At 40.9% G+C, this 72,089-nt stretch overlaps 1 protein-coding gene across 1 annotated transcript; it reads left to right on the top strand.

The window, feature by feature from the left end:
• Window positions 1-39,486: 39,486 nt before the first annotated feature.
• LOC149265670 (uncharacterized) lies at window positions 39,487-42,152 on the top strand. Its single transcript, XM_089429655.1, has 2 exons — window positions 39,487-40,273; window positions 40,710-42,152. The coding sequence occupies exons 1-2, from the start codon at window positions 39,713-39,715 to the stop codon at window positions 41,958-41,960; spliced, it is 1,812 nt and encodes a 603-aa protein (XP_089285781.1). The 5' UTR covers window positions 39,487-39,712; the 3' UTR covers window positions 41,961-42,152.
• The last annotated feature ends 29,937 nt before the right edge of the window (window positions 42,153-72,089 follow it).

Below are 72,089 nucleotides of genomic sequence, written 5' to 3'. Positions count from 1 at the left end.
CATGAGATGTGAATAAATGTGTTGATGTTGAACATGTCACGGAATCCTTTGATCGAAAGTCAATGATGTAAACTGTCGTCAAAGGCGAGAAACCTGCCATTGAGGCATGCAGATCTCAAGGTACTGACGATTTCTAGATCATCTTTCTAGATAATGAGTTGATGTCGATAGAAAGTGATCCGTCGTAGGCAAGCCCACAACACGAAATCATAGATCAAGTTGAAGAAATTTAGTTGCAAGGGCTGACTCAGGGATGGTCAAGATGGATGACAGATATTTTGCAGATGAATGGCTTATTGGCAGTGACCTCTTGAACACATAACGACACAACAGATGGTTTGGTAACAATTGACCCAAAGTTAATACCCAGAAACCGACTGAAGACTTTCAATGTGGTTTGATCAACTGTTAGGCAAAGGATTTCCCAACCCAGGTGAATAAAAGTGTCGTGTTCAAGAGTGGTTACAAAGTATGACAAACAGACTCATTTTCTCCCTTTCCCCCACCATTTCTGGCAATTACCTCTTTATTTTTGACAAGCTTGAGGAGGATAACATTTGCTTGATTATAAGCTCATCCTTCGGATGAGTCCAACTTAGTTTAAATTCGAACCCTAAGAAGGAGTGGTTCATTCCTATTTGTAATTGAACAGGTCCTTTACTGTGAAATTTTAACGAGTCCAGTATAGGAGAAACTCGGCGTTTTTCAATTTTAGAGAGTCTGAAAAAACTTAAGAAGACTCCAGGGTTGACCTTTTTCGTAAATTTGTGTCTCCCAAGCACGAAAAAGTATAAAATAATACTTGAGAGAACCGCTTGATCTTTTACGACCAAGGAGTACTTTTCGTCATTAGTGCCTTTGATCCGAAAAAGTAAAAAAGCGATCAACGACACATCATTTTATAACCAATATCGAATTTGAAACGACAAAAATCCGGCAATCTTTTCATGTTTTTACGGTCAGAAAAAGAGCTATAAGTGGACCGTATTTTAATTCCGTTTTAACAAGTTTAAAAGAAGAACTCAGCAATCTTTTCATGTTTCAGGAGTCAGAAAAGAGCTTAAAGGTGACTCTAAATGTTTTTTGTCGAAAATGATAGATTTCGCCTGAATAATCCTTTATCCTGCACAAAAACACAAACATTACTCATACCTGTTTGAAATAGATAAAAATGTCGCAAAAATACCTTTTCAAAGTGAAACATAAACAAATTTGCAATTTATTTACTCAAAAAACTTATAAAAAGGGCCTTTGTCAATTCATTTTTACCGTTTGAGTTTGGGTGAGAAAATAGTGCTTTTGCTCAGAAAACTTCCCGTGAAGATTGCGGAAAATCCAACCGTCGGAATCGAACGTCGTCTTCTCCAGGTAATCCACATCATCCTACTCTTCATTTTCAACCATTTCATTTTTTGTTTTAGTCATTTATTTTCATTTTTAGGAGGGTTTTTAGGCATAAAACCCGCGCGCGGGGGCCCGCAGGTTTACCACTGCTGGCCTGCGGACCTCGACTTTTTCTCCATTGGGAAAAAGCTCGAGGTCCGCAGCTTCCATGTATACAAAGTGCGGTCCCACGCACTGTGTCTAACCCGGAGGGTGTGGTCCCCGTCGCAAGTGTTTTTTACCCAAAAATTCTCAAAAATGGACCAATCAAAATAATTTCTAGCAATTTAATTTATCCTTATGCTTGATGCAGAGAGTACATCATGCTAGATTGGCGTGAACGAGAGTATGAGGACGTGGATGCCGCCGCATGGAATCATCAGCCTTCACTTGATGCTTTGAGGGCATGCGGCTTCTACAAATTCTGGGCCATTCCTAGCATGAGGGCTCAGGTGGATTTCTTACAGTGGTTGGTTGACAGATGGAGCGTACAGGACCAGTGCTTCTTCATTGGCGGCCATCAGCTTGAAATCGAGCTGGCAGACATATATTTCTTGACTGGTTTGCTTAAGAGAGGTGAAAACTTGACTCTGTTTGGGGCTAGGGCAGGTGGCCAGTCTGTCGATAGCCTCAGGCTAGAGTACTGCAACAGCCAGGCTAGATACAAAGGGATAGACATAAAGACCATATCCCGTCCTGAGCTCATGGTGATTGCGTTTACTGTCACCAGACTTTGCGGAGCTGCCGCATTACATATTGCCACCAGATCCCAGATGCGTATGGCAGTTGATTGCTTCCGAGGCACCATCTTCAACTGGTGTGATGCTGTGTTGGCCAATGTGAAAGGCCAATTGACCAGGGTCAAGAACGGACGACTAAAGACCTTTGGTTATGGGGCTTTGGTCGTGAGTTTTGGCCTGGAGAGGGTTCCTATGTTGATCCCACAGCACCTTACTGTTGGAGCTGGGCTTCCTCGAGAGCCTAAACTGATGCGATGGGTCGCAATTATGGCTCGTCACCCAGACGAGAGGACAGAGGTTGCTCGATTCAAACCTGAGTATTTCCAATGGCTGGAAAACCAGGTCTTTTCTATTCAGGACTTCCCTTACGCTGGGATAGATTTTCGTGGTGACCCAGACATGGTTCTTCCACCAAGAGAGCAGTGGGATGAGTCAGGTAAAATCATTTTCAACATTTTTCCTATTTTAATTTTTTTTTTTTTTTCCATCGTCTCAAAACTGATAGTAAAAAAATTTCAAATGTAGATGTGGGTCCACAGCGACCAGCCGCTCTCCGGCCTTAAGAGAGGAAGCAACCAGTTGTACCCGCGCCAGCCCCACAGGACGAATCAACAGAGGTTTTGGCCGAGTTGGAGGGTCATCTCGAGCGTTTGACAGGAGATATTCCAGAGACTACTATAGATGACATTCCTCGTCGACTTCAGCGCTATGTGATTGGGGTCCCGGGACCTTTTAGGAGGTTCCTTTGCAAGGTGGCCCGTGCAGTGGTTTCTTATAGAGATCATCACCAGTGATAGGATGATCGCCTATTGTGGGCACATGTGACATTTTTGTTTTTTGTACTTATCATTTTTGCCGATCATAAGGTGTTTTTCAACCTATGATCGAGGACGATGTATTTTTTGACACACTCCTATATATATATATATATATATATATATATATATATCATTATTACCGGCTTATCTTGTAAATCATGTTATGGAATGGTTTTAAATTTACATGTATGATTATTGCAAATGTCTATTTAACATTCGAGAAGCAATTGCATCTGCTAATGTATTTAAAGATCTTGGAATATGCTGATATTCAATATAATCAAATTCACGTTCCAAGAGACACACTCTCAAAAATAATATTAATAACACTGGATTTCTAATGGCATACACTCTATTAAGCTGTAACACAACGAGTTCAGAATCTAACCTCACTATCAAACTCTGAATCCCAAATGAAATAGATTCAGATAATAACTCAATCACTGCACTATACTCAGCAATGTTGTTCGTTGTTTGACCGAGGCTTACCCCATGCATAGATACTAACTCATCAGAGGGCGAATAGATAACCTAAGCTGTGGAAAAGATGTTCCGTGTATTACGACAAGCACCATCAGCGAAACCAATGTATGTTTGGAGAGGCATCGACACCTGCAATATCAAGAGTAAAACCAAGATAAGCAGGGATAATGATGAAAAAACACTCTCTAAGCTAAGCACACTGTTTAAACTAAAAACACACCAGCTAGAAAGAAAAACTATCCTAACTAAAAATCTCCATGACCATTCTTTAAGCATAATACCTCTTCAAGTAAAGACCATTTCTGGGTTTACCGAAAGAGTCCCCATCAAAGTCTACCAATTCATAAGCCCCTTTGGCTAGCTTTCGCTTGACAACATAGGGACCATGCCACATAGGAACGAATTTTCCAGCGCCTAATTTATCATTAGCTTGATCGTAAACTAAGACTAGATCTCCTTCCGAAAAATTTCGAGGGGTCACATTTCGATCATACTGAGCTTTCATGCGTTTTGCGTGAGTCTCGATCACCAATGCAGCAACGCGTCGATTCTCATCTAATTGAGCCAAGTATAACAAACGCTTTTCCTCTTCGAAAGTGGCTGGAAGTAACTCGATGGCCATTTGCAGTGACGGGATTTCGCATTCAATGGGTAACACGGCTTCCAAACCATAAACTAGTTGGAAAGGAGTGAACCCTGTTGAATCCCAAAGCGCTAAAAATAGCATGTTGTGCCAATTCGACCGATGAATCCCAATGATTCGTCGGATGATGATAACTAAAACTTTGTTGATGGATTCAACCAGACCATTCGCTTGTGGATAACAAGGGGTTGAACTATCGTGACGTAAACCAAGCTGGCCTGTAAGTTTGGTCATCATAACGTTTCGAAAATGGCGCCCATGATCAGTGATTATCGCGTGCGGGACACCAAACCTAGCAATTATATGATTGAATACGAAAATTGCAGCTGTCTTGTCGTCTGCCTCAAATGTAGGCATCGCCTCGGCCCACTTGGTAAAATAATCTACCGCAAGGATGATATACGCATGCCCCCGGCCGAGTGAGGGTTACATGTAATAAAATCGATACCCCATTTGGCAAAAGGACCAACGGCAATTATAGGGTGGAGAGGAACAGGTGGAGCGCGCATCTTTCGATCAAAAATTTGGCAGTTGTGGCATTTTCGGACCGCCGTAATACAGTATTTAAATAAAGACGGCCAGAAGTAGCCAGCGCGCAATATCTTTTCGGCTGTGGCAAACCCAGACATATGACCGCCACACGCTCCAAAGTGACAGTCATTTAGAACCCTTTCAGCTTCCTCGTGAGTTAAGCAATGTCGAAAAACAGAGTCCGCCCCACGGCGATAAAGAGTATCTCCAATAATCCTGAATCGTTGGGACTGGAATCGAATTTTTCGACGTTCTGACCTTGAAATTTCTGGCCGAAAGGATTGGGTTTGGAGATAAACAATGATATCCCCATACCACGGATCTAAAGTGCTGATTAGAAACAAGGATTCGTCCGCAATGGGCTCCTCCGCCACAGTTTCCGTGTCAGCACGCGGGAAGTCACACATTAACTCCGCAAAAATTAAAGATTTCTTAGACTTGGATTTCTCGAATTCCAAGTCGAACTCCTGCAGGATAAAAATCCATTTAGATTACTTGCCGCCTAGCAATTGCTTGGTCAAAATGTAGATCATAGGGTTGCAATCCAAAATTACTGTAGTTTTACGTAGTAAAATGTAGTGACGAAAACGTTGGACAACTTGAACAGCTGCCAATGCCAATTTCTCCACATGTGAGTATTTTAGCTCAGTTGGATTTAAAGTGCGACTAAGGTAATATATCACATGTTCAGTTCCGAATTCATCTTCTTGAACTAAGACCATTCCAATGGTGGAATGAGAGGTGGCGAGATACAAGAAGTAATCCTGGTTGTAGTTGGGAGGATGCAATAACGGTGCATGGGTCAACGCGTGTTTGAGTGCATCAAAAGATTTCTGAGCTGTCTCGTCCCAATAGAATGGAGTATTCTGTTTCAACAACTGGGTAAAACCCTTTGTAACCTCGGCGTAGTTAGGAATGAATCGTCGTAAAAAGTTTGCTTTCCCTTGCAAACTTTGGAGTTGGCGAAGACTTGAAGGAGGAGGCAATTTGATGATAGCTTCGACCTTCGAGGGATCAACGTGAATGTTGCCTTTCGAAACTACAAACCCCAGCAATCGACCCGTTTCTATACAGAAGACACATTTGTGTGGGTTCAACCGAATCCGATAATGCCTACACCTCATAAAGATTGCTCGTAAATGGACGAGGTGATCAGCTCAATGTAATGAATGAGTAGGCAAGTCATCGAGATAAGGTTGCACAATGTGCTTGATGTCATGAAACGCATAAGACATCGCCCTTTGAAAAGTTGCTCCGGCATTCTTAAGCCCAAAAGGTAACTTGCAATAAGCAAATGTCCCCCATGGACAAATGAAAGTCGTTTTTGGTTGATCGGTGGTGGGCTCCAGTATTGTAGCAATAATGCTACAACTCCTGGAGCTTCCTTCTCTAATTTTATCAACCCGGTAGTTCGTAACAAACTTGGAAGCGACGGTGCTGTATGCACAAGTACTACCTCTTGTCGCAGCTGTCACTTGGTCAGCTGGCACAAGTCCGCTAGGGCTCAAGCCAACTTCTATATGTTCTCAGAAGAAGCATTTTAAGTGATGAACGAAAGCTATCTCAAAGGAAATTAACCTACTTTGCAAGAATGAACTGAAAGCCAACAAAACATGGAAACCCTAGTAAACCCTAATTCTACCAGCTTAACCCTTATGATGCAATGGTGGGAATGCAACTTCTAAAAGTGATGCCATTACTTCTATTGAGATGAGATGCATGTGTCTAACCTACTTTCATCTGGAGAGAACATGTTTTTGTATTTTTGCTCAAGTTGTTGGAGTTATTATGACTGTGCTTCTTACTGGGTCTTGACTGTGCAGGGGTAGATCAAGGAGAGGAAGGCTTGGAAAAGGTCAGGAAGACTCTGGGAGGGTCCAAGGGATCCCTAACATCATTCCACAAAAGTTCACAAAGTTCAAATGCCTGGCAACCGTGTTTGTAAGCTTCTACAGGATGTCTGCAGGGGGTTCTACAGGAAGTTCAGGATTTCTACAGGAAGTCCCGTAATTTCTACAGGATGTTCTGCAATCGGAGTTTTGGGTGATGGATGAGTGAATGAGCGGTATGGGTGGATAGGGAGGTAGGAGGGGAGCTTGTGATGGCTTATGGACAGAGAGATGAGATGGAGAGGGGGTGTGTAAAGCTGGTTGGTCGATAGGAGGGTAGAGGCAATGGAAGGCCGAAAAGATAAAACAACGTGGATAATAGAAGATTTGGGAGGAAAATGATCTAACTGGGAGATAAGTAGATGGCCTAGGTACGGCTTAGAAGGATAAGGAAACGATGGAGTGGTGCTGCGCAGTGTAAATGAAACAAATCACCCCTGTCTTGCATATAACCGAAATGTCATCAACCTAGTCTAACTGTTTTATTAGAAACCAAAGAACAACAATGTCGTTTTTAAGGGAAAATCGTGCTTGGTGCTGAAACAAAGATTTATTGCTCAAGATCTAAATGCATGGACACTTCTACAAAGCGGAAATATTACGTTAAAGCTTGCATGAACATGTAAAACTGTGTTTTTGGTAGTTGGCACGGTCTGCACTCCCAATCTCTAAACAGAGGTGGAAGTGAGTGTGCAATCAACCCTTTTTTTGGAGCTCTGATTAACTCTAATCTCCTTACTCTAATCTAAACTACTGAAAGCAACTTTATCCATAAAACTAACCTACTCAATCACATCAAGAAATTCAACTCAGCAGACTGTGTTTCCAAATGCATGCAAAGGGAAAGAAATACAATGCTGAAAGAAAAGTAACAATACAAGGAAAGGAGGTCTATTGCTCTCAGGTTGGGCCCAACCCTGAGAGCTATAGCTCCTCTAAGAACTCAGAATTGAACTCAAATCTGCCTGCCTTTTATTAAAAGATAATAGTCATCAGTCTCATAACATGCCAAAAATGGCTTACAAAAAGCAAAACAGAACTACAGCTCGTAATTCAGAATCTGCAACAAAGGTTCAAAAGTTCCCATCGAAGGCTATAGCCTCAATATTTATACATTATGAGGGCCAAGCTGGCCTCCTAAATTAGTGGGGCTTGGCTGACCAACTAAAAGTAAACTGCTGTTCCCTTAGAATCCGTTGGCTGCCTTCTAGCTCGGTGGTGATAGCTGCTGGAGCTCGGAGTTGTGGGTGGAGATCACGAGGAAGGCCATTCAAGGCTGTGGACAACCTTCCTACAAAACCTCAATGCCACCTTGGCTATCTCCTTGCCTTCATCTGCGTGGTTTTGCTCTATTTAATGTCAAAAAACCTGAAATAAACATGTATTAGCCACCTAGGAATAGTGACTGCCCTCCTTCCTACAAATAACATGAATATACTAAAAAATGATGCATAAGTGATGAAAAATGAAGGGTTGAGCAAGGGTAAGTGGGCCAAATGAGCCCAAAATGTTACCAAATTTGGGGCTCATCATCACCCCCCAACTAAAATATTTGCTCATCCTTGAGCAACTAGTCCAGCTCCTCGTCCTTCATTGCCTTTACTGCCACCCTTACATCCCAAGCCTCTGTAGTAGTGTCCTCCTTGCTGATATGGAACCCAGCCTTTCTGTTCACCTCTTCCCACTGTTCATTATCATCCTTCTCTGTGCTGCCTTCCATCAATCCTAGCAGCAGTGGTGGGCTTAGCTTGAGGCCAATCCAGCTGGCCTGGAGGTTTTGCATGGATTTCTTATAGAGGGCCACCCGTACTAGAGCTTCCCTCATCCGAGTTGGGGTATGATACTCTCTGATTTTCAGACTGTGGGCCAATGTATTCCATCGGCGGGTGCAAGCTTGGACAGCGTTGTCTCCTAACAGTCTCTCCATGTCCTCAAAATGCGCTATGGCTTGGGCCTGCTGATCCATATATCTCAATGAAGCTTGAGGGTCAGTGGACAAGTGTTGGTGTGCCGAGATTAGTGCAACTGGATCCCCTGGTTCTGCTCTAATTAGCAATGGCTCATTCAGCTCTCGGTTCATGACCGCTTTGGCTTCTGCTACTCTTTTGTCCTCATGGTTCAACCATGAGGCAAATGCCATTAATTGCATATCTCCTAAGGCCGTATTGGGATCCCATGAAATTACATTAGGCAGGGCCAAATTATGGAGGTAGAACTCCGCTAATTTGGCCTTATCCTCTGATGAGCTAGTACTGCATAATTTAGTGAATTGCTGCGGGTCTTGGAGCTGAGAGATACCCCTTTGCGCCAAGGTATTGATTTGAAATTGCAGCCATTGGTCTTTCAGGTACAGGCCATAGGATTTGGCCGGCTGTCTGCATTGTATAGCATCCATGGCCCAACTGGCCATGCAGGCCAATTGTGCCTCTTTCTGCTGCAGCTGTTGTCTGAGAGCTTGCACCTCAATTTGTGCTTGCAGCTCTGTTTCCTGTAGATGTGTGGTTGGCTCCCCAAGACCGGTGTGCAGTTCCTTTTTGCCTTGTTGTTCTGCTGTGGTGTCCCCGGAGGATGTACCTGTTCCTGTCCTCAACTCCTGTAGCTGCAATCTAAGCTTTTCATTTTCTTCCTGTAGGAACACTCGTTGGCAATTTGCCACGTGTTTAGCCATGGCTAATTCACTTCTGGCCTCCTTAAGTTGCTCTTCCAAGGGGCCTATGTCCGCCACACCCTTTGACTTGGCTATTTTCATCCACGTGTGTGTACGTACTCTCTCTTCCTCCAATGCAAAGAACAGTGGCACAGTGAATTTCTGAGGTATAATTTTGCCAGCCTCTAAGAAGTTGTAATATGAACTCAGACTTGGCTGAGGGCTAGGCTCTGGAATATGCTCTTTCTCTACTTCTTTTGGTGGCTCTACTTCGCCCTCCCTCGGTGGTGATGAGGGTGCTTCTCCTTCCATTCTCTCTGTTTCCTTAAGCCGGGCTAAGGTTTCCTGTAGAGAAGCTTCAGCATCCTGTAGCCGGGCCTTTGAAGCCAATTGGTCTAACCTTTCTTTCCAAGTGGTTTTCTTCGGGCTCCCCCTCTCATAGGTGACTGATATCTTTGAGGGGGACCTCTCCTTGGGCGAAGTAGGGGCATCCTCTATAGTGATTGGGCTGCTGGATGGAGGCTGTGGCTTGCCCGTCTTTATTCTCACACTTCTTCGAGCTTTAAAATATAGAGGGGCCTCCCTCTTTCTCTTTTCCTTGGGCTTAGGAGGTGTACTGAGGGCGGCCAGCACAGCTGCTGCCTCCCTTGCAAGAATGTCAGCTTTCTTCTCCTTGGGTTTCGCTTTCTCAGGGCTTCCTGTAGAAGACCCTTTTCCAGCTGATTTCGGGCTTCCTGTAGAAGCCGGTTTCGGTTTTCCTGTAGGAACAGGGGGCACCACTTTAGTTTGTTTTGCTGAGGGTGTTTTACTTTTTGACTTGGTCGAGGCTGCTGTCGAGGTGCCTTTGCTGATGTGGACCTGCTCAGCCTTGTCCACTCTGCTTTGTAATCTTTTCTCTCTGGCCGTCAACATGGGTGTGTCATCCTTCTCTTTGGCACCCTTTTTCTCTTGTTTCTTCTTTTGCTCTTTCTTCTGCTCCGTGGTCGTGGTCTTCTGGCCTTTTTCTTGCTTCCCTGCGGGCACTGACTCTTTCTCCTCACTGCTGGATGAACCGAGCTCTTCGGTCAACATCTTTATATCACCATCCCTGGTCAAATTTCTGAAGGCTTCCCATGAGAGAGGAACCTTGTATGTGTGGAGCGCATCCTCCACGAGGAGTTTAATGAGTCCATGGTGGGCTACCTGGTCTGGTGTGCCTTCTTTCAACTTGGTGGCACATTCAATCATAGACTGTAGTAGAAAGTAGGGGATACTTAGTTTGTTTTCTACAGGTAGGTCCATCTGATGCCTTAATTCCGTGAGTAACCAAAAATGGTACCCATATACAATGCTAAACCGACCTTCGCAGGTGATGTACTTCATAGTCTGAAGGCTAACTTCACTCCAAAGTGGCAGTAAGCTGGTTCTACGAACCCCGTTTTTATCTTCTGAGAATTCCTCCTCTAGTGGAAAGAATTATTTCTTAGCCTTCTGGCCCAATTTCCTCTCTTCTTTATCCCATGGTAATCCCATTGGGAGCTCAGTAACTCGGCTGATGAATTGTGGGGTGAGTCTGAGACTCAAACCCCTGAAGTTGACGGTGGCCAATGTTTTGGATTTCGGCTTCAGAGCTTGCAAAAACTCCTCTGCCACCTCATCGTCATAGCCCTGCAATTTGTCGCAGAACGACATCCATTGCGCTTGCGTGAACAGCTCCACCACCTCAGGATTCTCTCTTAGCTTTGTTGAGTCGGTTGGTTCCCTTCTGATGAACCCACCCGGCATGGTGAAAATTGTTGCGTTAGCTGGAGGTGGCGAGTGCGGAAGAAAATTGGCCTACTGGGACAGAGCGTAGAATTACGCCTCTGTCACGCATACAATTCACGAAAACTTATCTCCCGATGACCTTAACACGGCTTAATTATACTCACATCCTGTAGGACGACAATCATGCAAACGGCAGACAATACTTGCATTTTTTTTTTTACGACCAGACTGTAGAACGTCGACTCTGCCACCCTCGAAACCAATTGCATGAAAGGTTCAGGCTTACCTTTTTAATCCGCCACCTTTTGACGTGAGGAACCCAATTTCCTGTAGAAGCGCGCACGAATTCTGGAGGATACTGCAGTGGGTCTACGCTCTCTGTGCTGCTTAACAAGCGTTCGAATGGCCGAAGACTTGGAGTGTCAAGCTTCAGAGGAATCCGGATGCTCACTCGACTTTCAAACGGCGAATGATAAATGCGTGGGGTGGAAATCTAGCCGATTAGATTTGAATCCAGCGGAATCCGTGGCGCGGGGGTGAGCTGTCCCTACCGGACCGTTGGACAACGTCACTCCATCATTCTTTTGCAAGTTCCCTTACTGCCGCATCATTCCCCGCAGATCCGCCGCCGTCATTTCTGTTAAAACGCGCTTCTCCCCGACTGGATGGCTCTCACGTGTGCACTGCCCGTTCCTTTTGCCACGACCACAGTTTACCATCCGACTAGACCATTTGACTGGTCGACGTGGCCAGTCGAATGGCCATACGTCCGCTCAACCCATTCACTTCACACTCGCAAACATTTCAAAGTAAAATTCATGCAATTCGACGGAAGAAAGGGCGAGGCACTTACCTGTGCGGCCGCGACACGATTTTTCAGGCTCTTGGACGACGATGACTAGATTTGTTTGCTGCTGCTTGATTGCACAGGCCCGGAGGTTCCTATTCACAGGCCGCTAACGATGAAGCTTATGACTCGGCTGCATGTGCCTGCGTTTTCATTGCATGTTGCAGGCACTTGAATGGTGTACACTCTAGTTGGCTTAACTGCTACGGGACTCCTGCGGGATGTTCTGTAGCAGTTTTTCCTCCTCGGGTGCATGCTGCACGATGAAGACAGTGGCCTCACGATCACGCTCACAGGGCTCTTGGATAGCTGGGATGGGTATGGCATGGCATCTCAGCGTCTTTTTTCATTTAAAAATTGCTTTCTCTTGATAACTCAATGATCTTCTTTGATTGTGCAGGTATCTTCATTGCATGTCGACAGGGGTGGTAGAAGGAGATGACAACAGTGTGTGAGGGAGAAAATGGTAGCTTGCATGCATCCATACCGGACCTTGGTCTTTATATCTCCTCATACAATTAGTTCTGGGCCGTCCAAAACTTCTACAGGAAGTTTCCTGTAGAAATACAGAACTTCCTGTAGAAAGTCTGTAACTTCCTGTAGAAAGTCTGTAACTTCCTGTAGAAGACTAAGCTGTGATGAAATCGTGCCCATACCTTGGAGAAGATGAGTATTCTTGGAGGAGGTGCTAGTGAGGTCTCCTGGCAGCATGATAAGGATCCTTGACTTTGAGTTGAGAGACCTCCTCCCCTTCATAGAACACCTGCAACCTGCATGCATTTCCACATTATAAACTTGTTGTCCCTGTCTTTTTTGCTTATTGTTTTTTTCTTTTTTCTCTTTTCTTTTTTTTTTTTTTTTTTTGAAAGATAGCAGGGGCGCCTCAATGAGGTTTTCACCCTTGCCATCTGCCTTAAGCGCCTCAGAGAGGTTTTCACTCAAGGATCTTTTTTCAAATCCTTTTTTTTTTTTTTTTTGAAAGACAATAGGGGCGCCTCAATGAGGTTTTCACCCCTACCACCTGCCTTGGGAGCCTCAGAAATGTTTTCACCCAAGGATCTTTTTTTTTTTTTTTTTTTTTTAGATCTTTCAGGGTATGCCCAAAGCAGAGGCAGAACCCTTCTCTATGACCAGCACTGATTTCTCCACAGTTTTGATGAACTCTTGTCTTGAGAGAGGTTTCCGGTAGATCTTCAGTCGATGCCCATTGACAAGCATGGGGATGGCCTCCTCATCAATGGTCTGAATAAGAACAGATCCATTGTCATGACATTTTTCCACTGCATATGGTCCCAGCCATCTGGTTCTCAGCTTCCCCTTGAAATCTTTGTGCCTGGAGTCATACAACAGTGCCCAATATCCTGGCTGGAATTGCTTGTCATTAAGGTGTTGGTCATGCCACACCTTTCTCTGAAGTTGAACCACTTCTGAGTGAAGGAGGGCCTGCATTCAGTGCTTGTCCAGTCCATTCAGCTGCAGTAACCTTTCTTGTTGTGCATGGCTGAGATCTAGGTCCAGCTGAGCTGCCATCCTCAAAGTGTTGTATTCAAATTCAATGGACAGCAAAGCTTTCTTCCCATAGACCAGCTCATAAGGTGTGAAGCCGGTTGTGGTCTTCCAGGTGGTGTTGTAAGCCCATGTGGCCTCAACCAGGCGATCTACCCAATCTTTCCTACTGCTGCTCACCACCTTAGTCAAAATCCCTTCCAATGCTCTGTTGGTGACTTCCACTTGCCCATTTGCCTGTGGATGATAGGGGGTGGAAGTCCTATGCTTGATTTTGTGATGAGCTAGTAGGTCTTCAATTAAGTTGGATGTGAACTGGCTTCCTTGATTGGTGACTAGCTCTCTTGGGTAGCCAAATTTGTAGAAGATGTTTTCTCTTAAGAACTCAGCCACCTTTTCTTCCGTTGCTGCTTTGATTGCCTTAGTTTCTGCCCACTTTGTCAGGTAGTCAGTGCTCACAATGATGTAAGACCTTTGCCTCGAGGGAGGGTTGATTGGACCCACAAAGTCCATACCCCACTTCTCAAATGGCTCAAGAGTCACTTGAGGTTGGAGAGGCATCTCATCCCTTTGAGTCGGTTTCCCCATTCTTTGGCATCGGTCACATTGGCTGATATACCTTCTGACATCTTGATGAAGTGTGGGCCAATAGTAGCCTGCCTGCAGGATTTTGAAGGCAGTCCTCTTTGCTGCAAAATGTCCTCCACAAGGCCCATCATTACAGGTGAGGAGGATATCAAAGACTTCCTCCTCCCTTACACAACGCCTTAAGATCTGATCAGGGCCAAGCTTGAACAGGTTGCCCCCGATCCAAGTAAATGAGGCACTTTTTCTGATGATTCTGCTCTTCTCTCTTGAGGATAGGTGCGGAGGGAACTGTGCTGAAACAAGGTAGTTTGCTATATCAGCAAACCATGGAGAGAGTACTGAGATAGCAAACAGATGTTCATCGAGCATCTGGTCATCCACTATTCCATCCTCATCTGCAGATAAATCCAATCTAGATAAAAAGTCAGCAACAACATTTTCTTTACCTAGTTTGTCAACAATGGTCAAATCAAACTGCTGCAACAAAAGTAACCATCTAATAATACGAGCATTCACATCGGGTTTATTCATTAAATATCTAATTGCAGCATGATCAGTATGTACAAATGTTTGATAGCCAGTGATATAATGTCGGAACTTGTTCAGTGCATGGACCACAGCCAAAAATTCTTTCTCGGTTACAGTGTAATTCAGTTCTGCTTTGGACAAGTTTTTGCTGACAAAGTAAATGGCATACGGAATTTTTTGTTCAACTTGTCCTAAGGCTGCCCCTATGGCTTTGTTCGATGCATCAGTGTGGATGTGGAAAGGTAGGGCCCAGTTTGGACCTCTCAAGATTGGGGCAGACACCAACTTGTCCTTTAATTCATTCAAGGCCCTCTGACAATCGTCAGTCCATTTAAACTCCACATCTTTTGCCAACAAGCTAAACAATGGTGAGGCTAGCTTGTTGAAGTCTTTAATGAATCTTCTGTAATACCCTGCTAATCCTAAGAAACTCTGAACATCCCTTACCTTTTGGGGAGGTGGAACCTTCTTGATGAGAGCAATTTTGTTAGGATCCACTTGTAACCCTTGGCAAGAAATGGTATGGCCTAGCACGGTCCCTTCAGTCATCAAGAATTCACATTTTTCAGGACTAAGGGACAAGTTCATCTCAATGCATTTGGTTAGGACTTTTCCCAGATTGGACAATGCTTCCTTGAAGTTGGACCCATAAGGAGTGAAGTCATCCATATAGATTTCCACCGCATCATGGACCAGTTCAGAGAAGATGCTCAAGACGGCTCTCTGGAAGGTATCAGGAGCATTGCATAGCCCAAAGGGAAGAACTCGGTAGGCAAAGGTACCCCAAGGACAAGTGAAGGTGGTCTTATCTTGGTCTTCCGGGCTGATTTGCATTTGGTTGTACCCGCTAAACCCATCCAGGAAAGAGAAAAACTTCTTTCCTGCCAATCCATCCAACACTTGATCTATGAAAGGTAGAGGGAAATGGTCTTTCTTGGTAGCTTTGTTCAGTTCTCGGTAGTCCACACAGATTCTCCACTTCCCATTTTTCTTGGGAACCAACACCAGAGGGGACACCCATTCGCTATTTGAGATGGGGTAAATGAATCCGGCATCCAACAGTTTTTGCAATTCTTCCTTGACAATGTCCTTAAGGGCTGGATTCATCCTCCTCTGGGGTTGCCTAACCGGTTTACAATCCTCTTTGATGTAAATGTGATGGGTACAGACCGAAGGATGGACTCCTTTCATCTCCTTATAGCTCCAAGCAAAAGCATCTAGATGACTGGCCAACAGACTACACAGCTCCTTTTCCTGGGAAGGAGATAGGGAGGAGCTGATTTTTAACGTTCTCTCAGGAGCTGAACTCCACATTCTTGACTCCAGGTTCAACCTCAACCAGGAGGAGTGTTGTACTGGGGCCTCCACCCCGACTGAGGTGCATTCCACTGAGGCTGTGGCTGGGCATGTGAGTGATATGAATGAGTAGTGGGTTGAGGATGGTACTGAGGTGGATAAGACCATGGAGGAGGCACAGACCAGGAAGGATGAGCAGGGGGACCCCAAGAAGGCATAGGAGTAGATTGGTTGGGGCTGTAATAAGCTTGGGGTGCCCCTTGCATCCTCTGCTGGTAAGGTCTAGGTCCTTGTGGCCTCCTTTGGTTGAGGAAATAGAGAGGTTCGGTGGGGGCTTCTGTCCCTTGATACATGGCTTTAAGCCCAGGTAAGGTTGGACATTGGCTCGTGGGATGGTCATCCTCACAAACGAAACATACTTCAACCAAATGCAATGGGCATTCGTTCTTAGGGTGTCTCCTTGTACACCTAGGGCAGAAGATAGCCAAGGCCCTCTCAGCTTCTTCCTTCTTCTGCTGGATCCTGAATGTATCAAGTTGCATGGAAATGGTCTGTCTCACCTCACTTTTGAGATCCTCTAATTGATTTGCAAACTCATGTTTGGAGAAAGGAATACCAGCTGAGAGGAGGTTTCCTCTACCTCGTTTCTGGGCTGCCCTAGAGTGGTTTCTAAACACAGCCTTTATGTCCTCATAAGGCAGTTGGTAAATATCTCCTCCAGCCAACATGTGAAGGGTATCTAAGAGGTCTTCAGGGACTCCTCGGAGCAGGACCAACTTAAGGGATTCAGGGTCAAGTGTGCACCTGGCCCGTTTATAGCTAAGTTGGAACCTTTCCTCATAATCCTCTAAGGACTCATCATTTCCCATGGTCATCCGAAAGATTTCTCCCTTGGTTTCCTTGGACCTACAGTAATCCCGGTACTTGGTATTGAAAGCTTGCTGCATCTGAGCCCAAGTGGTGATATTATTCCCAGGTAAGCCCATGAACCAACGCAATGCTTCATCCTTAAGAGTTGAAGGGAAGAGTTTCAACTTCTTCTCATCTTCAGTATATTCATAGGTTCGACAAAGGACAGCAAACTCAAACAGGAAGGTATCAGGATCTTCAGTAGTCAGTCCATGGAAGTGAGGTAAAGCGGAGGGGCTAATGTTCTTCATTTTCATGTCTCCATTGGTCTCTCGGATGGGGAAGGCACCTTCTATTCTCTCATCTTCTCCTCTATTGTCAGCCATAGCTTCAGATGGGATGGTCTCTAATTCTTCTTCTGCTATAGGATCTTCGTATATCTCAGGAGGTTCACCTATAGGTTCTTCTGGATCACTGTCACTGAAGAAGAGAGAAGGGTGACTCAGTGATGTGGTGGGGGTGTTGGGTAAGAATTTGTCTGTTTTATCTCGATTCCTACGAGGCATGAAATGGAAAGACTTTTGATTGCTTTTGTTTTTTTCTCTGGTACCTGCAAAAACTAAAACAGATTGATCTACAACTAACTATCTTGCTGAAATGAAAATGCAGAATTGAAATGAAAGCAGGAAAGAACTAATCTACTTTGCTCAAATGAAATTACAGGAATGGAAATGCTAGTCTACGCTTGCAGAATTGAAATGCTAATCTATGTTTGCAAAAATGAAATTGCGGAATTGAAACGTTAATCTATGAAAGCAGGAAATGTCTATGCTACTTTTGCAGAATGGAAATGAAATAAACTACTTGGCAGAAGGCGAGAGTAGGAAAATAGAAAAAAAGCAACAATTACTAATACTCTGACGCTTCCCCGGCAACGGCGCCAAAAAGATGGTGGGCTCCAGTATTGTAGCAATAATGTTACAACTCCTGGAGCTTCCTTCTCTAATTTTATCAACCTGGTAGTTCGTAACAAACTTGGAAGCGACGGTGCTGTATGCACAAGTACTACCTCTTGTCGCAGCTGTCACTTGGTCAGCTGGCACAAGTCCGCTAGGGCTCAAGCCAACTTCTATATGTTCTCAGAAGAAGATTTTTAAGTGATGAATGAAAGCTATCTCAAAGGAAATTAACCTACTTTGCAAGAATGAACTGAAAGCCAACAAAACATGGAAACCCTAGTAAACCCTAATTCTACCAGCTTAACCCTTATGATGCAATGGTGGGAATGCAACTTCTAAAAGTGATGCCATTACTTCTATTGAGATGAGATGCATGTGTCTAACCTACTTTCATCTGGAGAGAACATGTTTTTGTATTTTTGCTCAAGTTGTTGGAGTTATTATGACTGTGCTTCTTACTGGGTCTTGACTGTGCAGGGGTAGATCAAGGAGAGGAAGGCTTGGAAAAGGTCAGGAGGACTCTGGGAGGGTCCAAGGGATCCCTAACATCATTCCACAAAAGTTCACAAAGTTCAGATGCCTGGCAACCGTGTTTGTAAGCTTCTATAGGATGTCTGCAGGGGGTTCTACAGGAAGTTCAGGATTTCTACAGGAAGTCCCGTAATTTCTATAGGATGTTCTGCAATCGGAGTTTTGGGTGATGGATGAGTGAATGAGCGGTATGGGTGGATAGGGAGGTAGGAGGGGAGCTTGTGATGGCTTATGGACAGAGAGATGAGATGGAGAGAGGGTGTGTAAAGCTGGTTGGTCGATAGGAGGGTAGAGGCAATGGAAGGCCGAAAAGATAAAACAACGTGGATAATAGAAGAGTTGGGAGGCAAATGATCTAACTGGGAGATAAGTAGATGGCCTAGGTATGACTTAGAAGGATAAGGAAACGATGGAGTGGTGTTGCGCAGTGTAAATGAAACAAATCACCCCTGTCTTGCGTATAACCGAAATGTCATCAACCTAGTCTAACTGTTTTATTAGAAACCAAAGAACAGCAATGTCGTTTTTAAGGGAAAATCGTGCTTGGTGCTGAAACAAAGAGTTATTGCTCAAGATCTAAATGCATGGACACTTCTACAAAGCGGAAATATTACGTTAAAGCTTGCATGAACATGTAAAACTGTGTTTTTGGTAGTTGGCACGGTCTGCACTCCCAATCTCTAAACATAGGTGGAAGTGAGTGTGCAATCAACCCTTTTTTTGGAGCTCTGATTAAATCTAATCTCCTTACTCTAATCTAAACTACTGAAAGCAACTTTATCCATAAAACTAACCTACTCAATCACATCAAGAAATTCAACTCAGCAGACTGTGTTTCCAAATGCATGCAAAGGGAAAGAAATACAATGCTGAAAGAAAAGTAACAATACAAGGAAAGGAGGTCTATTGCTCTCAGGTTGGGCCCAACCCTGAGAGCTATAGCTCCTCTAAGAACTCAGAATTGAACTCAAATCTGCCTGCCTTTTATTAAAAGATAATAGTCATCAGTCTCATAACATGCCAAAAATGGCTTACAAAAAGCAAAACAGAGCTATAGCTCGTAATTCAGAATCTGCAACAAAGGTTTAAAAGTTCCCATCGAAGCCTACAGCCTCAATATTTATACATTATGAGGGCCAAGCTGGCCTCCTAAATTAGTGGGGCTTGGCTAACCAACTAAAAGTAAATTGTTGTTCCCTTAGAATCCGTTGGCTGCCTTCTAGCTCGGTGGTGATAGCTGTTGGAGCTCGGAGTTGTGGGTGGAGATCACGAGGAAGGCCATTCAAGGCTGTGGACAACCTTCCTACAAAACCTCAATGCCACCTTGGCTGTCTCCTTGCCTTCATCTGCATGGTTTTGCTCCATTTAATGTCAAAAAACCTGAAATAAACATGTATTAGCCACCTAGGAATAGTGACTGCCCTCCTTCCTACAAATAACATGAATATACTAAAAAATGATGCATAAGTGATGAAAAATGAAGGGTTGAGCAAGGGTAAGTGGGCCAAATGAGCTCAAAATGTTACCAAATTTGGAGCTCATCAATCGGCAGGTAGAAAATTGATTTGATTGTATCCAGAAAAACCGTCCATGAAGGAGAATATTTCGTTGCCGGCACAATCATCAATGATTTGATCGATATAGGGAGTTGGGTAATTGTCCTTTGGACAGGCTCGATTAATGTCCCTATAGTCGATGCATATTCTTATTGTTCCCTGTTTTTTGTTAACCGGAACAATATTCGATACCCAATCCGTTAACGGGATCGGATAAATGAAACCTGCTTTCAATAATTTTTCAACTTCTGCTTTAATTGTAGCAGCTTTTCGTGGGTGAATCTGACGCAAACGTTTCCGGACGGGTTTAGCGTCCGAGTAAGTCTTGATCTCATGAAAAATAATCGCGGGATCAATTCCTGGCATTTCCTCATAGGACCAGGCAAACACGTCGTGGAATTCTTGAAATAGGGCCTTATATAGCTGAATTTCGTCATTTGTACACAAGGCTCCTATATGAATGTTCTCAGGAATCCCGGGCTTAACCGAAATGTCAATAGGAATAGTTCGAGAGATGTTTCCCAAATTTAATTCTGAATCGGGATGTTTCATTGGATTCTGAGGTTCCTTGACATATTTAGTTGTAAAAATTGATGAGAAGTCATTTTCAAAACGATCAATCTCGGGTAAAAACGAAGATCTGTGATGGAGATCTTCCCATGGTAAATCATCTACACATAGGATTTCACGAATTTGCTCATCAGAGTGAACAAGTTCAGAAAACGTGATTAAATACGAGCTTGATGTGAAAAGTGATTCCTCATGGACCACATTCATGAAGTCATTTTCGGTTGAAAATGGGTCGGCAAAAGACAGCACGGCTTCATAGGCAATTTCATATGGACTCAAAGGCATGGCGTTACCAAATGAGTCTATCTCAGATTCAGAAGGAATGATCCAAGGATCATCATAAACAATGGTGTCTGATGTGATCATATGAATAGTTGCAAATGAAGACGATGCGTTGAGCGGAGGAAAAGGAAAAGTTCCCAGTAAACCGGCATCTTTAACTAGTCCTACTCCAACATCCTTATATGGGATAGTCGTTTTACCGACATGCCGAATACTCTCAGAAGAGGCTAGGTTGGATGAAAAGTAAGCCAGCTGGTCTATTGTTACGATCTTTCCATTATGTGGAAACTTTATTACTCGAAAGACCGATGAAACAACCGCTGTCATAGCGTAAGACCAACTTCGACCCAAGAGAAGGTTGTAATCTAGAGGGGCATCAACCACCTCCACATCTAGACTAACGGTTTTTCCTTCAACCCCTATAGGCAAATCCTGTAGAATGCCAAAAGGATGAAACCCATGGCCATCAAAGGCCTTTAGAATCGTCGGGGATTGATTTAGCGAAGGAGAACCAAGCGATCTCCAACATTGTATCGACATAATACACGTTGAGGCTCCCTCATCAATTACAGTCCGATGAATAGGCCTGTTTTTGACTATCAATGGAATCTGGAAAGCCATTTGATGAGGCAAACGCAGTGTACTATTTTCTAGATCGAAAATTATTAGGTTCGAGTCCTGAACGTCAACAGCTCCTATAGCCGACAGAAGTAATTTACGTTGTGCTGGACATGATTGCAGCACTTCCAAAGCCGACATTGTTGAGGGTGAAACAGCTAAATCCTCAACAATGTTATAATTCTGAGCCACTCTCGCATGTGGATTGAAAGCGGACTTTCGAAGTATACCCTTGGCGGGCGGTTTGATTACCAAGTCTGGATTAGGTTTCTCAATCTGTAGTGGATCGGAACCGGGAGCTGAGGTTGATGGATTAGAATGAGAAGATTCTGCTTCTTTACCATCAATAGGACTTTTACTACCATAATCTTGTGATCGAGTCGCAATCCTAACATGGGACATCATCAGTATGGGTTCTTCATTGGCACTCAAGGACGAACCTATCATCTTACTGTCTTGAGCTGGAAAAGGATCCTTCAAAACAGCAGGAGTTTGGGAACCTTTGACAATCTTCACAACCTCTGCACGATGAGGGCAGTCTCTTGTAAAATGTTCATCGTCACAAATGAGACAAGGATAATGAGGTTTGCGCTTTTCATCATTGGATTCAGCCTTTTTAGGTTTCTCCTTTGAACTTTTGTCCGTTTTATTCTTCTTCTTTCCTTTCTTCTTCCCACCGGATTTTGATTTGGCTGTAGATGACTCTACAACGTGAATATCGGCGGAAATCTCTGCAGAATAATCTCCTGTTGGGGAATCAGGCAAGGTTATAATAGGAGAAGAATTCTTGGAAGATTTCTTCTTACTTTTAGTGTTAATCATACCAATCATACCATCGGCGGCATGAGATCTCGAAGGAGCTGCAGCGATTTGATTTTGCTTGGGAAGATCGGGGATTTTCTCGTGTAACGTAACTGACTGAGTATAGACCAAGTCAAGGTATTGTGCTTGAGCAATTACTTGCTCCTCAGTAACAACTCCGGCTTTAGCTACATCTTCAGTGATCTTTGGCAACAAATATTTTAAAAACCACTCGGCCAAGATCTGATCCGGAATAAATACCTTCACTAAACGCCGTTGACGTCTCCACTCATGAATATGATCAGAAATGTAAGTGGATGTCGATTGTTTTAACGAAGTTAACAATTCTGTGCCATTGTCATATCGGACTGGCAACTGAAAATGAGTCAAAAACGAGGTAGCTAACTGACTAAAATTATAAAAAGTGCCTCGTGGTAACTCAATGTACCACTTGGCTGCGAGACCAATTAGAGTGCACTCGAAAAGTCTAAGACGGATGGAATCATCTGAAATGGAGTTAGACGCACACCAGAGGTGGTAAGTCATCACATGGTTCGACAGATCCTCTCCTGATTTACCTTCGAACTTGGGAATGTCACTGGGAAACTTATTTGACATTGGCGGCCAAAACGGAAGATAATTAATGGGATCGTTCGTTAGGCGTGACAAGTCAGGTAAGTCCAAAGTTGCGATAAACGGTAACTACCGATTAGGATCTCTAAAACTCTAGATCATGAGACCAGCCCCAGGAGGAGGATATCCAGGATAACTAGGAATAGGAATTGCGTTTAGGATATTGTATCCTCCCGGAAAACCAGGATTAACCGGACCGTACTGGGGTTGTTGAGGTTGTTGATAAGTGTACCCAGGATACGGTTGATACTGATAGACTGGCTGCTGCACAGCAGAACCGAATTGGTATTGTCCCTGGTACGGTTGATAAGTAAATTGTGGTTGACTTGTGACAACCGTACTTGAACCAGGTTGTCCTACAGGCATCTGAACCGAAGTTTGAATCATAGATCCAGACGGTGGTAAAGATGTCTGAGGACTAGAAACAGGAACAGTAGAAACCGGAGCTGTCGATACTCGAGAAGTAGGTGGGGTAGATTGAACAGATGTTGCAGCAGTTGTAGCAGTCGTTTGAGGCGAAGTACGAGGTGTACTAGGCCCAGGCTGAGAAACTACCGAAGATATAGAAGTTTGAATGTTAGACTGGACTGGTTGCTGGGGTGTACCAGAAACTAAGGGTTGTCCAGTTTGAGATGGCAACTGTACATTTGGCTGCAACATCTGTTGAGTTTGCGATGGATCCCGCACTATATTCATTCCGGGGTACTAACCCATAACTGGTTGAGAATACTGAGGACCATAACCGGGTTGAGGGTAGGATTGATAATTGAAAGGTACATTTCCCGTTTCTTGAACATACGTTTGACCGGAGGGTGGTTGGAAACCTTGGTTCGAGTACTGACCTTGGGGTTGATACCCTTGAGGCACGTACTGATACTGGGGTTGACCATGAGGTATAAATTGATACTGGGGTTGACCTTGGGGTACATATTGAGTCTGGGGTTGACCTTGAGGAACGTACTGTCCCGTAGGTATGTACTGTCCTTGAGGTTGCCCCCCAGATGCAAATTGTGTACCTTGAGGTTGCCCCCCAGGTGTTAATTGAGGTTGCCCCCCAGGCGTTAACTGGCCACCTTGAGGTTGAGGATTGGGAATAGAACTTGACATCATAAGAATGTCTTCTACGCTCAATGGCTTGGTACCATTGCTTCCAGTTAATAACCCTTGCTCAATGGGTTGAGGAGATGCTCTCGAAAAAGTACCAGAAAGGGATTGATACCCGGAGGGAACAGAAGGACCGCCGTACAAAAAGGATTCAGGCGATTGAGTAAACATGGATGACTGTCCTGACATATTTACGGGAGTATAATAACCTCTAGGTGTTGGGTGATAAGGAGCGCGAGGTGGTGAAAAACTTAACCCTGAGTTTTCTAGGAAATTAGTCAAAGAAAGATACCAAGAACTGCTCCTAGGTGGACTGTAAAAAATTGATTCACGCTCCCTTAGCTCAATAACAAGTTGATTTTCAGGGACAGGGATGCCTACTTCTTCTTTCGGAGCAAGTTCTTCAATAGCGATAAGTCCAGAAGGAAGATCTTGGGTGATTACTCTTTCTACCCTAGGTGAACCAGGACCACTAGAAGTTGGAGAAACAAACCCCGATGTTGGAGTAGCAGCAAATTCACTTTCAGGCTCGGATATTTTAGGTTCCTCACCTATATCACTAGTAGATGAAAAACTACCAGTAACTTCGGAAACAGACACTGACTGTGGATTATAATCTGCTACTAACGGTTGAAAATCAGGATGTACTATCAAAGAAGATTCTCCTTCTTTAGGTAACCCAACTCTACTGTCTCTAGGAGTTACGAGGACTTTCAAGCCTTCAAGCTGGCTCGGTACTTCCTCAGGAGGTTGGCCCTGAAGTCTACGGGACTTCCTCAGTAACTCAGCCACGTTTACAAACTCAGGAGAATGGCCCCGAAGTCTATGAGACTGCCTTGGTAATTCAGCCACAGTTAAAAACTTTTAACTACTTCACACACAAACAAAGTAAAATCTCAATGAAAAGCACCTAAAGTCTATAAAGAACCAAACAAATTTGAATCACACGCCTAAAGAATCTAAGAGATCAAACACACACAAACAGTAACTTTATGTACTGAAAACACTAGTTGGTGATGGAATCCAACGTCGCAGAGTTCAATACAGAAATGGCGGTTGGAACAGTTACCTCGGCAACCTGCTTAATGAATACACTACCACAAGTTCCTCCACTTAACCGTCTCGAGTGAAGAGAACCCCCCAGAAAATCCAAGTGAGTCTAGCCGACGTCTGCTCCAGGTACAGTGGGATCTTCCCACCACTATCACCTCAGGAAGAGTCCTAAAGAATATGGCCACTAAGGTTACCAACTGAAACAAATATACCTGGGGGAACAGTCTACGATTCGATACGCACGCAAGGGCAGAGTAGCAAGCTCAATCCCCCTGAAGGCTCCTTGACATAATCCAAGGTTTACCAACAAGTGACCCCAGGCTCCTCGACAATGATTAATCTGAGGTTTACCGTTTTTAATACGTGAATATCTGGCGTCGTTCCCAATGAGGAAGGATTGATTCCCACACTGGTTCGGACACGATCTCGTGCTTCTCCTTTAAGAGGAGCTTTCCCAGAGCATAAATGCAACAATTGGATTTCTTCCCTACCACAAGATACAGCTACTTGTTTGTTTTTACTGTCTTGGAGAGTTAATTACTCTCCTACTCCAAGACATTAGCCTAAGCTAAGTTGGTGTATCAGAGCCCTAGAAATAAAAATGTTACTAGTTGAATTTTACTTTAAGCGTTATTTTTATTTGGTTTTTGTTTAAGTCAAAAGGTGCGAAGATGAAACTCGTGGTATGAAGACTCGACTCAAAATCACTAAAAATGCACCTAAGATGATTTAAACAATCTTTTTCTCTTCGATGAACTTCTAAACTAAGAAAGAGTTTGAGAATTCAAATACTTTGTAAACACGAATCTTTCTCAATCAAACAAATTAAAAGAAGAACTTTTGCCTTTTCCAATGCACTCAAAACGAGACAACTAGTTATTTCACAAAAATTTCCCTTTTCGTTTCAAAGCACTCAAACACTACAAAACAAACTTTTTTCAAAAGAGATTTTTATATTTTCTTATAAAACACTCAAAACTAATGAAAATGACTAACTTTGAGATCTATAAATTATAAAAACCTATTTGAAGTCAAAGCCTACTAAAAGTTTTTTTAAGGATGTTTTACTTAGCTAGATGTAAGCTAAGGACCAATTTATGCAGAATCACAAATAAGTCAAGAACAACCAATTTTGTTTTCTTTTTGAAAATGAAAATCCAAACTTTCAAACACAAGCTTTTCGAAGTTTTGTAAAGAGAAAACTCAAAGCAGATTCCTCAACAAGGGGAGATTTCATAAATGGTCAGACTCATAAGAAGGCTGGTAGACACTAAGGTGATCTGAAGTCCCTACAGCTTCTAAGCTCAGAGCCACTACACAACCAAAATGAAAAACAAGCCCAACAAGCAAAACTCCTAGGAATTTCACCTAAAACCCTAACACTAACGAAATCAACCTAAGGAAAGCTTCTGACAAGTTATATGCAGGTCTGGGCAGTGGATAACAATTTCTAAACAAAAAACTAAGCTGACTAATAGAGGAAATCTTAGGTTTTTCAAAATTTTGACAGGGTCCGCAAGCCCACAGTTGACACAAGTGCGGTCCCGCTCTGTGCTAAAAGCCAAGCTGCGGGTAGGTACGAACTGTGTCAAACGGCTAGGGTGCGGTCCTCTCCCAAACCCTGGATCTACAAACTCTACCCAATTTTACACACAAAAAGCCAAAAACAGAAACAAAAACACAGTTTCTCAAGTCAAATTAAAAACAAGGAAAACAATCAAGTCCCTAGTATGGTCGCCATTTTGTCACACGAAATAAGTCGATCTTGTGGACAAGATATACCTTCCTAGAATCTAAAGAAGACCTAATGACAAGCAAACCAACCAGACACTATCTTTCTCTAAATATTCTTTAATAAACAATGGCAAACAAGTGTTTTTAGGGCCTACCTTAGGTCCAACGCAAGTTTGTGGATGCCCTCGCTCCTTTGATCCAAATGAACTCCTTTGTCGCGAATATGCAAACACAAACAAGGCAAACAAATTAAATAGCACCTGAAAAGCCAAAATCATAAAACATATTTAACATAAATTCAAGGAGTCCATGAAACAAATAACATAAGATACTTGTTGAGAAAAATGAGTTTGATTGTATTAATTCAAAAGAAGAAGAACTTTACAACCTTTGCCTTGATGTTGTACAAGCTCCTCCCAGGGTCCAGCAAGAAGTCTCCTCTACTTTGACAAGTTTCACTCACTCCCCAATGAAGCCAAAAAGGTATGTGATCTCTCCTCTTAAGCTCAACTAGGAAGTCTTGATTTCACCAGCATTTACCCTCAAAAATGTTCAGCTTCTAACCTCCCCAGCAACCAGCCCAATCACTGTATTTATAGTGCAATGGAGGGAGGTTACTAGGTCCTCCTTCAAAGGGATAAAGCCCTCCTTCATAGGGATAGCTCCTCTCATCAAGGGATTAGCTCCTTCTCTTTTGGGATGCATGAACCACCTCAGAGCGAACAATCCACGTCAAAATTCCTTCTAGAAACCTCTAGAATTAACCCAAAGTGAGTTTTTTAAGATAAAACTTGCGCCTTTTGACTTTCACAAGGGTACGCACCTACACCGTTAGGGACAGAGCGGGCAGGTCCGTAGTTTTTGTAAACAGAAGGTGCGGGACCGCAGGTGACAGTGAGAGAAAGTGCGGAACTAGAGTTACATTGATTTTTAATGTCTTTCTCTCATTTCCAAAGCTTGACTTGAAGAGCTGAGGTCTGAGACTTGCTTAGGAGGATAGTACAAGTGATGATAGACCCATACTAACTGCAAATAATCATGGTGACGATATTTTTGTGTAACACTAATGATAAGAACTACTCCAGAAGGATATTTTGTCCAACAAAAGAAGCAATTAGTGGTGCGCACAACAGATTTCTCTATCATTGCTAGGAATTCGTACAAGATGGGGATTGATGAGATATTGTGAAAATATGTACCTGAGTTCAAAAGAAGCAACATCCTCGTGGACGCTCATGGGGGCACCATGGGAGGACATTATGCAGGGAGAGAAACCGCGTAGAAGATTCTACGCACAAGGTTGTGGTGGCCAACCCTCTATCAGGACCCAAAAGCGTATTGCAGGGCATGTGATGTGTGTCAAAGGACTAGCAGGCCATCGCGGAGGGATGAGATGCCTTTGAATCCACAGATGATGTTGCAACCCTTTGAGAAGTGGGCGATAAATTTTGTTGGACCCATTCAGCCACAAGGAAAGATAGGAGTAAGGTAAATTATCACCGCGACAGAGTATTTGACTCGTTGGGCGGAGGCATAGCCTGTGAAGGATTGCACAGGCGCGATCGCTAAAAAATTCCTCTTTGAGCATGTATTGATGCGATTTGGTTTTTCAAGGATCTTGATGAGTGATCGCAGTACGCACTTCATGAATGAGACAATCAGCGTGCTAATGAAGGAATTTCAGGTATACCATCAGAAGAGCACACCTTACCACTTGCAGACTAATGGGACGGTGGAAGCGTTTAACAAAGTGCTTGAAAATGCACTGACCAAGGTTTGTAATGCTCAGCAAAGTGATTGGGACCTACACATACCTGCAGTATTATGGGCTTATCGAACAACATTCAAGAAGTTGATTGGACAAACTCCCTTTAGGTTCGTTTATGGGGTTGAAGCGATAATGCCTATGGAGTATATTGTGCCTAGTCTGCACATAGCGTCGCTCACAGGTATGACAGATCAAGGAGCCCTAGAGGAGAGGATCGCACAGCTAGATGAACTAGAGGAAGAAAGATTTTTGGCTAGATTTCACCAACAAGTCCAAAAGTAGCGCAAAAAGGCATAGCATGGTCGACACATTAAGTTGCGCTCATTTAAGGTAAATGATTGGGTTTTGATATATGACTGCAAGTTTGATAAATTTCCAGGGAAGTTCAAGATGCACTGGTTAGGGCCTTATGTCATTAAGGAGATTACCGACGGAGGAGCGGTACAGCTGGTCAAATTGAATGGAGAACCCTTCCCAGGAAAGGTGAATGGCAATCGCTTGTAGCCATACACCGGCGGTCCGACCATGTGACTAAATGAAGGTAGGACAGTCTTAGCGCTCCAGGTAGCTGAAAGGAGGCACGGGAATATAAACTACATTGCCCGGGTTGGGGAGCTGCATGATTGGTGAATGGTGCGAATCAAGGAAGTGTCACTGGGTCTGCGGCAGCGCGGAGGGAGTTGCGCTACCCAAGGAGAAACCACGCAGGTCGGCCAGAAAGTGACAGTTAAAGTCACTATTCATGAAAATACGGTAGAAGTGAGGCCAAATGGAGCAGGCGATTGACATTTAAGACGAAATTTATGGCTTATATCCTTGAAAATTTGCCGCCAATCCAACATTAATAAACCAATTTTGGGGGGAATGGTCGGATTTGAATTCAAAATGCCCTATAAATTGCAAGTGGATGCCCAACGAAAAACACTTGGCATTTTGAGAATTAAGTTGTTGCGCTCTCAGGTGCACATGAACCGTGAATTCTTTCAAGATCTAATAGCGAGTCTGGCGTTTGAACAATTGTCAAAGGAGACACAGGAACTAGTGAATAGCGTCATGTCGACACACGCAGAAGTTATGGACACCGAAGAAGTGGCAGCCGAGGAGAATGTGCAGGAAATTGATATGGAGGCTGAAGAAGTTGCCCCAAAGGTTGTCGAAGTATTGGCAGAGGTCCCTAAGTCACCAAGAACGCCGAGACCGAAGCCAACCCCAACCAAGGAAACCGTGAAGGACAAGAAGGGCAAGCAGCCTGCCATACCGGTGCGCGCCTCGCCAAGGCGAAACCCACCAAATCCCACTGCACAAGAGAAAGGCAAGGCTATAAACCTAGAAGCAGAGGAGGAAGATATCGAAGACATCCCGATGGACGATGAGGATGTGGGAATGGAAGTAGAGGAGGTTGAAGCCCAGGGTGCAGACCCTATTACGTAGTTGTCAGAGTATGTCCCTCCGTGCAAGCCTAAGTCCAAGGTCCCAAAGGACATTGATGAGAGTAAGACTCCCCTACAAACCCCTTTGCTACCGGATGAAATTGCTTTCGATGGTCCGCGTTTGGCACGAGTGCCGATATTGAAGCTTGAATATTGGGACTTGGCAGACCATGAGAAGTTCCCACACCTGGCGACTGAGCAGCTGATGCGCTACATCATAGAAACAAATATAGGAATGACTACCTTGGAGCTGTCGAGGTGGCTCAAGGGGGTAGAGAAGGTAGGATTGTTGAACCTGCTCTGGGTTCTGCACTATAATCGCACCCCGGTGACAGTTTTGATCATCAAGCAACTATTGTGCTTGGTGCATGATGGGTTTCTGTGGCTGGAGGAGCTGATACCCATCACAGATATGTTAATTCACCGGATAACGTGCCTACCGTATACAGGCAAGAATCCAGCGATGATCTTTGGCGGCAAGGGTGTTGGGTTGTGTTATATTCTTTCCACGACTAGCCCATGTAGTTAACCGGGGGGTTAGAGGGGGGGCAGAGCCCCCTTCGTTGCGCCAATTTTGTAGCGGGGGGGGGGGGGGGGGGGTGATCACAGGGGGTTTGAGGCATACCCATAACCCCACTTTATGGGGTCTAGAGCAGCGCCCCAGAAAATTTTGGTTTTGGACCCTATGTTAGGTTGGGCGGACCCACCTATGGTTTTGTGCATGATTTTCGCACATGTTTTTGGACGCGATGGTTTTCGGTCCATGGCATTGGACACGATGGTTTTCAGTCCATGGTATTGGATGCTTCGGCATGTATAAATATGTATTATAACATTGAAAGGAATATAATGAAAAATCAAGTTGGTAGTCCCAGTTTGGGATCCAGGGGAAAATCTCTGTGTATATCTGTTTTATGTGTTATGCTCTCACATTGTTTATTTTCTATGTTTTAGAATTCGTATGTAGGTAATTTCTGTACGGGGTTAAAACCTACAAAGGGTGGTGAGCAGGCCCTCGTAGAGTTAATGAAGGAGAAATTCAAACTAGTGAAGCAGTCGCGCAGGTACGTTATCTCCAACATTTGTGGGCCCGCTATGAAGATAGCAACGCAGATCCTTGCAGGGAAGGTAATGCGGAAGTGTCACACCGATGACATGTCGGCACTTATTGTCACGCTCGCACAGTAGTGCACGGAAGGAGTACAGTTTAACTGGTCAGACTACCTTTGCAGAGAGTTCCTGGTGAACTTTCGCAAAGCACAAGAGCAAAGCAAGACATTCCACTATGCGTGGCTCTTGCTATCGATTATGCTAGTAGCGTGGGAGCTACCAGAGGAGAGCCAGTTCCCTTTGGTCGTGCCAAACCTCCCTAAAGCAGTGAAGTACCTTTATTGTGGTCGACCAAGGACGTGCAACGAGTTCGGGACAGCAAGATATTCTGGATCTTAATGGAGATGAATATCAGGATGGCCATCAATCGCAAGCCGCAATTGTCACACATGGTGTACGCTAACTTGTAGAGCTATGTCGAGTTTAAAGTTGATTTCCATCGAGTATCAATCAGGGCGTAGAAGGAGCCTACGTAGAAGTGGTACGACTTGTCGTACATAGCCACATATGACGCCATCGGTGCGGTGCTCGATCAATGGCCGGCGGAGTGGCACACTACCATGGACTTGGCGGTGGGTGGAAGCAAGTCTGTCGCACAAAATAAGGAGGAGGCCAAGCTGAAGATGGCACAGCTGGTCGAAAAGAGGAAAAAGGAGGCTACTGAAAAGGTCCAGGAAGAGTAGGTAGGAAAGGAGGCAGGAAAATAGACAGGTGGCACAGAGCAGGGCTCTGACAAAGGCGTGTGGTCGCCTTCACCTGAGACCGAAGGGGAAGACAGAGCAGAAAGACGCGGACCCTCAAGTGACGTTCGCCCGCATTAAGCACCCAAGAGAGCTAGAGAAGGGAGGGTCCAGAAAGAAATCCAAGATGACCAAGACCTCGATGGACCCTATCGCACTAACGGAGGGCGACCTACATGATATCGGTGACACAGTCCGAGATGTCACCGCGGAGGCCCTACAACAATTTGAACAACAACAATAGATCATACTAGGGGCTATACAGACCAGCTTGGCCATCGAAACTTCAAAGGCTATCGATATGCTACGCACGAAGGCTTCCAGTGCGATAGTGCTGCCGCATGGAGCAATGACCACGGAAAATGAGGCTGACAGGGCCACTGTCAACGCCTTGAAGGGAGTTGGGCTGAACCTGGCAGTGCTTCCGCGCGAAGCACTCCACCTCTTGCAGGATGGAGTAATTGCAGAAATGAGGGCCCGAGAGCACCGCACCCTCTAGGTGATCAGTGAACAGCGGATCAACAATGAACAGATGGCCCTACAGAGAAATTTTGCCATCATCGCTAAAATCGAAGCGACCAACCAGAGCAAGAAGATCATGCAGTTCGTTGAGGAGGCATGCAGAATGGTCCTAGAATTGGCCATTTCGGAGAAGGAGCTAATCAAGGTACGCATCTGCAAATTGGCCACAGGGGTGCCCGACACTCGGACTGAGATGGCACGGGTTCAACTGGAATTGAACCTATAGATTACAGAGCTGTATTTGAGGGCCCAGCCTTCAACACCGCTGGAAGTAAAGGAACAGTGGGCGACCGCTGTCACAGAGGCCGTCGCGGCGGTGGAAAGTGCAGTAGCAAATTATACACAGTTGTTTGAGCAATCATTTGAGGTCCTGACAAGCTTGCAGGAGGACCCAAATGTACAGAGGCTAGAGACAGAAGCGTGCAAGCTACAACAGTGCCACGATAAATTTAAGGGCACAACACGAACCGTCGTGCTGACACAGAGGCTAGCCAAGCTACAGAAGGCCAAGCAGCTGAAGGAACAAGTGGACGCAGTGCTGCACAAGGAAGCAATGCTGAAGGCGCGACTAAAGCCCTGGCTAGAGGAAGCTTACGTCGTCATAGAAAATATTGAAGGCAAGTTTGCGACTCTGCAAGTGACGCAACAAAATCTTCAGGCTGACGGCGCAGGAGCAGTGACCGAGAAGACAATGGAAGATGCGAAGTAGGCAGCAGCTCAGTGCACGGCCAAGGTAGTGGTCATACGAGTTGAGTTGTATGGGCTTCATGGATAGATCTCTGTGCCTACCAAGTGACTCGAGGGCGAGTCATGATGTTTGTGTTGGGGGCCTCTTGGGAGCGGGATCCCCCAAGGGCAGTTTTGGGGCTAAAATCCCATGTTTTAGTAAAATTTTGTAATATAATTGTAAAGACACCACATTTTGTGGTCGCGGAGTGCGAAGGTATTATGTGTCATAAAGGGTAGTCTGCCCTTAGTTTTGTAAAGTAAAGTCGGCTATAAGAGATCTACGCATGGTCCGCGGACCATGGGATTGTATAAAAAGAGCTAAGCTCTAAGTAGTTTTAGGGACACAACATGTAAGATAGTCATAGCTCTGGAGTAAGAAGTCTAAGTCTTGGGTTGTAGCGTAGGTAGAGGCTCTGCAGCGGAGTGCGCAAAGGCCTAGGGTAGAAGTCCACCGCTGAGTGCACAGACCCCAGCAGCTGTGTGCGCAAGGTGGACAGAGTCTATAAACACTTGGAATATATTAATGAAGAAAGATATTCTACAATTTTTGTGCCTTTGTTATGTTATTGCATCTTGATATGTTATGTATGAATTTCCTTTATTATGCTTATATGATGCGCAAATGAATATGAATACATTAGATAATTGAACGCAATCAAGGATATTTGTTTACGCGGTGTTAACTTTAATTATTTGATAAGATAAGCAAATAACTTAGACTAATTGGGAATCTGCACGGCAAGTTGCCACAGCAGTGCGAAAGTACCTGAGTAGCAGGATAGGGCTGCGCAAAGGTCAATCATACCCTTTCACGGAGGTATTGAAGGACAGGATAAAGGGCTCGTCTCACAAGCTCTAGAGCAAAGCAACCTGCGCGAAGGCAGGGATAGAGGGAATCAAATGACATCACAACCATCTCAGGGTGCGAAAACTTGGTTCCAGCATCCCCCCATACTGCTTCGGGTGAGACTTCGGTTCGCACTCCGCAGGATGATGCCGAAAGGGCCAGTAGTGTACTCTACTCCCATGGCCTTCAAAATTGCAGGTTTTGAATGCTATCATGTGAATGTGGACAAGGCATGTGACCTCTTTTGCTTATCAAACAACAAGTTTAAAAACCCTTTAGTGTACAATATTTACACCCAACTATAGTATGATCTATTATAGACATGAATGGGAACACAAGTAAATTAAGGAGTGGGACCACTAAACCTCTTTGCTTCTCATGATTTGAACTTCAAGCATGGATGATTGGATGGTGATCTCATGTCGGCCCTTGCATCCTTTATCCTCATTTTCATATTAAGCTAGTCAATTCTAACTGCAATACCAACATGTCACATATCACTTATATAATCATGTGATGTGATCTATGCTAAGTTGATAACTAAACACATGGAATTGATCAAATAGTTAAATTCTATATATTTGTTTTACAAAGAGTAATGGGGTTATAACATGAAAACCCTTTTTTGTTTTCTTATTGAAAACTAACTACATGGCGGTTGAATCATTTGAAAGTGTACTTGTTCATAAAAACAAGGGTTGCTTTGGGAGTATAATCTTATAGAGTAACCATTCTCTGCACTTTACCCAGCTCCTTCGGAATGCGCCTAGAAAACTTACAGCTTGTCAATATTCTAAGACGAGCTAAAAATTAGTCGATTGTAAAGTATTCGAACAAAAACACAAATGATTGAATTACAGGGTTCAAAATGCTTACAACATGTGAAGGTATTGCAAATCTCCCAAATTATTTGGAATCAGTCCTGTCAGGCCTAGATTGTATGACAGATCCCTAAAATGTTGACTTCGTTCTGTAAGTCTACTTATTATACCCTCTTATTTACCTTGCAAACCCAAGGGGTTTTTGTTAATATTATTCTAATTGCATCTAAATAAGGAAGATGCTCTGTATAGAGGGTAACACTAGAAGATCCATCCCCACTACACTGTGTGTTCAAATGTTGGATAAAATTTACACAGTGCATTAACTGCATTAAAAAGAAAGATTATTGCACCCAAGTAAACAAATGTCTGATATACATATGGGGGAGTTCAGACAAATGAACTCTACTTCGCAACCTCAATATTCATTGGAGAAATGGGTTTGGATGGTATCAACTCTGTGCTACCCTTGCGATTACTTCATCAATCAACTTACAGAACTTGTAGTGTTGAAAGCCGCCCAATTTCAATGTCCATTGAGATTCATTGAAGATAGAGTCCTGTAAAATTTTATCCATGGAAAGATTCAATCAGAAGAAACTCCCATTTTAAACAACACGGATCTCATCTTTTCCATGTGGACAATGTATTTCCCAATTTCTTTTGTATCGACAACAATGCTTCCTCTGATCACATTGAATTGCATAATTTCCCACTTACATCAGATTGAGTTAGATAAAATACAATAGTCCAAAGAGACAACAAATAATACCATTCTTTTATAGTTTGGAAATTTTACACGAGTGAAATAAGGATAAGAAGCAACAAGTAACTAAATTAACAACATCATATAACAAATGATGAGGTAGTTTGTTAATGTTCCCCTTACTACAAAAGTCTTTCTATTAAGATTTCCTCATAAAATTAGACCAATTTCTAATGAACAAAAACTATTATCCATTGCACTGTGAATTAAGGTGATATGATATTACTTTGTTATGAAATGTTTGATTTAAATCATTTACTTATAAATGTTCTAGAATTTTAATGAAGAGCATTTTCAGAAATCCTTTAGAGTGAAGTGTTGTGCATTACCTTCACTTTGAACATATCCTGGTTGGAATCTCCCTGAAACATTTCTATATGATACAAAAGAAACATCAGTAAAGAAACAAAATTGCATAAAATTTTGACTTCGTTCTTTTATGCTATTGTTTCTTATGCCATTGCCTTACGACGTTTCCTTTGGAGCATGTGGTGCAAATGCTAATTAATTCATGTCAAATTAATTAATTAAATATAATGCCATATCAACATGTGTCATACGGGGGGCATGGTATTGATAAGCCATAATATTTGTCCATGGTATTGTAACAAAGACTATTTACAAGCTAAGAATTTTCATAGTAAAGTGGGGTGAATTTCCATGGTTAAAAATATTGTTACATGTTTTTTAAAATGTATATATGTTTAAATCATATATATATATATATATATATATATATATATATATATATATATATATATATATATTCATTTGAGCCTTGTTGTTTATGTGAGGAAATCCGAAGACATTTGAAATATATGTGGTACAAGATTTTAATTTCTTTCTAACTTTCTAATTGATCGACGTGGAATTTTATTTTTTTGAAGTGAAGTTAGGGTTGCTTTTAGGGCGTCTCAAAATTTGGTTGTAATTTAGATAAGATAATAAGATAAGATAATTATATTTATGTCCAACTAATGACCACAATGTAGGTCAAAGGGACTGTTGAGTACATTGATGTATATACAAAGTGGGAAAACCAAATGGTCTCTTATAAAAGCTATAATGCATGAAGTAAATCAACATTTGGCCCTAACGGAGAAGATCCAGGAGCTAATAGGTCTGCGGATCAAACCCATCTCTCCTAACATCTGAGGATGAATGAATAACACTGAAGAAACTCCACAAAGTCTGTTGGCCTGATGAAGAGTCGATGGAAAGTGCAGACTATCCACTAAATCATATCCTAGGGGGGTTCACAAGCTGTTGAATGTTGGAGGACCTAGTCTGTCTCCCAAGAACAGATCTGAGACAAAACTGTTGTTGAGATATTGTGTGGTAGGGTGAGGTCCCAGGGATCCTCACTGATCTGGAGTCTAGATACGTATTGGTATCAATCGATCTCTTGGTGCCCCTGTCTGGAGGTAGTACCCTGGAAAATGTCATGATCCTCTGTGTGGGGTCCGGTCTGATAAGAGGCTGAAGAATATGCACTTGGAACCTAAGACCCTCCTGCATATATAGGGCCAAACGTCTCTGATCGGGGTACCTGAAAAAGTCGGCGAGGGTCCGAGAATATTTGAACAAGCAATGAAACCTTCCTCTGATCTCGTAGTAGACAGGGCATCCAAGGATGAAGTGCACCTCAGTCTCCACTTCCTGTAAATGACATATCTAGCAGAGTCTGTTTAGTCTATCCACTTGGTGGTCTGTCTCTACCCGAAGTCTACGAGAACCTACTCTAAATTGGCCTAGAGGAATGCAAAGAGCATGCATCTAGTGGTGAAACATATACTGGGGTCGAACAATGAGCCTGTCTCTCAACTCCAAGAAGTGCTCAGTGTAGAAGGCCATCTTTGGGCGCAACCCTCCCAGAGGATTGACCCAGGTGACCTGGACGAATTTCCTGTAAATGTCCTCCCTAATGAGCTTGTTTAGCTCCTGTCTAGTAGGTAAAAGGTGACCAGGAGCATATAAGGAATATCAGAAAGGAGGGAGATGATCCAACTGAATTAGAGTAAATTCTTGAAGGAAATGTGATTTATTTATTTTTAGTATAGGAGAATCCTCGAATGGCATGAAAAGTTGATGTCGAATCTGAAATGTAGTTGTTTACAATTTTCCCATCTCGTCGATGTCCTCTTTGGAGCTCTCATCCGGTTCTTTGTGCCATTTATGTTTTCAGTGATGAGTGGATTTGTTATTTATATTATGAAGAAGCGAGGATCCTGATTGCAAAATATTTGGAAGGCTTAATAGAGAATAATGTAAGACCATCAACTAGATCCTGACTAAGGATTTATTTCATGTAAATTTTGTCAAATTGCAATTTTTAGGATATGTATTTGGATGATTACATTGCATTTTACTTGGTCATGAATTTTATATTATTCCTCTTATTTTGCAGGTTGGATGCCCAGAGTTCAATGTGAATTGAGGCGATGATGTAGACTGATATTAGTAGCCTTAAGAGTCACTTGGAAGTTGGAGGTCTATCTATCCAGTTAATGTCCTGAAGAAGCCCAAGGAGAGGCATATCTTGTTCAAGAGTTTTTTTCTAGCATATGGAAGGTGATAAAGGTCCTACTACAATGCCGATGAGGGGAGACAATGAGATCTAGTCTTTAGAAATGAGATATGCTGTCCCTGTTGTGATAGATTCATGGAAATGATCATAGGATCACCATTTCCATTGAGGGATGCCTTGCAATTTTTAGATCTGTAATGATTGGCAACCTTATTCAGGTGGAGGAGAATATTCAGGCTATTGTACCATAGCATGAATAATGTGAGGTTGAGGAGAATATTCGACCCCTTCGATGGTAACAACGATGGGAAGATCTTCGTCAACAAGCTCAACATGCGCTGGAAAAAGCTCGACTTGCCCATACTACTAGCTTTATATAGGACCAGTCAGAGAGACAAGACTTCGATTGGTTTGCTACCCTAGACCAATCATTAGCACCAACTCTCCAACTATGATGCCTTGGAGACAAAGCAACACTGAGGATTCAATCAGCGTGATCTTGTTGGTATTTTTCATTTAAAAAGGATTTTTTCATTTCAGTGCATATTTCGGCGGTTGAGTTCAAGGGGGTATAGAGATAAAGAAAAGTGTGGAAAATTGCGAACTAATTTAGCTAGGGGTATGACTCGGGCAACATTACTCGTGGTTCTTTATGCGAGAAACTGGAATATTAAAAAGCTTCTTTATTACTGGTAAACACCAAAGCTAAGAAAACTGATTCCCCTGCAGGTAGCAAGAACAACTAGCACTTTATATAAAATCAGAGTCTTTTTAAGCAACAATGTCTTATGGGTAGACTTAGATTGCTGAGAAATACCTGTGAATATGTGATTGTTGGAACATGGAATTCTGACCAGATTCGTGCTACAGAGGAATACCATTGCTGACCAGATTCGTGCTACAGGGGAATACCATTGCCCCAGTCCCAATGCCCACATGCAAAAATGGCTCCAAATAATCAAATTTGGTAACAAAACTTGTTAAAATCAATGTAATTTGATTCCACTCGCAGACAAAACCCTTTTTCAACTCTTGGGAGCCTAATCTAGCACCTATTTCAAAAAGAGAGTTGAAGAAATCCATTATGCCCATGTTGTTCACTAGGGCTTGCAAATTACAATTTACAATCCATTCACAATCTCATTCATAAGTCTCTCGGTTCTAAATGTCCAAGTAGAATCTACATGAGATGAAAAAACTTGTAAGAATTTGGAATATCAATGTGGTGGCTCGCCATTATTGCTACTAGCAAATTGGCATTGCAAGTTGCAAGTTGCAACAACCTCCATCACATTATATTCATTGTTGCAACAACCTCCATCACATTATATTCATTGTTGCAACAACCTCCAGTACGTTATATTCATTGTTGCAAAAACCTCTTGCCGCCTCAATATAGCCTCCAAAGATAATAGATATCCAACCTTCCATAATATTCTGAAATATTTTTTCGAACAACAACCCTTCTTAAGAAATTTTATAATATTATTTAATTTTTTAAAAACATGACAAAATCAAAACTTAAATTTTTTTGCCATATAATTTTTTCTTAGCACTTCTTTAACATGATAAAAACCCTTTAATAAACTCTAACATGTTCAATTTTAAACACTACTCCCATAAAATTTAAATCTAATAGAAAATAAACCTCACACATCCCAATTAATCTACACCTAATAAATTCCCACTCCAAATACATATAAGCTCCCTTTCCAACCCGTCTCACATCGATAACTTAATAGAATCTTGCGGTATAAATGACATTTTGAAAAAATATTTTATCTGTCAAATTCTTATGCCGACGTCGAGGCGTCACGTCACCTCGGTAGCTTGTGACGTGGATCGTCGCGTTTGATGATCTTTGAACTGAGCCTCCAGAAAGTTCCAGAATCGAACTCATGCTCTATAATGCTTGAGCCTCCAGAAAGTTCCAGAATCGAACTCATTCTCTGTAAAGCTGGAACCTCGAGAAAGTTCCAGAATTGAACTCATTCTCTATAAAGCTTTACTCTGCAGAGGCCTCAAGGTAACAACAAAGTTTCCAGGCTTTTGTTCGATTTAAGAAGTTGTCTTGTCTTAAAAAGCTGTCTGTTCAATCACTTAATCGCTAGAAAGTCATGGCAGATCCGTCTTTCAGCGGGTTCTGGGATCGATTCCCGTATAGAAGGCCACAGCGCAGTCCTTACAGTTCTCATCCCTACGCTGCATCCAATGTGACTCCAACAAAACCCGAATATGATTACTGGGGCGCTCCGAAGGTTAAGCCTAGGACATTCACAGTTCCTGTCTATGGTCCTTCTGATCATCCCTCGCCAAGTCCGAGTTCGGTGACCAAAGGGAATGGTCATGCAGAACTTAATCCCAAGAAGGTTGTTTCGATACCCATCGATTCCGAGACACACGTTTCGTCTTCAGGGATTAAGAAGGCCGCGGTTCCTCTATTGGACGAGACTTCTGCAGCCAAGAAAATTCAGTCGTCTTTCAGAGGTTTTTCCGCCAGGAAGGGTGCACCTTTAAAGAAATTAAGGGTTATACGTGATGTGAAGGCAAAGGCCGAAGATATACGACGGCGTCTTGCTGATAGTCAAGTGGTGGAGTCGATCCTTCAGAATGAGAAGGAACGCCTGAGGATCACCGAGGGCATAATGTCACTGCTGCTAAAACTTGACGCAATTCAGGTATGCGTTTGAATGTCCTATGTTGGATTAAAATCCGGTTTTAATTTCGGGTTTAACTTTGTATAAAACCTTTTGAACTGCAACCCAAAATCTGGGCCTGTTCTAAAATCCTCTTTGATTTTTTGGTCTGGTCCAACATGTTATAGACACTTTTGACTGTAGAAAAAGTTGTTTAAATCATTGGCAGAAAAGTTTACCTTTTGGTTTCGATCAAAATTCTATTCGCTTTTATGTTTGGCTGGAAACCCAGTGTGAATTTGTGTTTGGGTTAAAACCCTTTTTGAATTATGATTCAAAACCTTCTTTAAATTTTCGTATAAACCCTATTTTAGTTTCTATATCAGTTCTTTGTTGCTTATACTCTTTCAATCACTTGAATGCTAGGAGTTCAGCAGCGTTGAGCGATCTTAACATAAATATGCATTTTGATTTGCAGGGTGTGAATTCATTTGTGAGGGAATCAAGGAAAGCGGTAATTCGTGAGCTTGTTAATCTGCAAGAAATGGTAGATGTCATATTAGGTGGCAAATCGATAGGAGAGGGAGGTTTGCCGGGTGTAGAAGATGCGGAGGATACGCATGGTGATGAACTGGTCACCTCTCGAGAAGAGGATGGAAGTTTGCAGTCCTTGGACAGAAGTCCCACTGAAGAGGAAATTGGAGATGGAGAGTTGCTTGTGCGGGGTCCCAGTGAAGAAGGTATAAAGGATGAAGGGTTGCCAGATGGTGTCAACCTAGCCGTGGCCTCTGCGCATGATTCAAATGTGCAAGAAGAGGGATCCGTTGTTTTTGATAGAATTGAAATACATAATATGCAAATTGAGGCCCCAAATCATACTGAGGGTATTTCCATGGTCACAGGCAGTAGTAGTGGGGAAGTGTCATCAGAGGTAATTGCATCAAAGGAAAACACGGTTCAGGATCGGGAAGTGGGGGATGATTCAGAGGTGCAAGAAGAGGGATCCGTTCTTCCTGTTAAAAGTGAAACACAGACTATGCAAATTGAGCCCCCTAACCATACTGAGGATATTTTCATTGTCATGGGGAGTGGCGACGAGGCATCGGAAGTAGTTGCATCGAATGAAAACAACGTTCAGGATCAGGAATTGAAATCATATGATGAGGATGCAAAGAGAGATTCAATTGACGAAGAGAAAGCTTCGTATGGCGCTTTAAGTTTTGAAGGGCAGAGTCGAGAGGAGTTGAGAGCTTCGGAATCTCAAAGCGTCCCCTTCACAAATGAAGATATTATCGGATTTGAAGACAACATATGTGCAAACAGTGCAGATTGTGAAGTACAGACATGCAGGGGGTTGAATGATTTGGATCTGTCAAAGTCACAACCGGAGACAAATAAAGTTCCTGAACAGCATGGAGAGGGTGAAGGCATGGACTGTGAAGAGACTCGAGAGGTAATAGGTACAGGAGCGGGGGAAGATACTAATGTTGAAGAAGGCATTGTGAAGGTGCGAGATGAGAATGAGAGACTGAAGAAGATGGTGGTTGATCTGTTCAATAAAACTGAATTGCAGAATCAGTTGATTAATAACCTGAGCCTGAGAATTGCACAGCTAGAGGAGCAAATATCCAATAAAAGGAAGAAATCTGGAGACAAAAAGAAAACAAAAAACCCCAGCAACGGTATCACTCGCAGACGAAATAATGGGGAGGAGGATAAAAGTCAGTAGATACCCTCGACGTATTTCCAGTGAAAATGTAGAGCATATAACATGTATATAATTGTTATGCAGAAATCATTTATTTCAGGGAAGTTAACATCCCAGCTGTCTGTTTGAAATAAAAAAGTTTTGTATATCCCATTGGATGTAATGAAAGGGTTTTAATGCAATAAGTTTCTAAATATACAAATTCTGTTTCAATTTTTGTAAGTTTTGTGAAATTTAGTAGTTTCCGAATAAATTCTGTTTCAAAATTTGAAGGTTTTATGAAGTTTTAATTTTAAGAACAAAGAAGAGTAGGCGTGCAAAAGCCTTCCCTCATATAGCAATATCTGTAAGTTTTGATATCAAATTCTTAAGTACATTTTCAGAAACTGATGTCAAATTTGTCAGTTTTCAGAAACTGATAGTCTTTAGGTTTTAGAATTTATTCTTATAAAAAAACAATCGGAGTACTGCAGATCGCTGTAGATTGTTGTTAAAAACTACACTCTGTTTTGGTATATTACCTGGAGGGTTCATCCGCTTTGCTGCCTGCCGCCTTAACAGTGTATTACCTGTAGGGTTCATCCTGTTCCTGCCTCGAGCATGGAAAAGGAAAAAAAATATTGCAAATGTAACACAACCATATCCTAATTAATTACAACTCTAAAAGATAAAAATAATCAAATTAAAAAAATCAAATAATAAAAATGATAAATTTATACAATTCAATTTTTATAATCAGTTCAAATTGGTGATTTTTTATAGTATAGTTTTGGTAACTAATGACTAATATTAAATAAAAAATATAATTATAAAACATAATGTAAAGTTAATGATAAAAATAATAAATCTACTTTATTCCATTCTCATTCATTCTCATAATAATAAAACATAATGTCAATTTAATGATAAAAATAATAAACATATTCTCTTCGATTCTCATTCATTCTCCTTAGTGTCCCTGAGTGTGGATGGTTCTGAGGCCTATGATTTATTAACACTTGTGCCAAAGTAGCCATTGAGAGTCCTGTCATCTTCCTAACTAAGAGTTGAGGTTGCTACGCAATGCTCTGTTGCAATCTACATAGCATTGACCCTTATGACAAAGTAGCCATTGAGGGTCCTGTCCTCTTCCTAACCGAGAGTTGAGGTTGCTACGCAATGCTCTGTTGCAATCTACACAGCTACTATAGTGAAGATGAAGCAGATGAAAGAAGGTTTATATCCAATGCAAAGATCCATGAAGAAGCGTGAGGATGAAGCTTAGTTGGAAGGTTTATATCCATGCAGAGTTCCATGAAGAAGTTAATAATTGGATTCTCAAGACAGGGGACTCTTACAGTCAGCAGACCAAGTTAATAATTGGATTATCAAGACAGCTGACACTTACATTCAACAGATCTGTTCCACGTAGACAGTGGATTTATTTTGACAATTGAAAAAGATTGACAGTGGATTTATATTGACAATTGAAAAAGAAAATTTCTTCCTTGTATTGATGAAGCTCAGAGACTTTAAGGATGGGATCACACTTTCAGTCCTAGCTAAGAAAATAGTGGACTTAGAGTTCTCCATTTCGTGGGCCAAATATTTTATTTTTTATATGTATTTTGTTTAGAATGTGAAGGAACGCGTGAAGATCACCGAGGGGATAATGTCATTGCTTTTAACTTGATGCAATTCAGATATGTATTTGGAATTCCTACATAGGATTAAATCCTGGTTTGAATTTTGGTTCCAAACCCTGTTTGAACCCTTTCTGGATATTGATTTTCTTCAAATCCCTTTGAGAATTTGAACGCTCACCCGAAATCAGGGCGATTTTTGGGTCTGGCCCAACACGCTATAGGAATTCTTGTCCGGTGAAAACCTCTGTTTGGATAGTTGGCTGAAAACCTTTTCTAACTTTTGGTTTCGCTCAAAACCCCGTTTAGCTAGAAACCTAACCTTTTGGAATTATGTTTCAAAACGGTTTTTTAATTTTTGCACATACCATATTGGAGTTTCTATTTCTCCAGCTCTTTACTTATACTTTTCATTTGCGAGTTTTTTTCATTTCAATTTATTTAAGGGGTGACAGATGGTGTCAAGCTAGACGTACCCTCTGCGCATGATTCAGAGGTGCAAGAGGAGACATCTGCTCTTTCTGGTAACATTGGAATACAGAATATGCAAATTGAGGTCCCAAATCATACTGAGGATATTTCCATGGTCACTGGTAGTAATGGTGTATAAGAGTTATCAAAGGTAGTTGTATCAACGGAAAACAAGGTTCATGAACAGGAATTAGAGGATGATTCACAGGTACAAGAAGAGGGAACTGTTCCTCCTGATGAAAGTGAAATACAGAATATGCAAATTTGAGGGCCCTAATTATACTGAGGATATTTCGATAGTCACGGGCAATAATGGTGGAGAAGAGTCATCAGAGGTAGTTGCCAAAGGAAAACAAGGTTCAGGATCAGGAATTGGAACCACATGATGAGGATGTAAAGAATGATTCAATTGATGAAGAGAAATCTATGGATGGTGCTTTAAGTTGTGAAGGGCAGAGTCGGGATGACTTGAGAGCTTCGGAATCTCACAGCATCCCCTGCACAAATGAAGAAGAGGTTATTGGACGTTCAAATGAAAAAAACATATGTGCAAACAGTGCAGATTGTGAAGTACAAACATGCAGGAGGTCGAAAGATTTGGATTTTTTAAAGGCAGAAGGCTCAGTTCTTTCTTCAATCAGTTCAGATCAACACCATCCAAAAATGATTGATATAACCTTTCACATCAGGAGTCTCGGCTCCTCTTTATCAAGGAATAGAATTTTTAAAACAAGCCTTCCAAAATTTCTTTATGCACAAAACCTCAATGTATGAGACTCAGCTCCTTTTAGGTCTTATGCCAAGAACTTACGGAGGCTTGGCTGGTTTTAGGTCTTATGCCAAGAACTTAAGGAGGATTACCTTTCTTCAACTAAATATTTATGCTCAAAACTCTTCAAAAGAAATCTCAGTTCCTTCTTGGTGGTTACAATAACATCAATAACGAATTGATGCTCAGACATTCAGATCTTGATGCTCAGAAATTCAGATCTTGATGCTCAGAAATTCAGATCTTAGTGGTAGCGCAGAGATCGCAAACAAAGAGAAACACAGGAAATAGAAAGAGAAACACAGGAAATAGGCTCCAAGTCAGGTAAAAACCTCTCCAAAGGGAGAAAAACCAAAAAACTCCTCTTTATAGAATTTTCAATAAAAACTTCCAAGACCAAGACACTAGACCATCCACCAAGAGACCAGGCCAACCACTCAAACAAAATCTGTTCCTTATTTCACAATTTCGAATCTGAGGCAATCTGTCCTTCCATAAAGAATTCGATTGCCAAAGAGGGATAAATCAAAATACAAGACCAAAACAATCTTCCAGATTCGCTATCCTTCTTCCTCCTTTTCACACTTCTGTTCTGCCTCAGATCTCCTTAATAAAGTCGAATGTAAGTATATTTTTGGAGGACAAATTCCTTACCAATATATAGTCATTTGAGTGGGTCCTCAAGCCTCTTCTAGGCCGATCCTCAAGGCTAGCCAATCTGATTTCTTGGGCAGTCTCTAGACATTTCCATGACATAAAATATTTTCAAGGGTTTTACTTTATGATTTTGATTTTGACTTCCTAGAGCACTCAATGGGTACACAACTCAGGATCAAAACAATGGGGCAAGAAACTCATATATAAATAACTTTTCTTTTACCATATTTTTTTGACAAGTACAATAATTACATCAAGTCATGACATCATAATTATGAAGACCGACACTAGTTACAATTCAACACTATGGACTTTGACTTGCCAAATGTAATTTATTGTATGTTGGAAAGTTTAGAATAACATATGTCTTATTAGGTATAAATGCAACAATTAACATGTGTTAATCATCATAAACTTATTGCTTTCAAATCTTTGAAAATGAAGAGAAATATTATTTGGAAAAAGTCCTATTACATTTCCTGGGTATCACATAATAAGCTTGAATATATCAACTTGCTTTTGAATACAGACAACTTGCTAAAAATTTCCTGAAAGATGTATGAAACTTGAAGGATGTATGAAACTTGATCGTTAATTGAATGCTCTGTTCTCTTCAATACAATCAAAATAGTTTTTATAATTCATGGTTTTTCTTCTTATTTTTATCATGACTGTATTTCATGGTTGATGTTCTTACTTAGTATGACTAGTTAAGGAGAGGCCTGGATTCTGTCCTGAATGTATGGTTTATTGATATAATCTTTATTTCAGAAAATGTTGTCTTGACATCTTTAAGACACAAATTTCAATATCAGAAATTCACTCAAAGCTATGCTTCGATAGGCTGCATATGTTGAATTGTAGTGGAATGTGTTAAAATTCGAGAAAGTTCATATTGTTGAATATAAAGAAAATCCCATTGGTCTCTTGCATAAAATGTCTTTCAATCTCTCTTCTTCACAGTGTTCATTTCCATTCACATCGACAGGATGAAAACATGGAAGTATGACATTCTTTGAAGTAGCAGAAAGGAAATTACATAAGCAGTGATTTTTGGCCATGGCCCCTGGTCAAAGGATTTTCGTATAGCCTTTACAACCCTGTCCACCTCTTCTGCACCACCTTCATTCATATTGTTGAATATAAAGAAAATCCCATTGGTCTCTAACATAAAATGTCTTTCAATCTCTCTTCTTCCAGTGTTCATTTCCATTCACATCGACAGGATGAAAACATGGAAGTATGACATTCTTAAAATGTCTTTCAATCTCTCTTCTTCCAGTGTTCATTTCCATTCACATCGACAGGATGAAAACATGGAAGTATGACATTCTTTGAAGTAGCAGAAAGGAAATTACATAAGCAGTTATTTTTGGCCATGGCCCTTGGTCAAAAATCCCATTACAACATTGTCCACCTCTTCTGCACCACCTTCAATCATATTAACAGTCAAATCCCATGTTCTGGGATCCAATGTTGGAAATGTTTTTCTTGTATCACAACCAAACTTGCTATTACCATATTTTGAGATTAGGTGGAAGAGAACATTCTAGCTTCTGTGCAAATTAAACTTTCATGACGCAAATTTTACGCATCTTCGTTATAATATATATATATATATATATATATATATAAAAGCGAAACATATATATATTAAAAAAATATATGTAATAATATTTTTAACCATGTAGATTCACCTCATTTTATTATGGAGATTATTAACTTATAAATAGGTTTTGTTACAATACCATAGACCAATACAATAACTTGTTAATATTGCATGCCAAAAAGCCATAACTCATGTTTGTGCAACTATATAAATTAAATGATAGATAACCTTGGATAGACATCAATCCAAGAGAATCAACAAAACAATTATTTCAATTGTAAAAGTTCTATTCCAAAATAGACACATCTATACTTACTAGTATTCACAGATCAAAGGATGAGATTTATCTAAAAAATGGTTATGCCCTTTTAATTAAATTGATTAATTGAAAAAAAATGTTATATGGACAAGCGTCATATAAAATGAGTTATGGTTTTTTGGGTATGTGGTATTGAAACAAAGCCTATTTACTAGTTAAGATTTTCCATGGTTCTAAATGTATATATGTTTTATTTATATACTAACACAGCCATATAAATTAAATCGCTGGTAAGCAAGAGGCATCAATCTAATAGAAACACTTCATGATACATCTCACATTATTAAAATTAAAAAAATCATAAAAATTAACTACATTATAACTTTATTTAAATTATTATTATTATCATCATTAATTATAAAAAGAACTAATATATAACTTAAACATTGATATACTTAAAAGAAAAACCTTTGTAATAAAGTTCTAAAGTATGGAGGTTTACTCTCACTTTACCATTGAGATTCTTAATCTTAAATAGATTTTGTTACAATATCATGGGCCAATACCGTGACTTATCAATATCACATGTGCAAGTGTTTTGGTGTTTGTCATGGATTGATGTTTATTTACCTGTGACAACCTCAATCATCTATTTGTGAAAATGTATCCTAATATTTTATGTAAATAATTGATAAATTGGGGTTGAGTCAAGGGACACAAATTCCGGGGACTTGGGAGGTTAGTTGTCTGGGATGGGTCAGGTTGCTTGCTGGAGGAAATATGGACTGCTTATGAAAGCCATTAAAGGTTGGCTCGTGCATTTTTAATGGCCTGGAATTTTCAGAATTTAAGGAATTGAACAACATGACAAGAAATTGAAAGGAAGTGGGTAGGGTGACAACTAGCGAGGTGTGTTGGTCACCCACTGCAACGAGCCAACCAACAAAAAAATAAATCTAGGAACAACTGAACAATTGGCACCCTCTTTATAGGTTGGCAAGACGATGGTGATAAAGGTCCCTATTTGAATTCAAATAGAAAAGAGAGAGAAAAGGACTCGAGTTTCTGGAGAAAAACACAACAACGTAAAAGGGAAAATCAAATTGCTAGAGGAGGCATTCGAAGGGTTAGACGACTGAAAGCACAAGGAAGAAGGGAGATACAAGAGAAGCACAAAGAAGAAGATTCAAACTACTGAAAATCAATTGTGCAGCAATGAGAGGAGGAATTGCATAGTAGCAGAAAGGAGAGGCACCGATCTGCTGAGACAACGCATGAGAAAAGAGTGAAGAGGAAGCTCTTGGAATAAAGAACACAGAGGGAACTCCATAAATAAAGAATGTAGATGGAAATCCAGAAATAAAGAACACAAAGAACATATTTGGAATATATAAAATGCATTTGAAAAACTGAGATAGAGCATGAACGGGTAGAGGAACAGAGGAAGGTTATTTGGTTGGCAAGGAGACTAGAGAAATCACTTCCAAGTGAGGATTTATTACCTCTCTATTCCCTAGTGACTAGAGGGTGGAAATGGTGTTTCTCAGAAATCCTCGAGGGTTGGGGTGGAGAATTTTTTCCTAGAAATTCCTGGAGTATTTCTGAAAGCTCCTTGTTGAATGTTTGGTTTTATTATGGGTTATGAAGTCCCTAAGTTGGGTTGAACCATAATGATGCAACCTTAAGGGGTGGAGACATCATGTCTCTATACTCCCTATGCAACTCGAGATTACAACTTAGTTGGTGGGTGGAGGTGGAAAACTCTTTAGAGCCCCTGGTTCAACTGGTAGTTGTGTTTAAATCCTTGAGCAGAAGGCTCCTCAATATCTGAAATCTGGTTCGAAGTTGACAACTTCAAGTGAGGATTCGCTGCCACTGTTTATGGTTGGGTGGAGAGTCATCGTCTCGGACTTAGTTTCCCGATAGCTTTGAGATAAGTATTTCTCATGTTCTTTAGTCACAATGAATATATGTTTTATTTTTATTTTAAATGATACTATTGATGTATGAGACATTATCCATGATCTTGATGCTTATATATATCACTGGTATGTTGTTGATACCGCTTTGAAGTTGTTGGAACAATGTGGTAAATCCTTGCTTGAAAATTTGGTTACAACTATGATGTTTAGTTTAAATCGTATCCTAATAGTGTATATAATGACTATCTTTCAATAGTAACCTGCATGGAATTCCTCCATAATCATAGTAACATGATCTTTTAATTATTGTAAGCTTTGTTAGCATCTTCACACTCTGAGTGGGAATATTGAGATTTCCTATTTTATGGCCTTATTAACCTAACAACTTCACATGGTTACCTCCCCAAGTTTTTAGCAAATCATACCCAGGTTAATGGGTTTGTGCAATGTTTGAGCATAAATAATTCATGTGTTTTTGTATTGTGGTTGAGATTGTTCATAAGTCCTAATAATCTGATTTCATGCCTTAGATTAGGCATGAAATTTGCATTTATGCCATGCACTTGATGAAATTTATTACTCAAGGATAAGTACTCTATACTATATGTTGTTTGGTGTTGTAGTGATAATAGGCTCTGGGTCTTCAATACTCTTGGTAGATGTTATTTTTCGGTTATGGGAGGTGCAATTATCATTATAGATAGAGACAACTGATAATATCTATAATATGTTAGTGACACCAATAAGTCGAGCCTGAGAGGAGGCTCAATTACCATGTTGAAATCAAATTACCATGGTAAGGATGTAGGAGCATGTGTTATGCTAACAACAAAGCCTATATGGGTGATCTCACAATTGTTTCACATCTTATTGAATATATTCTTGAAGGGAAATATGATGCCAAACCACACTACTTAGTCTTCAAATGAGTACTAAGATTCCTTTGTACACACACACACACACATAGTTACTATGTTGAATAAATGCATGTGCATGAGATTACAGGGTTTAATAGGGAGAAATTAACCCCGTGGGTGTAAATCTAGGCCTATCTTGCATTAAAAGATTTGTGGTCAACCTACAAGCATATATGTAACTAATAGGCTTGAGTTCATTACAACAATTGTAATATCCAGTCGTTACTGTAGGGCTTAATTTTCCTATTCAATAGTACTCTGTGTATGTTATAGGCTTGAACATACATATGAGCGTATGCGTATTGATATTGTGTGTGGAAATAAGCAACCTACATGTATGTAGGTATCTTGGCATAATAAGATCCATGTAGTGACTGAACTGAGCCTTATCATTGTTTATAAATATAATTTTGGTGGTAAATAAATTGCGCTTGAAAGTTGGTCACATAGACCATTGCTCATTGATCTTCTTTTAATATAAAATCTATAATGAATCAAATGTATGTAAAGGAGAAACATGATGCGATCCAGGTGGATATAGGTGGCCACTCAGCTATTCCACTGGGACCCCCACCGTTGTTTCTTTCAGTTCCCTTAATTACAGTAGCACAACTTACTATTTTTTGCAGTTTTCCAGGTCCTAAACTTCTAGAGCCATTTTGAGGGCCTTAAAGACGTTTTTTTTGGGAAAACGAAGAGACTGGAAAAATGCAAAATTGGTTTACTAGTCTTTTTTCCGCCTCCTCTTGGAGATATTTGAAACGAGGTATTATGATAGCCAAACGAAGATAGTATGCCAAAGTTACAACCCCAAGAATTTGACGTTCCAGCTAACCCCAACGGGGCCCACAGGCTTTTGGCGCTTCATCTCTGAGGGTTAGGTTTTTGGATGTTTATGGTTTCCCATTGTTTCTTAATGATAAAAAAGCCTCCAAGCCTCATTGTAACATATTTCAGAGGCATGTAGCCACCACATCTCTTTCAGAGATAAGCTAACATTACTCGAGTTAGTTTATTTCCATTTTGCATGTAAACAATTTTCAGTATTTTATTAATAAAGTGAATTTCAATTTTCACTCTAGCTTTGTGTTTATGTTTAAATATGTATTTTCATTTCGTTTCTGCATAAATATGGATCAATGTCCTCCCCCCTAGGAAGCAAAGGTATCAATTGTATTGAGTGCCTCCATGATATGGGGTAACTTCTACTGAACTTGGTCCCTAGTGAGCCACTTGCATTGGTGCTAGAGTTGGCCAGCTTTGACAACCCGATATAGTTGGATTTTTTTTTGGCGAGTGATTTTAATATGTGTGTCCATAATCTGATTAGTTGTGGCCTGTTCCATGTAGTATGGGTTGAGATTTGTTGGTGTTAGTTGTTCTACATTGTCTGATGTGTCCAACAATGGTGGAAAGTATGTGCGGTCCAAATTAAACATTAGGTATAGGCCAAGGAATGGGGGAATTCTAAGCTTGAAAGCATTGTCACCCACAACCTTGGTGATGGTGTAAGGCCTGTATTGGAGTGGTCGGATCTTCCGATGGGCTCTAGCAAGGGGTTCTTTTTGTAGATGCAACCAAACTTTGTTTCCCATGTGAAACTTATGTGGCACCCAATAATGATCATATCGCTTCTTGTACTTGGAATCAAAATTCTTCAAGATGTTGTGAACTTATTGGTGGATGTGTTGGATGCGTTCAATAAACCTGATTGCTTTATCAGCTTTAGACTGTACATGTGTGGATTTTTTCTATGTAGTCGCACAAGGCATGGCAACATCAATAAGACATAATGGTTGAAGTCCCAGACCACTTGAAAGGGACTGTGACAAGTCGAGCTATGGAGATCTTTGTTATAATTGTGTTGCACATAGGGAAGTATCTCATCCCAGTTTCATGGATGCTTAGAGTTGTACATGTGGAGTATGTGCACTATCATCATGTTGACAAACTCTCCCTGACCATCAGTCTGGGGATGGAATGCAATAGGCTTGGTGAGCTTGGTGTCCAATAGTGTCCAGAAGCTCAACCATAATGTGCTCAGGAACCTACTATCCCAATCTAATATAATGGTCTGTGGGATCCAAAAATTTAGATACACTCATTCAAAGAAGATTTTGGTAGTGTCTTCTACCGCGATACTCTTCTTGTAGGTCGCCAATATAGCCATCATAGAAAAATTTTCCACGACCACAAATGAACAGTTATTACCATGCTTGTTAGAAGGGAGGCCAGACATATAGTCCATAGAGATGGATTCCCAAGGCTGGATAGGAGTAGGAAGAGGAGTGTACAAGCATTTCTTCTTGATGGTTGGTTTGGTAATGACACATGCAATGCATGATTTGATATATTTTCCAACATCTTGTCACTGTTTGGATCAACAAAAATACTTATGTAGTATGGTCATAATTTTATCCACTCCAAAGTGTCCTACGACCTGACTATAGTGTGCCTCCCAAATCAGATTGTCACATTTTCTTGAAGGAACACAAGTGGCCTGGGTAGCATAATAATGCATCCTAGACATGGAAATTTGGAACTTTCTTGCCATCCAGGAGAATTTGGTATGTGGTGAGAAAATATAGATCATTTTTGTACAATTGCGACCATCTAGAGATCTCATGGCCACAAGAGTTGAGAAAAATAGAGTGCTACAAATGGGGGCCGAAAAAGACAATCTATAACATGACTAGTGCTGCCCTTTTTGTATTTAATGTTCAAGTGGATTTTTTGTAGATATGTAGTCACCATTTCTGATGGTGATTGTTCTGAAACTTCCCTTGTGTCTGTATAAACTGAAGAGATCAATGATCTGTGTGGATGGTTGTCTTCTTCCCCAGAATATGATGTTTCCATTGCCAGCAAGTCTGCACAATAGAATACATCTCTTTATCATAGGTGGGGCACTGCCGAATTGTATCAGAAAGTATCTCATTATGATAGGGCACTAGATGCCCGTGTTGGGTGAGGACTACACCAATAACATAGTTGGAGGCATTTGTCTCAATTTCAAATGGATGTTGCAGGGCTACAAATGTGACTATAGGTGCAGAGCAAAGGCAATGCTTTAGCTCAACAAATGCCTTCTATTGGGACTTACAACAAGAAATATTTTTTTTTTCTCTTCCCTTGGTAATCTAACTCAAAAGCCAAGTGATATGGGAGAATCCCAACACGAAACTCCGATAAAAATTGGCAAGGCACAAAAATATTTTAACCTGTGTTAGAGTGGTCGGGGTTGGCCAATCTCGAATGACTTGGATCTTAGTCGGATCCACGTGCACACATTTCTCATCTATGATGTAACTTAGTTATTGGACCCGACTCATTCCAAAGGTGCATTTCTCCAAGTTGGCACACAGTTTATGCTGCGACAAGGTTTGAAGGACATACCAAATGTGTTGTAGGTGATCTTCCCAACTCTTGCTGAGGATGAGGATATTGTCCAGATAAACAACCACAAACAAGTTGGTGAAGGGAAACAAGATGTCATCCATCAACCTCATAAAAGTTGCAGGGGCATTTGTCAACTTGAAAGGATTTACGAACCATTCAAAAATGCCTTCCTTGGATTTGAAGGCGGTCTTCCATACATTTGTGGGATCTATTGGAACCTAGTGATAGCCAGACTTCAAATCAATCTTTCTAAAATAATTGCCCCCTTAAGCTGGTCCAAAAGGTCATCAATTTGTGGGATTGGATACATGTTTAGTCCTCGATAATCAATGTAGAGCCTCCAGGTCCTATCCTTCTTTTGTACAAGTACAATTGGGCTCCCAAAATATGAGGAACGTGATCGGATGCGCCCTTTTTGCAACGATTCTTGGATATGCCGCTTGATCTCTTCATTTTCCAAAATGGAGTAGCAGTATATTGGCCCATTGGGTAGAGGTGCTCCGAGAGTCAGATCAATTGAATGCTTGACCTAATAGTGCAAGGGTACCCCTGTGGGTGAAGAGAAGATGTCCTTGTATTCTTCCACTAACTTATCCACCTGCTTCTATTACATGGAAGAACCTTTCCCGGGGGCAATGGGTGTGGACATGATCTTTCCCTTATTTTAAGAGCGAATAAAATATATATATATATATATATATATATATATATATATATATATATATAATTTAATTAATTAATTAAATTAGTTAATTAAATAAATAAATAAAAATTAAAAATTAAAATTAAAATTAAAAAAATAAAATAAAATAAAATAAAATTCTCAGTCTAGGATATGATATTATTGCATTGCTTAATAGAGATCAAAGAGATGGCAGTAGGCAGGGCTACCTCCAATATCCTGTATAACTTATTTCCCAAAGTAATAATAATAGTGCGAGGCCTCGACTCATACACAACATGACGCTTCCACAAGTACGGTTGGCTTAATAATACATCACAAAATTCAAGAGGAACAATGTCACACAATACCTCATTTGTGAAGGGTTTGATGTTGTAGGGAAGATGACTCTGCTAGCTGATGCAAAGATCTCATCCTTGGTGGAGCCGCTCGATGGTGTATGGTTGTAGGTGTGGTGTGGTCGATAGGCCCAGTCACTTGATGACCACTACTGAGATGATGTTCTTTTAGCTCCCACTGTGGACAATGAACTGCAGTAGAGACTCATTCACCCACATATGTGAGTGGAAGAGATGCTCCCCTTCCTATGGATCTTTGGGCTCAATATTTAGGATCTTATAATGGCAACTATGGCGTAGGACTCCGCATCAATAATCTACTTCTCTTTGTCATTCCCCTTTTCAGGGTTTGACTTAGAGTCAGAACATGCATCTGACTCTGAAGCCTTCATCTCGACCACCAGTGATTGTTTGGCTTGACACTCACTTATGTTGTGAGTGGGGCTCTTATGGAACTCACACCACTTTCTTGTGTCCATGTTTTTCTTCGTGGCATTGTTCTTTGCTTGCAGCTTCCATGGGTTGTCTTGGGTCACCTTGTCTTGGCTTTCTCTTTTGTTTTGCGGTTTGGAGGTGCCTTGTTAGGAAAAATATCAAGGGGGTGGGGGTGTGAATCATTATTTTACTCACTTCAGTTTTCCAATTTCTTATTCTAATATTTGTATGCTACTATTATAAAGGAAACTAGCGTATGTACGCGATTGTTATTAACGCAACCCACATATATCTAGATAACTAATATGTTCAACTTTATTAAGTGCATCATTACTTCATTATTCATCAATTAAAAAATCATTATGAGAAGTAAGAAGAACAAATATTATCAACACACAAGAATCACATCAACACATATGAACACCAATATTTTTAGATGGAAACCCAATGTGGGAGAAAACCACTGCTACTGTCGTCTTTGTCTTCTTCTTTAATTAAAAGGAAAAAATTTTACAATATTGTACTAGTGTAGACTCTAACCAATACGCAAGCATCCACCTGCATGAGGCTACAACCTTCTCTTCGGTTTCCAGTACTTATGGAAGGGAGCTCCAACCCCATGACTTTGTTTACCGTCTTCTACCGAAAGGATGGACAACTTTTTATAATATTTCATATTGGATCCACTTTCATCAATAAACTGAAACCAATAACTTAATCAAATCAACAATCACTGAACCAATTGAATTATCAAATCAACCACTGAAGCTTAATGAATCAATGCAACTAGATCAAACCAATCCATATCAAATCAATGCACAACCATTCATAAGTATACCCTACCATGTATTATTAATTACAAAAACCAAATGATGTCACTACAAACCTCGATCAAACATATGTTAGAATGTATATGCTATTGTTATGAATCATACCCTCGTATATATGTGCTTCTCCTAAAGAAGTGATCTGAATTGGATCATTATATTGTTTTTCATCTATCTCTATGCATTTGGAGTGGAAAAAAGTGGAGGAATCAACTCACGGTACTGTTTGTACCAGCAGAACCTGGTTTGGCGAAACAAGGTCTGAAACCTTCCGGGAGCATTTTGAGGCATCAAATGACGTTTTTTGGGGTAAAAATTTACCGCACAAGCGTTGCACTTATTCATGTTATTCTACACACAAAGAGCTTTTCGATGGTGCAAGAATCACGTCAATCAGAGTCTGTATGCAAAATTAATGCCACTGAGAAGTTGACCAACCTGTTTTCACACCTATAGTTTGGGAGGATGTCATGTCATCCCCCATTATTCATGGAAAAGGGGCTAGCCACGTGTTTGTGATGTAAAATACTCTAGAAGACTCTATTTTGTAACTCTAGTTAAGAGTTGATGTAGTCAAACTTCACCACTAATAGGCTATTTGGATGTATTATAATCGGGCTACTCGGAGGAAGAGACATTCCATTCTTTTGAGAGAATTCTGCTCCATAGTTGAGCAAAGATAGCCAGGAGAGATAGGAAGTAGAGCACACAGAGAGGATTTGTGCACTGTAGCAGCGCATGGGCCACATACATTACTTCTTTGTATCTGTAGCCATATTTCCAGACAAAGAAAGAGAGTTAAGCAACCTCACCTTCGAGCTGGGTTTTCTCCCAAAAGGGTTTCCCAAAGAGAATATTTTGTGTATTATGTGTGTGTGAGCTATTTTTCTATTCTCTAATTTTCTACTTGATTTACTTTTACATGCATGCACTAATTACAGTTAAATTTACGGATCTAGAAATTAAATAAAAATGTAATAGTGTAGAGTCTTAGATTTTTAATATAATATTATTAGATTTGTCGTGACGAATTGTCCAGTCGAATATCCATGGCAGTTTACAGATCATTTGGTATTAGAGCTGGTTTCTTTGGGTATTTTGTGGAGATTGTAGGGATTTAGATCGGCGAGGCTGGAAATTGTAAAACCATAATCATGGGTGATGAATCTGTAAACGAACCTCATGATCCTGCATTGGTGAGGTTTTTCTAGCTCGAAGAATAAGTCGTGGATATAAACCACAATTTAAACCTCCTCATGGCGGCGCTAAGCAATAAGCTGGGGATATTTGGAGAAGAAGGGGGTTCAAATGCAGAGGGAAAATCAGAAGGGGGATCGAGAAAACGCAGATAACTAGCTGAAGAAAGAACTCAGAAAAGATCAACCCAATTCTAGTGTCGTGAACCAATCCATCTGCGTGAGCAAGTGATGTTGTTCAAGTTCAAAACAATGGATAACAATGTAAACTTTGAAACGGTAACTATAAACTCAAAACCGGAACTCTGGCCAAAAAATGCCAAAAAAACATCAAAAACAATGCTAAAAACGAAAAGTGCATATACTGGAATGATGGTTTTTTTTTTTAGGGACAATTTTGAACATGTTTTAAAAATGGCAGTGAAAACAAAGTTTTCGTGCAAAATACAGCTTGAAAACGAAAAAGTGATTATACTGGAACGATGATTTTTTTTAGGGTCAATCTTCAAAATTTTAAAAAAATGCTAGTAAAATGATCCAACAACATAAAAATGACACATAACTTCTCATTTAACACCATATGGAAATCAAAAACTTTATTTTAAGATACGATGCATACATCAATTAGATAAATTATCTTAAACAATTATTCAAAATCACTCATATTTTCTTGCACACCATCAGAATTCACATCTTCATATGAGTTATTGGATGTTGACGAAGATGTTCCATATTCTTCTCTTTCATCAACTAGTGCCCCATCTGAGTCCACATGCATGCCCATCATTTCAGGTTTCAAAATTCTTCTAGATCTACGACTGGTTTCAGCATATTCCCATGTCAACATTGTTCCTTCTGGTAACAACCTTTTCAGAATCTCTATCGTCTTGAAGCGAAGAGTTCCTCTCTTTGTTAAATTGAAGTCATAAACAAGTATGTCAACATCCTCCAATTTCAATATGTCTGTGCGGCAACGATTTATATTCGTACCCTTTCTTTTTCTCTTTCCGCCATTTTTTTTGTCAACTACCATCTCTGGCTTATACACACCATTGAATGGGTGTGTATTTGCGGCATGCCAATGTACTTCAACACTTGTAACATCTTCATTTTTTGTGAAGACCTTTATAACTTTAGGAACCCAGAATGGATAACCATTGGGATCTCCATCTGCTAGCACTGTGATCATGCAACCCTCCTTAATATCCTATACTGAACTCATGTAAAAGTCTTCCATGGTTTCACGTTGTGCATGAGATCTTCGGGAACCAATATACATCTCTCTTTCCTCTGCCTGTGAAGAATTAATAATACCTTGAGATTGTTGTTGTTCAACAATGTTTATTTCCTCATGTGCATTCGACACATTTTGTGGCCAATAAATGGATTTTTCAAAGGTATATCTTCATTTGTTGTTGTTGAAATGATATCACTTTAATTATTGAAAAATGACTCCCACCAAACTGAATCAGCAATGTAAAAGTACTCATATGTATATCTAATACATTTTTTAATTTCTTCTAGGCAATCAGAATAATTAATATCTCTATTTTGTCTGTGTGCATTATGAACTTCACCAACTAATTGTAATAACAATATTTTTGATGCAAATATTGGATGATCTGGAATGAACTTCAAAAAATTGCAGACCTGATGACGGTGCCCATTCTGCAGTAGCTGAATACTTCTTTTTTTTAATACGAAATTGATGTTGGAAGCTAATGTCATTAAGTTGTTCAATGCATTTCCCCTCACCATATGATCCCATAATAAACCTTCGCATGTCAACAGTTTCTTCCAGCACATCAAAATTAAGCTCTGGCATATATGATTTCTTAATACATTCAATTAATGATGGCTCCCAACTTCCTTCCTCCTTAATGTGACTGAAAAACGACTGAACATCTGATCAATATGGTCATAAGTGTGCCCAACAAGAAGGAGACCAAACTTTACCTTCTAAAAAATTCTCAATTCAACAAGCATGTTTAGATATCCAAAAACAACCTGATTTTTGTTTTCACGGCAAGTGTTGTCCAATTGTAAATACAAAACTTCAGGAAGATTACCAGACCAATGAGAAAGCACATCATGAATTATGGTTATGGTCAGATTTGCATCATTATGAATATTTGGAGCTGTGAAGTACACCTTTGGCAACATTTTCCCATTGAAGACCATACAACTGACCAAGTGATACTAAATAAATTTTTCTTCCTATAAATTTTTGGGTGTGCAAACAAAATGTGGTAAAAGTGTTTTCTTCTAGTCCATACCATCAATTATCAAACCCAAATATTTATTCAGATTATCATAACACTTCTTTTGATGCTTGTACAACTTTTTCCTTTCATTTGTTTGTTGTTTGCGATGCTCCTGAAGTTCTTTGACAATTGAATCCACACAACATAAAAGAAAGCCATTAAGAAATATGTTTTCATACTTGATGAATATACAATTTTAAAAGTTAAAGTTATGAATGCCTACCTCTTTTTGACCCTTCACATTTGTCCATTTTTTTTTATTTAAGAGAAGCACATGTACTGCAAATCCTCATCCTTGTCTTCTTAGGAATACGAACATTGTTGAATTCTTTCTTCCATACCTTCACAAAATATTGATATGTAATAAACCGGCCATGTCCCTTAGCACCTTCTGCATATTCTTTGTATAAGTTGTAGATTTCTTGTCTTGAAAAATTATCTGGAGTATGTATTGTCTCTCTATTTGGCATACACTCTCCATGCTTTGAAAAGAAATCTTTCATCCATGACACTGTAGTATGTGATAATGGCCCAAACTGTCTTTTATGATGTACTTCAGAATAAAATGTGGGATCCTTTTCCAAATTTTCTTGAATTCTAGAGAGACAAAAATTCCCAATCGAATGAAACATTTTTAAAGCTTTTCTACATATAAATAAAATCCTAATATGATAATCATAACCTGACAATGTAGATTGCATGCACCCAACTAAATATGAATTTTGCATGCTTTTATTCATTGACAAATATCTCTTCCTGCTCTCTAATGCAAATTTGAAATCCATATGTTTCAGGCAATCTTTTTGGCAACATTCACTTGAAATGAGTGCGCTGATAGAACTTCTTCTCATCAGATATTCTGCTCTACCCCTTGTATAACTAGAACATCTTGCATTGATACGAAAATGTCTGCTCCTACTCGATACAATATTTCTTGGCAACATCTCCATCATTGGATCATCATTTGTATAAGGATTTTCATCATCATTAAGAGGAATGTTATCCACACTATGATCAGTTGTTCTTTTCAAATACTGACTTGGAGGATATTCTTCATCTTCTCCTTCTTCAGTGCTACTGTCATAGTCCTTAGAATTTGGACCCAATGGAAAATTTGATTTGATGTTTATTGGATATTCTTCCTCATGTGCATTTTCAGTGTTGCTCTCATAGTCCATAGAATTAGGACTAAGTGCATCATCCTGTCCTTCATCACTGTTGCTCTCATAGTCCTTAGAATTAGGACTAAGAGGACATTGTGACACTCCATTCTTTTGAAATTTATCATCACGCTCTTCATCATTGTTGCTCTCATAGTCCTTAGAATTAGGACTAAGTGGACACCGTGACACATACTTTTGAAATTCATCATCCCACTCTTCATCACTGCTACTGTCATAGTCCTTATAATTAAGACTAACTGGACACTGTGACACTCCATACTTTTGAAATTCATCATCCCGCTCTTCATCAAAGCTGCTCTCATAGTCCTTATAATTAGGACTAACTGGACACCGTGACACTCCATACTTTTGAAATTCATCATTATGCACTTCATCACTGCTGCTCTCATAGTCCTTAGAATTAGGACTAATTGGACACTTTGACACTCCATTCTTTTCAAATTCGTTATCACGCTCTTCATCACTGTTGCTCTCATAGTCCTTATAATTAGGACTAAGTGGACACCGTGACAATCCATTCTTTTGAAACTCGTCATCATGCTCTTCAGCATTGTTGCTCTCATAGTCCTTAGAATTAGGACTAAGCGGACACCGTGACACTCCATTCTTTTGAACTTCACCATCATGCTCTTCATCACTGCTGCTTTCATAGTCCTTAGAAGTAGGACTAAGTGGACACCATGAGACTCCATTCTTTTGAAATTTGTCATCAAGCTCATCATCACTGCTGCTTTCATAGTCCTTTGAATTCGGACTAAGTGGAATCTGTGAATCTTTATTTATTTGAAATTCTCCATCCCCTCTTTCATCAGTGCTGCTCTCATAGTCCTTAGGATCAAAATTAAGTGGAAGAATTGACTTTCTATTCATAGTGGAAGAATTCCCGCTATATTCATCCATATGAATAGAGTTGTTACGGGATGAAGATGTTGATGTTGTATAAATCAAAACTTCACTATTAGGACAATCCATCCCTTTCAAATAGAAGATGTTGAATGATACAAATGGAGAGTCTCCTAAAGATATTATATAGCTTAAAGAATGAAAATTTCTCTCCAAAAATTTCCCCCCCAAAAATTTTACCAAAATATTTCCCTCCTAAAACTTTGTGAGATTTATTTCTCTTCATTATTTTATTCTACAATTTAATGAAAAATGTAAACTAGATTTTTTTATGAAATAAATCATTAAAGTTAAAATTGTAAACTACAACTTCTACCTAAATTGTTTTAATAGTCAAAGTATATAATATTTACTAAACAATTGAATGTTTTTTTTTTTTTTTTAACATTCTGAAACAAATTAATCCCACATTCACCTCGTTGTAAAACAATTCTTTATCATATTTTCCTTCATCGCCATAATTTTTTTTATTAAAACTAATTAATCCCGCATTCACCGTACGATAAAACATCTTCGTAATTTCACTTATATACTAAATTCCATTATCACTATTACTAACATTATATCAAGGTTTTATGAGGTTCGTTGAAAAACTTGGAGCGAATTTGTAGAGCAGCTACATTGGTATCAACAACATATTCAACGAAGAATTCTCGCAATTGAAAGGTCAGTTAAATTTTTTTCCTTGAAAATTCTCATATTAAATTAGTTTAATGAAGTAGATTTTTTTTTAAGCTTAATACTTTTTGTTAGCCAAATTAACTAATATTTCTGTTGTGAGTATGGTGGGCCCAAGGCACTCCCATCCTGCAATCGGCCGGCCATCCGTCCCCTCTGAACACCCTATTGGCCCCCTCCCCAAACTCATCCACCCTGTCCCCTCGACCACCCGACGCCACCCCCACCTTCCTGCCCCAGTCCTACCCCCTCCCCCTGCCCCCCACGTCCCCCCGTCTACCACCCTTCCCCCACAGCCGCCACTACCTCCTACCCCACAACCCCCATCTCAGCCCACTCCTACCCCCCACGCCCCAACCTCACCCCTTCTCCCCCTACTCCCCCACACCTTCCGCCCCCAACCCCCCTACCCCCATTTATTCCCCTAGCCCACCACCCCCCTACCCCCCTACGTTGCGTTCCCCACTCACCCCACCCGCACCCCCTCTCGCTCGACCACCGCTCCCCCCTACCCCCCTTCCCCTGCAACCGCCGCCCCTCAACCCCCATGCCACCCCCCTACTCCGCCCTCCCCACCACCTCACTCGCCCCCCCTCTCCCTCAGGCACCCTTCCCACCCCATGCCACCCCACCCGACCCTCCGCCCCTCGTTCGTGCACCCTCGCCCACCTGCACCCTTCCCCCACCCCACACCACCCTCCACCCCCCATTCCCCCACCCCCGTCCATCCCCGCGCCTCCCCCGCCCTCACCACCACGCCACCCTCCAGCCCCCGTTCCTCCACCCTTGCCCACGCCCACGCCTCCCCCGCCCTCCCCACCACCCAACCCTCCCCCCCTCTCCCTCGGCTAACCCTCCCCGCACCCCACCCCACCCTACCCTCTGCACCCCACCCCACCCTCCGCCCCCCCTTCCCTCACCCCCGCCCACCGCAACCCCACCCCCGCCCTCTGCCCCTTAGCCTGCCACCCGGGCGAGCGGGCAGGCCGCCGGGGTGGCACAGCGTGGGCAACAGTGCCCCACCCCACGCCACCCCGACGACCCATCAGCCCGCTCGAGGTGGTCGTCCGATTCCGAGAATCAGATGGCCACCCCGGGCAGACAGGCGAGCCGCCGGGGTGAATCGGATGGCCACCCCGAGCGAGCCGGCGGGCCGCTGGGGTGGCGCGAGGTGGGCGGTCGCGCGCGCCACCCCGCGCCACCCCGATGGTCCGCTCGCCTGCCTGCCCCGGTGGCCAGCCGAGGGGACAGAGGGCAGGGGTAGGGGTGGGCGGGGGAGTGGTGGAGGGGGGTGGAGGTGGTGGTGGGGGAAGGGGGGGCGGGGGAGTGCTGGGTGGCAGAGGGAGGGGGTGGTGGTGGTGGTGTGGCAAGAGGGGGTGGAGGGTGGGGTAGACGGGGAGGAAGAGGGGAGGGGTGGCCAAGGGAGACGGGGGGAGAGCGGGCTAGGGGGGTTGGATGGGGGTTGGGGGGGAAGGGAGCGGGGAGAGCGGGGTAAGGGGGCGGTGGGCATGGGGGAGGGAGGGGGAAGGAGTGGCGAGTAGGAGGGAAGGCAGAGGGAGGGTTGGTAGGGGGTAGCGGTGGGGTAGAGGAGGGAGGGCCGAGGGAGGCGGGGGGTTAGGGGTAGGGGGTAGGGCCAAGGGAGAGGGGGAGAGCCCGGGGGGGTGGTTTGGGGGGGTAGGGAATGGGGTAGGGGGGAGCGCCGAGGGAGAGGAGGGAGTGCGGGGTAGTGGTGGGGTAGGGGAAAGGGGTAGGAGGGAGGGCTAAGGGAGAGGGAGGTAGGGGTATGAGGGCATGCGGGGTAGGGCTGGGTGGAAGGGGAGTAAGTGCGAGGTCGGGTGGCTGTCCGACTGCGGGGTGGGGTGGTTTGGTTGGGGGGGACGTGGGGCGTAGGAGGAAGGGGGGTAAGGGTGGAGTGGGGTGGCCGTCCGATTGCGGGGTGGGGTGGCTCGGTTGGGGGGGGAAGGGGGGTACGGGGGCATGGGGGGGTAAGCGGTAGGGGGTTGGGGAGGGGCATAGGAAGGGGGTGGGGTGGCGTGGGGTGTGCGGGGTAGGGGGAAGGCGTGGAAGGGAGGTAAAGTTGGGGTTGGATGGTCGTCCAATTGTGGGGTGGGGTGGCGTGGCGTGGGTCGGTTAGGGGGGGAAGGGGGGTAGGGGAGGGCGTGGGGGGAAGGGGGTAGGGGGTGGGCGAATCGCCCACCACTCTGCGGATGGACGGGGTGGTGTCGGTGGGCTTCTGCCATTTCTTAGTGTTAATATTTTTTTAATTTCAATTATCTATTTATACAAATTAAAAATTTATGGTATATTTTCGTTGTGGATTTAAGTTAATATGTTTTTATTATTTACTGATTTATGTGTTTCTATTTTTCAGGAAAATGGCATCAAAGAAGATTTATGTGAATCTTTCTGGACTAAAGACTCTTAAAGGTGCATCTTCAAAAAACATTGGTGAACGAACTCCACTTGAGCTCATGGTTACAAATCTTTCAAGCGCCTCAAATGATAAGAAAATGATTTCAGACAGGAAAAATTCAAAAGAGGTGAAATTCCCATCAAGAATTTGGTATGTGAAAGAAAGAGAAAGCCAAAATGTAAATATATATCTATATATTGATATACCGAAGGATAATGGAATTTTTGAGGTGATGGGAAGAGTCATAGATATGTGTTTGGTACCGGACACTAAATTTGTTTATATACTTACAAAAGCTCTTAAGTCACATGAAAGGATTAAATATCGATTATCATATTCATTATATGACACGAGAGAGGTATCTACAAAGTTGTGTAAACAAATCATAAATGAGATGAAACAAAATATCGTAAGTATTGTTATTTGTATTTGTATTTTTCTTTCTTGAAAGTGTCTCGCTATATTTTTTTAATCTTGTTTTTATTGACATATGATATTTTGCTTGGCAGAATTTTGTTGAAAGTTATTCAATTAGGTTGGGATGCATTCATTTCATAAAGCATGATATCATGAAAGTTGTCAGCAGTTTTTACTCAGTGTCAGGAGAAGATATGGAAAACAAGCAAAATGTAGTAATTTATGATGCTACAAAACTACATCCAAAGGATAAAAAAAGGCCTCTAGTGGATAAATCTAGCAAGGGTAGACAAGTTACTTTTGAGGATGATGAATTTGAAACTGACGGTGAAGCATATGTTGCCGTTACTGAAGATGACATTGGAACTGAGAAGAGCCGTAAAAGACCAAAAGTAACAATGCTCAAGAATAACTCTGTTGAGAATGTTATGACGAAGAAAATTAAAGTTGAAGATTTTGAAGTAGTCATTACCAGCAATCAAGAACCTAGTGAATCTTCAAAAGTAAGAAGAGAAATCGTTACACCAAGAGCTAATTTAGAGGATGGCATTATCAAAACAAAACAAAATGCCATTCGACAGAATTTGACAAAGAGAAACTTAATTGATGGTGATCGTACATTTCAGCTTAATGTCAGACAAACCTATAAGGCAAGTGAAGGACAATGTCAATATCAAGACAAAAAGCCACACCATCTACATGTTCACAACTTGAAGACATTGATGAGGTACAGTCCATATGCTCATGTGGTTAATTATGTGCTTCTTGTTGATCCAGTTCAAGTTCCTAACAAAGAAGCATTTGATAAGTCAAAATGTTTTGAATACAATTATTATGTGCTTGGGGGGAACCATTCTGTAGAAGCTCAAAGACAATTGATGGAGGAATATCCCAATAACCCACGTTTTGAAACAATGAAATGTATCATTTATGCTGGTTTATCGAATACAGAAACAAAGTTAGTGGCATCAGATCATAATTCAGATAATGAATATAGGATGTCTATGACTTTCATCCAAAGGGTTAGATTTATTCATAGTGAATTTCAAGAAAAATGTAGTGGGGATAGGATAAATGTTACTGCAGATTTCCGAAGGGAATGTTGTATGGAAATAGGCTATCAAATTGAAGAGAAACCCAATTCAAAAGGTGGAAAACGCAACCTTATTAGTGATATATTCAGAGGTGTTGATAACATTTTCCAATTGGCATTTAGAACTGGAGATGTTTGGAAGTTGATTGATGAGATTTTTAGCATGTGGGAAAACATTGGCATTAAAAAACAGAAGGTCAAAAAGTCTAAGCCATTGATATGTGGCGGCAGTAAATCAGCTCCTGAATTGAAGCAGCTTCCAGAAGATATGACTATCACACTTTGGAGAGAAATGCAAGGAGTGAAAGATGAAAAATTTGTTAAAACAATATTATCTCGTGTGAAGTTAGGGGAATTATCATTGGAGGAAATGTCTGAGGAATTTCAAAAGTAAGTTTGTTGAATTATTTTTATTTATTTCTATATTATAATTTTCTTTTAAATAAAACATGTTTTTCTTGGTAGTATTCGTTATACATATCATTATATTAACTTTTTGTTACTTTATCTATGCAGTCACAAAGTTTACATGAAAATTCAAGAACAAATGGTTAAATTGTTGAATGAAGATAGTTGGGATGATGTTGTACGCAACTATCCAGATTCAAGTTCTACAACAACATTAAAAACTTTTTATCTTGCATTTAAAAAGATATCTTGATTTACACATTCATTTTTATTCATCTATGTACTATTCTTAATTTATAACTTACACATATATTTGTTTATTTTATAAAAGATGAAGAAGGATGATAATGGAGCGCCAACTAGCTTCAGAACCTTTATTGAAAAAATAAAGATCGAAAAACTAAAGAAGCAACATATTAAGAATGTTGAACTTGATCCAACTCTTACTCATTTCATTTGGAATGGGCTAGACACTGTTCAATATCAAGTAATACAAGGTGACTGTGATGACATTGCTAAACTCATACTTAAAAGGGAGTATGCCATAGTTATTGCAGATATTCCCCATGGTTTCAATATTCCAAACATTGACTATGATAATGACCCTTATACTTATCAAGCTCTTAGTAAAGTGGTTGCGGGATTTGTAGAAGTAACATCATCACCATTATGGAGATTTGTGACATTTCATTCAGACACACAATTGGCAATGATATTGTCAAGCTTCAAAGGGAAAACAAATTCAAGGATGCAGCTTACATGGTAAGACGTTTAAAATGTATATTTGCTTAATGTTGAAAAATTCATTTATGTACAAGTTGATTGAACTTTTACTATTTCATGTTACAGGCAAAAGTGAAATCTTCTTAACTGTGACGATCAAGTATTTATAAATGATTGTGAATTCATTCATACTGATAGTTGGGCAAAAGATGATAGCTATATGTCTATGATTTTTAATCGGGTAGACGGAAAGAGTCATAGCCAAATATCGACTTATGAGGCTATTGTGAGAAAACTAACATATGAAGACAAAGAAGCAAAAGGAGAGATAGTTAACATTGATAAAAAAACACAATTATTGATTTACTATCTTATAGATATATGTTCAAATGAAGGAGATTGGGTTCTGGATTTATTTTCTAGCTCAGGTAAGTTTCATTATATAGAATTGAATTTCAATATGTTATTTTTCTAATTAATATGTCATTGTACTAATTTACTTCATTATTTATTTTGCGTTTGATAATTAGGTACAACACTAGCATGTTGCCTTCAAAAAGGAAGAAATTGCACTGCAATTGAAAAAGATCCATTACAATGCAATTTCATTCAGCAAAGAATTAATGCTCTTCAATTTCTTCCATATGCAATGCAAGAAATTAGGTTGAAAAAAGGTGATTTTAGTGCATCACGTGTGGCAAAAAAGGCAAAGGAACCTCAACCACCATTACATGGGATGTTTGGAAAGACATACATTGGGAGATTCGCAGACATCAAAGATCCATTAGAAGACGAAAATGAGCAAAAGGAAGCAGAAAATATTGTGGAAGAAGACAATGATGAAACTCTAGAGGATGAAGAGTTTGGATTACGTGACAATGTTGATTAAATTTAAGTTATGCTTGGAAATCAAGCTCGTTTTTTGTAACTATTAAGTAGTTATACTTGCAATGTTTTGATTTTGACATTTTATGAAAAAATATACACTCAATTAAGGTTGTTATGTGTTTAATATTTGTAATATGTGATTTTTGCATTAATTTTTAATTTAATCATTATTTTTTGAAAAAAGTGATTATTATTATTTTTTGACATGAAATTCATAAAAAAACTATTATTTAACTATTTTTAGTTAAAATTTTCGTATAAAAATTGTGATTTTCGCATGTCAATTGTAGCAAAAAATTATCAAAACGTGTAGTTTTTTAGTTATATTTATGTTAAAAATGGCTATTTTTATGTCCATTGTTAAAAAATATTGTTTTTTAGAAACAATTATTTATTGTGGATTGAAAAATTAATTAACGATGTATAAATATGTAGAATATCGAAAATTCAAAATATCGACCTTCTTCTTTAAATATGCGAAACAATAAAAACCTCACTATAAAAAAAATAGAATAAAAATAAAAACAAGAAAATATGAAGAAAAAGACCACTTCAAAAATTATTAAATTGACAAAATAATTATTTACATTTCATACATTAGAAATAAAAAAAAAAAAAAAAAAAACCTTTTAGAAAAAGGGCCTAATGTAGAATTACCACGTTTTTAAATCAACATAAAAAACACTACCATTATAAAACGCAATGTACATAAAAAAATTTATAGTGCCAAAAACTAAGCTCTAATAAACACATGTGTGTTCTGCATCACCCCTTTTCAAAATTGGGTCACTTTTTTGCTATCTCTACAAAACGGGTAACAATATGAGTTCCTGTTTCAAAGTTTACATTGTTGGATGAAGATTGTGTACAAGCACAATACTTGTGTTGTGTGTGGAGCATGATTGTTCAGAGGTCTTTGTTTCAGTCAGATGTATACCCCAAGAAATTTTGTACACCCCTCCACGCGGCCAAAAATAAATGTAAAATTGCCTTGTAAAAGTATAGTAATTTCTAGTCAATTTGGGTCGTTCATTAGGCGGATGATCTGACGATAGAACTTATGTTTAGTTTAGGGTTTTTTGCCCTAGAAGGCAACCCCTCTCTTTGTATGAGGGCATTGTATTTGAGGCTGTGTGATAGATGTGTATTCTGTGAACGAGAAATAGAGAGTTGAGACTGTGAGAGAAAACAGAGGATATTACAGCAGATTTGCTGTAGGTTGTATCTCTTCATTTTGCTGGATAATAGAAAGGAAGGACTGGCTGTTCGGGGTGGATGTAGCCCAAACTGGGTGAACCACGTATATTTGTGTCTCTCTTGTTTTGTGCATTTTCTGTGTTTATATTTCTGCAATATTTTATGTGTTCCATTGCTCCGTAATATATAATTTTCTAACAACTGGTATCAGAGCCGAAGGTATATTTGGCTGATAAACTCGCAGGAAAGAAGGGTTCCTGGTTCGAGTGGGAGCAATGGCGGAAGATGGTAAGTTTAGGGTCGAGAAATTTAACTGCCAAAACTTCTCGCTGTGGAAGATGCAGATGGAAGATTATCTGTATCAGAAAGATATATACCTACCATTGGGTGGAAAAACAAAGATGCCGATGGGTATGAAAGACGAAGAATGGAACCTTCTCGATAGAAAGGCACTCGAAACAATACGGTTGTGCCTTGCTGCGTCAGTCACCTTCAACATTTCGAAGGAAACCACGACAGAGGGTTTGATGAAGACGTTGTCGAAACTATATGAAAAACCCTCGGCCTCAAACAAGGTATTTCTTATGAAACGGTTATTTAATATGAATATGTTGGAAGGTGGATCTGTTGCAAACCATTTAAATGATTTTAATATAGTTACAAGTCAATTAAGTTCTGTAGGGGTAAACTTTGATGATGAAGTTAGAGCTCTGTTATTCTTGTGCTCATTACCAGAAAGTTGGAATGGTTTGGTAATGGCCATTAGTAACTCTGTTTCTGGATCTAGTACTTTAAAGTTTGATGATGTTGTCGGTGCTATCCTTAGCGAGGAAATGTGACGGAAAAGCTCCAGTGAGACATCGGGAAATGCTTTGAGTGCAGAGTTTAGAGGAAGAAAAATGGAAAGAGGAAAGAGCTCAAGATATCGCAGTAAATCAAGGAAAGGCAGATCCAAGTCCAGATCAGGGATAGTGTGCTGGAAATGTGGAAAGAAAGGACACCTAAAGAAAAACTGTAGATCTCGGAAGGGAAAAGAAGGAGATGCACAGCAAGAAAACAATCATGAAGCAAATGTGACAGGTGAGGTGTTACAAGATGCTTCGATTCTTTCTTTCGAAAATATTACTGATTCCTGGGTGGTAGATTCAGGGGCTTCATTCCATGCCACACCTGATAAGAAATACTTTCATGACTATGTTCAAGGAGATTTTGGACAAGTTCGTCTGGGTGATGATAAACCCTGTAAAATCGTTGGAATGGGTAAGGTTCTTGTAAAACAGCAAAATGGAAACCAATGGCTATTAAAGGAGGTAAGGCATGTTCCAGATCTAAAGAAAAATCTGATTTCAACAGGGCAGTTAGGCGGTGAAGGTTGTGTGACAACTTTCACAGATGAAGCTTGGAAGGTCACTAAAGGAGCCCTGGTAATAGCAAAAGGCGAAAAGGTTGGTACATTGTATTTATGCAATGGTATTTCTAACTCTGTTAATGCTTTAACTTCCAAAGGAGCAGATGTAGCATTATGGCATCATAGGCTCGGACACATGAGTGAAAAGGGGATGAAGATTCTTCACTCAAGGAATTTGTTGCTGGGTTTGAAGAATGTTGATTTGGACTTCTGTGAGAACTGCATTTATGGAAAACAGAAGAGAGTCAGATTTCTCAGAGTTGGGAAAGAAAAGAAGAACGAAAAATTAGAGCTTGTGCATACAGACGTATGGGGACCTGCTCAGGTATCATCTCTCGGTGGCTCTCGTTATTATGTTACTTTTATTGATGATGCAACTAGAAAAACTTGGATTTATTGTATCAAGAATAAATCTGATGTATTTGATACTTTCAAGAAATGGAAAGCTTTGGTTGAGATTGAGACAGGAAAGAAATTGAAGTGTCTTAGATCAAACAATGGAGGTGAATATTGCAGCAAAGAGTTTGATAGGTACTGTTCAGAGCATGGAATTCGCAGAGAGAAGACAGTTCCAAGAACACCACAAGAAAATGGTGTGTCAGAAAGGATGAACAGAACAATCATGGAGCATGCAAGGTGCATGAGATTGCATGCAGGATTGCCTTTACAGTTTTGGGCAGATGCTGTAGATACTGCTGTTTATCTAATAAACAGAGGGCCTTCAAGTTCCTTGGATGGTGGTGTTCCGGAGGAAGCATGGACAGGTAAAAAGGTAAACTACTCTTTTTTAAAGCCTTTTGGTTGTGAGGCCTTTGTCCATATTGATAAAGAAAATAGAACAAAGTTTGAGGCAAAGTCAGAGAAATGTACCTTTATTGGATATGGTGTTAATGATTTTGGTTATCGCTTATATGATTATGAAAATCACAAAATCATTAGGAGCAGAGATGTAATATTCAATGAAAAAGTCTTGTATAAGAATCAGTTGCAGGAAAAGAAGCAAGAAAAAGAAAACAAGGAATACGCAGTTCTTGACGAAATCACTGAAAAAGTAAAGGTGCCTGAAAATAATAATAATCAACAACCACAACAACAGCAACCACCACAACAGCAACAGGCACCCCAAACACCCGAAAGTGGTGTTAGAAGATCTACCAGGATAAGTAGACCCCCTGAACGTTACTCTCCTTCATTATATTATTTATTGTTGACTGATTCTGGTGAACCCGATTGTTATGAAGAAGCAGTGCAGGTAGAAACCAGGAAGAAGTGGGAGCAAGCCATGAAAGAAGAGATGGACTCCTTAGCACATAACCAGACTTGGGACTTAGTCAGGTTGCCTGCAAGTAAAACAGCATTGCAAAATAAATGGGTTTACAGGCTGAAGGAATAAGATGGAGGAAAACAGAGATATAAAGCTAGACTTGTGGTGAAGGGGTTTGCACAGAAGAAAGGTATTGATTTTGATGAA

Source organism: Pinus tabuliformis, chromosome 6 (assembly GCF_031772625.1).
Source record: "Pinus tabuliformis cultivar Carrire ecotype Pingquan chromosome 6, CPIR1, whole genome shotgun sequence".
In the NCBI taxonomy this organism is placed as follows: Eukaryota; Viridiplantae; Streptophyta; class Pinopsida; order Pinales; family Pinaceae; genus Pinus; species Pinus tabuliformis.
This window is presented reverse-complemented; position numbering and strand designations above follow the sequence as displayed.

Excerpts from the sequence above, each read along its gene's own strand:
- LOC149265670 (XM_089429655.1), top strand. The coding sequence starts at position 39,713 with ATGGCAGATCCGTCTTTCAGCGGGTTCTGGGATCGATTCCCGTATAGA. Across the intron at positions 40,274-40,709 it reads TAAAACTTGACGCAATTCAG|GGTGTGAATTCATTTGTGAG; the intron begins GTATGCGTTTGA and ends TTTGATTTGCAG.